Genomic DNA, 67,877 nt, shown 5'->3' on the forward strand with positions numbered 1-67,877 from the left:
AATTTGGAAGTAGGCAATAATATTTAAATAACTTCTAGGTTTTTAGAAACTCTTGCTTATGTACTCAAAGAGACACATGCAAAGATACTCATTGTCACTTCATTAGTAACACCAAAAAAAAAAAAAAAAAAGGAAACAAATGTCCATTAATAGGAAAATCAATGAGTAGAATTTTCAGTAAAATATGGTAATCCACAGATTGAATATTGAATAGTGGTTAAAAGGAACTAAATAGATCTAAATAGATCAATATGAATAGATGTCAAAAATATAATATTGAGATGAAAAAAGCAAGATGCATAATAATTCACACATTATGAAACCATTTTTGTAAATTGAAAACATATGTAACATTGTACATATTTATATATATAAAATGTTCATTGATAGATATTTATACAAAAGTATATAAAAATTAGCTGGAAAGATACACACTAGCTAGCCCCTAAGATGGTCCCCAATTAATCCTGCCTCCTAGACTTCATGCTCTGTTATAATTTCCTCCCCTTGAGTTTGGCCTGGGCTTAGTGACTTGCTTGTAATGAAAAGAGTGATGGGAGGTCACTTCCAAGATGAGGTATAAAAAACTGTGACTTCTCCTTTGTTGGCTCTGGCTCTTCTAGCTTTGATGAAGCAAGTTTCATATTGTGAGCTGCTCTTGTGGCAAAGAACTGAGGACAGCCCTAGCCAAGAGGCAGGAAGGAACTGAAGCCCTCAGTACAACAGTTATCAAGGAACTGAATCCTGCCAACAACCACTGAGTGAACTTGGAAGTGGATTCTGCCCCAGTTGAACCTGGAGATGACTGCAGCTCCAGGTGACACTTTGACTGAGGCCTTGTGAAAGATCCTGAGCCTGAGGATCCAGCTAAACCACACGGATTCCTGACACACAGAAACTGTGAGATAATAAATGGTGTTGTTTTAAGTCACCAACTTTTGGGGTAATTTGTTATGCAGTAATAGATACTAATACTCACACCAAATTATGAGGGTTACAGCCTGGACTGGGGAGGAAGGAGTAGGAGGGAACGGGATTAGAGGAAAAACAAAGGAGAATTTTAAGAATTACTTTTATAAAAATGACTTTAAACAAACACTACAAAATGTTATTCATTAAAATCTGAGTAGCAGATACATGGGTGTTTGGTACATTACTGTGTTTTTCTGTATTTTCTTTATATCTCAAAAAAGAATAAATGGCCAATCCCAGACTATCAAAAAACCTAGGGCTGAGATGTTATCTTCCAGCTCTCTGGATATCAGAAATACACCTTTTGTTTTCAACTTCAGTTCCACAAAGTTGTTGGAGCCTCTCTTGGTGTATTTTTTAAGTTATTGCTTCATTTATTCTCTATAGGGCTGTTTGCAGGAGATAATGGAAAAGAGAGCGAGCTCATTTAAATTCTAAATTCAAAATCACCAGATTTCAGGAATGATGACTCTATAGACAGGAGGAATTAAAAATGGAAGGGGCATTGATTTATTTTTGAAAATTATTTCACGCTACATTGAAAATTCAAATTACCCAAGCACATGCTAAAGAGGTGTAATGAGACAAATGTAATTATCCTACAATTCAGACAAAACTCCTGTTCCGTGAGAAAGCAGCATTGGGCTACTTACATTTTTGGTCCTTTCTTCTTCTGACCTTAAGATAAACCAACTTTAAAAATGTTTATTTCACAAGGATATATTAAATTGGTATATGATAAAGTAGCAACTAAATTATTGGATGTGTCATTTTCATTACATTTGCTACCTACTCACTGCTCCTCATGCATTCTGGTGATTTACTATAACTAATCATATATATTTAAATCATATGGGCCTATAAAAAAGATATTATTTGTGATAATTTAATAATCATGCAACTTCAAATGTTAGGCTTTACTTTTAAGGATCATTTCCACATTTTACTCCTTTTCTTTGGATTAGCCAGCCATTTTATGAGGGCCATCTTGTGTTCCTCTTGCAGAAAATCCAGTATATCAGTGTTTCTTTCAATTCATAATGAATGGTACAATTAAGATTTAAGTAGAAGCACACTAGTACAGGAATTGAAAGCTACTCTGAACCTGTAAATGAAACGTTACACTTTTAAATTGTTCACATGTTGCAACCCAGCCTCTCTAAAAAGCTGCCATATGTAAACTTAATTTGAGATGGAGCTTTTTAAAATAACATGATTGCTTGTTACACTGAACCTCTTCCTTGTCATGTGCTCACCAAAAAAGCTCATTTTATCTAAAGAAAGACTCACAGATGCTTCAAGGAAGAAAAGGGGAATTTTCACTACATTTGTTTTAAAAAGAACATCCTGTACAAGTATTTAAGGGTGAGGAGAAGACTTTACACTCATTAACTCATGTCCTACCTACTTCTCCTCCCTGCTTTTCATAGCTTTACAAAGAAGCACATTTGGGAAGTGATTTGTCCATCATATATGAATCAATTTTGAATAAATATGTAGCTTTATATTTATTTTTTGTAGCTTTATATTTAAAACAATGCTTTAGAAAACTAATATTTCCTGTTAGAATTTGTGTCTTCAATACTGCTTTAAATCCCATTAACTTCTTTTCAAACTTAGATGTATCATTTCTAAGACTGAAGTAGAGGGTACATTTAAAGATGATGTTGCAATTATGGGTTTTCTCATTTTAATTGGGATTAATTAATTTTCTGAAAGGTAGAATGGAATAGCAACTTAGTGTAGAGGTTTGAGTCTTGGTGAGGTGAGAGAGATGAGTTTAAGGCTGCTGAAAATACCCTACTGACATGTCTTGGCTATAGGAAGAGGAATGGCTTTGTTCCAAAGTGGATTTCAGGCAATTATATGTACTACTGCCTAGGACTTAAAGGGTTTCTGACAATTTGGACTACAAGTAGAGAATTAGTGTCTTAGAAATTTTTCCTATCCGTTTTATTGTTACATCTGGGTCCAGAGGACCTAATCATGGGATGAAGCAGAAAAATAACCAAGTGCTTATGATCATTATGGAGATGAGGACTTGCAGGAAATCCTAAACATCCAAGGTCTTGATATTCACAGGATGATCTAGAATTCATGTTCTAAAGGGAGAGCATTTCTGGAAACAACTTATTACCCACAGGTCTCTGTCATTAAGGCATGGTAGTATCCTAATCAATATATCTTCTAATAATGGGGTAGATGATATTTTAATATATTTTAAGAGGAAAGTAGAAGGATTTTCCAGAGATCATTATTTTAGAGAGCTGGCTAATTATCTCATGTTTATGGATCTCCAGTAAAGATGACTTTAGTAATCTTGAGCTTTAAAATTTCTCTTTCTACAGTCTTTATAATATAAACAGAGTAATAGCAGCCATATATACATTTATTAAAATCACATTTCTCCCGGGATGGAATTCATTTACCCAGAATTTATTTAACCAATCACTGTATATGTATATATCAATATCGATATCTGTATCTATGCATTAAGCCAGAGCTTAAGATCAGCATGGAAAAACAGACTTGCTGTCCTGACTTGATATAATTCCATTCTAAAACAGAGAAATTTGATGTTTTAGGTAGCTTTGTGTCAGGTAAGTACATGATTTCCTTTCGACTTTATGAAACAGTGCAAATAGCTTATGGATCTTCAATTCTTCCCTTACGGACTCCTAGATGTCTAGGGATCTCAGGCTGGAACCCACTGGTTTACAGGACAAAAACAACTGAGTCACTGCTTGTCCATTGTGGTCATGTCAGGCACTATGATAATTGAGTTGAATCTCTGCAAAGCTGACCTGGATAACTAACAAACATGTGAATTTGAAGATGGCTCAAAATCCAGGAATAAATTTGCTACAGTCAATTAAATCTCTTTGTGTAAGAATGGTTCAAATAATGAGCTATATTTTTAAAAAACATACTTATGGTATATATTGAAGTGACCCCCAAAAGCCCAATTGCCTCAAAATTCCTCCTTTTACCCAACATACCTTAATACCATCCATTTCCTTTTCCACAGCATGGACTCCAGTAGGCTACTGTTTAAGATCAATTTTCCATGAGGAGGGCCTTGCAGTAGATACCTATTAAGTGTGCCATCCAGCCTCCCTTCTCTGCAAACTTCTCCCGTTCCCTCTCATCTACATGGTCACAGGATAGCCTCCAAGCAGCCATGGGTATAAATTATGAACCCTAATTGTTGTCCTGGCTCAAGTTTGGGCTGAACAGAGATTCATCCTTGGAAAACTTCAAATTGGGAGTAAAAGATCTGGTCTTTGCCTAGGTTGAAATCCTTAATGCATGAGATATAAAAAATGGAGTTTGTTCAGCCATATTTTCTACCATAAAGACTGGGTAAAGAGATACATAAAGTGGGCAAAGACAGAGAGAGTGTCTGGTGCATAGTTTCAGTCCCATCCTGAGACATGGCCTTGGTTTGATCCTTATATTTTCTACTTTTTGCTTAAGTTAACTTGAGTTGGGTTTTGTTTCTTGAAATCAAAAGAGATCCAACAGACAGACTGTCCTGATGGAAGCCTATTGTCAAGTCCCACAGTCACATTATTGCCTCTATCAGATCAGCCAGTAGTTATTCTCAAATGCACAGAGAATCTCTGTCTCTGAAGATCTAGGAATACAAGCCAGGTACCCAGGAGAGTCAAAATGATATCTTAGTTCACATCTGACAAGTCCAAGATTGATTGATTGATTTGCTGTCAAACCAAGTAATTATTTTAAATAGTTGCCATACTCTTTAAAATGTTAGCAGACTAACAAAAGGGAACACAGAGAGGCAACTATCTCCTCCATGGTACTCAGAAAAGTAGAACGGTTGCTTTTGTGTGGGTAATTTATTTCTCTAATTTTGGAGAGAAAAAAAAAAGACCTAGTCCATAGTTTTATTATTCAAATACAGAAAGCAGAGTTTTCCATTCTTCATACAAAGCTGAGGTGGACGCAGATGGAAATAACTGAATAATTAAAATATCAATCAGAACAGGGGAGATTAAGTAACTTTACTTGAATAGAGCAATTGGGCAGAATTAGAATTGGAAGGAAAATAAAATAGTTTACAAAAGAGGGAAAGCAAACAATTTAACATTGGCCGGGTCTTCAAGTAAGGGATGACAACAAGTGGTACTTGCTCCAAATGTTGCCATAGGTAAACTGAAGAACATCCATTTCTCTGAGACATGGACATTCATACATTTTACCTTGTTTGTAACATTTGCTTCCTCCTGCTTCTGTTGCCATGTACACAGTGAATATGACTTAACTTTCAAAGAATACTTAACTTTTGATATTTAAAAAGGCATACTGTATAGAAATAGCACCTTATTTATTTCTCTAGCTATCTATGTATCCCAGGAAATTTAATAATGGATAACAAACAATAATAAAACATACTTTGAAACTGCCAAGAGATACATAAAATCTATAGTATATGGTTATTAATAAGAATTGAATAATTAACAAGATTTTTAAAATAGTGCAATCACCTTTCTATTTATAATTAGGTATCTGTATTAGTCAGGGTTCTCCAGAGAAATGGAACCAACAGGAGATATAATATAGATATAGATATAGATATATAGATATACATGGGGAGGAGGGAGGGATATTTATTATGAGAAATTGCCTCACATGATTATGGAGGCTGAGAAGTCCTAAGATCTGTAGTGGGTATAGTTACTGATGTATAGTTACAGTCTGTGTCTGAAGGCCTGAGAACCAGGAGAGCCGATGGTGTAACTTCCAATCTGAAAGCTGGCAGGCTCAAGACCCAAGAAGAGCTAATGTTGCAGTTAAAGTCCAAAGGCAGGGAAAAAAGTCAACGTCCTAGCTCAAAGCAGTGAGGCAGGAGGAGTTTCCTCATACTCAACGCTTTTGTTCTATTTAGGTCTCTGCTTGATTGGATAAGGCTACCCACATTAGAGAGAGCAATCTGCTTTACTCACTGTGCTCATTCAAATGTTGGCTTACCCAAAAACACCATCACGGGGCTTCCCTGGTGGCGCAGTGGTTGAGAATCTGCCTGCCAATGCAGGGGACACGGGTTCGAGCCCTGGTCTGGGAAGATCCCACATGCCGCGGAGCAACTAGGCCCATGAGCCACAATTACTGAGCCTGCGCGTCTGGAGCCTGTGCTCCGCAACAAGAGAGGCCGCAATAGTGAGAGGCCCGCACACCGCGATGAAGAGTGGCCCCTGCTTGCCGCAGCTAGGGAAAGCCCCCGCACAGAAACGAAGACCCAACACAGCCAAAAATAAATAAATAAATTAAAAAAAAAAAAAAAGAATAAACTCTCTTTAAAAAAAAAAAAACACACACAAAAAACACCATCACGGACACAATCTGAATAATGTTTGACTAAATGCTGGACACCCCATGGCCCAGTCAAGTTGACACATAAAATTAACCATCACAAATCCACCCCTTGTAAACTTGGCACCCATGTGCATCTCCTTAAAACAAGCTTAATCTCTAAATAAAGACAATAACAAGGTCATAATTCTACCTACCATGATACAACTATCCTGCATATGGCCAGAAACACACTAACCACTTCCACAGAAGAGGAGGTAACGTCCTGGAATGGTGTTTACTCTTTTCCTTGATATCCCATAACTTAAATTCTATGATGTAAAATTAACGATACTTAAATTCTACGATGTAAAATTAACGATACTTAAATACGATGTAAAATTAACGATACTTAAATACTTAAATGACATAAAGCCAATATATCTTATTTTATATGATAAAGGAATAAGAGAGGGAAGAAAACAAAGATATTTGAGATACACACACACATACTCATAACAAAATAAGGGAGAGTACTCATGACAATTACGTCCTCATTTCTATAACTAGTTATGTGGTCATAGCTGGTATTTATAACTACCTTCTTCCACTACCAATTTTGTATTCCTTTTGTCTTCAGCAAGCACCTCAGCTGCTCACGGTTCTTTACCTGGTGGAGTGACCCAAATCTTCATTCCTGAAGGGTCTGGGTCATCAGTAGTCCTGCCTGGATTGGGCTGCTGTATTTTTCCATTGGCCTTAATCTCAGGGTATGGTGATACTAAGGGATCTCCTATATTCCAGACATACTCTTCCTTACCTCCATTGTGAAGCAGTAGTCCAAGTCCCCCTTGGTAGTCAGGATCAGTCACCCCAGCCAACACAGAAATTTCCTTCTTTGCTTACTGATTAAAATGCATGAGGAGCCCAGTGTGGTCAGGCAGCAGTTTTAACTTCCAGTTCAATGGAATCATTGTGTCTCCTGGTGGAAGCATTCCACCTTTTGGAACTAAGACCTCTAAGCTAGGAAAACATAAGGTCACATGGACAGGAAGCAAAAATTTTGGTAATAAGTCAATAGGGGTGATAGTGAGTGGTGACACTCCCATTTCTACCCCTTGAGTCCTGGACCTGTGAATCCTAGCAATGGGAGAAACAGCATCATGTATTAGGTATCTAATTAACAACCAGATTTTCCTGTTATATTAGGACATGGATTCAGCGATCAGAATTTGGTCACTGATAATGTACAAATACTGAACGCACATATTAATGTGTATGTCTATTCATTTCTTTTTTTTTTAAATAAATTTATTTTATTTATTTTTATTTTTGGCTGCATTGTGTCTTTGTTGCTGTGCACAGACTTTCTCTAGTTGTGGCGAGTGGGGGCTACTCTTGGTTGCAGTGTGCGGGCTTCTCATTGCAGTGGCTTCTCTTGTTGCGGCACGCGGGCTTCAGTAGTTGTGGCTCGCAGGCTCAGTAGTTGCGGCTTGCAGGCACTAGAGCGCAGGCTCAGTAGTTGTGGCGCACGGGCTTAGTTGCTCCACGGCATGTGGGATCGTCCCAGACCAGGGCTCGAACCCGTGTCCCCTGCATTGGCAGGCGGATTCTTAACCACTGCGCCACCAAGGAAGCCCTCTATTCATTTCTTTATTGAGCAGATATTTATTTTAAAATATACTGCTACAAACATGAAGTCCTAATAAGATTTATCTGTTAGAAATATACATTTACAACCAGATAGTTTGTCAGGTAAATGTAATTAAACTTCACTGTTTTAAAAATATCTTCTAACGCAGAGGCTATAAAATACTCTATTTAGGAGCAGGAGATTTAGAAATGAGATTGGCCACCAGAGTAAGTACATGAGACTCTCTGCGAAGTGTCATGAATGAACATGATTTATGTGTTCCATGTGTTCCGGTCATTTTAGTCAGGCATGCAAAGTTTACGGACATTAGGAGTTAACTTATTGCATTTTTGCATACTAAAGAATTAGGAAAATAGAAGTATAAGTTTCCACTGATATATTAATGGAAAAAGCATTTAAAGCAGATGTGTAATTGCATTACATAAGTTCAGTGCAGCAAATGTACTGAGTACCTATTAAGGCCAGGTACTTCTGAGTATACAAATATAAACAGGACACAGTTCACATTCCCCATGAGGTTATCATCTCATGGGAGTGGGGGGTGGTGAATAAGAGACACATTCTAATTACTTTAATGAAGAATGAGGTAAAATAGAGGAAACTGCCATTTAAGACAGCAAGCTGAATGCATGATTAGATCTGTTTCTTCCTGAAATCTCACCAAAATGACAGTGAAAGGATTTTTTTTAAAAGACACACAAGGACATAGACAACAGGAGGGAAGAAAACAAAATAAGAATATTGGGGGCTTCCCTGGTGGCGCAGTGGTTGAGAATCCGCCGGCCAATGCAGGGCACACGGGTTCGAGCCCTGGTCTGGGAAGATCCCACATGCTGCGGAGCAACTGGGCCCGTGAGCCACAACTACTGAGCCTGCGTGTCTGGAGCCTGTGCTCCGCAACAAGAGAGGCCGTGACAGTGAGAGGCCCGCGCACAGCGATGAAGAGTGGCCCCCGCTCGCCACAACTAGAGAAAGCCCTCGTACAGAAACAAAGACCCAACATAGCCATAAATAAATAAATAAATAAATTTATAAAAAAAAAAAAAAGAATATTGGAAGTTGGAAAGCAGATGGACTAATGATAACTGACTTAGCAGAACCAGGAAAATTGAATCCTAAACCTGCAGTGGGAGGGAAAAAAAAAGCAAGTGAATTACATTATAGAACTCTCAAATAACCCAGGAAGTGGGGGACCTCAGGTACCTCTGAAAATGTAGGTGGAGGAGCTAAAAAGAAGATGATATTTGAAAGTTTGTTTACAATACCCTCCCTACAACTCTGTCTCACTCTGATTCCAGCAGAATACCCCTGAAGTTCTGATCTCTGGAGAAAGTGAAACAGAGGGAGTCTGGACCAAGAGGCACAAGCATATTTGAGGGCAGGAGTGTTTTACTAAAAATAGGGTAATTAAATAAAGGTTTACTAACAGAATGCAAAGACTGACAGTCTTTTTCCACTGCTAGGATCTCAGAATGCTGGCAGCCAGATAGCATATTGGCAAGTCTTCTCTGAAGAGCGTGATCTGCACAAGAGAAAAGATCTAAAATATTTCTGTTTTCAGTTCTTTGTTTTGGGTGACCATTCTGTGCATTGTAAGATGTTTAGTAGTCCTGGTCTCTACACACTAGATACCAGCAATACCCCTACCCCTGTTGCAACAACCAAAAATGTCTCTACACACTGCCAATGTTCCCAGTGGAGGAGGATAAATTGTCCCCAGTTGATAACCACTGGCCTATAGTGATCCCTACAGTCAAAAAGCCCTTTCCATGAGCTTCCATTCATCTTTGTAGTGCCTCTCTCTTAAATATAAGCAGAAAGAGCCAAAGTTCACCAGAAATCCAAGGAAAAATGAAGAAAAAAGCAGCTTGGAGGAACCAGGCTATGAGGAAGAAGAAAACTTTAAAGAGAGCATATAGCATCTACAAAAAAAGAACTACTGGAAATTAAAAATGTAGCAGCAGAAATGAAAACTTAGAAGCAGCACTGGAAAACAAAGGTAATGAAATCTCCAGAAAGTAGGGTAAAAAGACACAGAAATGGAAAAATAGGAGAGGACACAGAAGATGAGAAAATTAAAGTAACAGCCTAGGGGGACTATATCAGGAAGCAGCTTAAGTTGTTATAACAAAGAGACTCCAATATATAGTGGCTTAAATAGCAAAGAAGTTTATTTCTCTGTAGCCTAGGGTAGGTAAATGGCTCTGCTTTATGACCAGCTGGCTCTGTCATGCCAAACATTTTACATCCATATCCATCCCTGTAGCCAGGGCTGCTGTTTCAGTTGTTAACATTCCCTAACTAGCAGGAAGGAGGTCAATAAAAGTCAAAACTTAAAGATATGACTCATAAGGTACATGTATCACTTCTGTTCACATCTAGCTGCAAGGGAGGCTGGGGGATGTAGTCCTGCCTATGCCGTCAAAACTCAGGAGAGAGTTATTAAAAGGAAGAAGAGGATGGATATTGAAGGAAGTTGAGCAATTTCCTCGATAAAGTCTAACATCCAAATAAAAGGAGATCCAAAGAGAGAGAACCAGAGAAAATAGTGGAGAGAAAATCAGCAAATAAATATATATTACGATGACTAGGTTTTCCTGGGGTAAAAACCAATCCCTAAATCTTAGTAGCTTATAAAAACAAAGGTTTATTTCTCATTCAAGTTGAACATCCATCACAAGTCAGTCAGCTGGGAGTTCTGTTCTATGCTTTCTCACTTAGGCCAACAGAATCTCCATCATTTAGAAAAGTGTTAGTCATTGTGATGGGTGGGTGGGACCCCTGGTGAATCATACACTCATCTCTAAAGCTTCCACCTGTCATTCTTGCTCACATTTTACTGGCCAAATTAAGTCAAATGGCTAACCTAACTTCAAGTCAGGGCAAACTTCAAGGGCACAGCAAAATGCAATCCTATTATGTGCACAGGAGAAACACTGGAAATATTTAGTGAAAAATATTAATGACTACCACAGCTCACCTAAATCACTGGTTCACTCTCCTTCCTGCAGGCAAAATACACTCATTCCCCCTCCAAGGGAAACAGCTCCAAAGTCCCATGTTGTCATTGTATAAAGCTCAAAGTCTAGACTCTGTGTTTGAGTCTGGACTCACTTCTTTGGGTGATATGTGGTAGTCTCTATAGCAGGTTCAAATGTGGCTCTTCTGGGTCCAAAGACCTATGAACTAAAAAGCTAACTTATCTGGTCTCATATACCAATACATGGTGGTAGAACAGGATCAGTATAAGCTTATAAATAGGAAGAATGGAAACACAGAGCAGACAGTAGGCCACTGCAAAAATGTAATAAAACAGTGGTTTCCAAACTATTTTTTTCCCCTAGTAGAACTGTTTAAAAAAATCTTATGTGGAATTCCAACATGTAAAGTAGATCAAAGTAAACTGCTCTGCTTGGGGATAAGAATGCTGCCTGATCTCCACTTACCCTCGACCTAGGGCTACTCTTGAGGAAGCTCCATGAAATCTTTAGAGGTCATGAAGCATAGTGGAAATGAAGTCATCAAAAGATACCCAGGTTTTGTTAGGGCAAAGAGGAAGAGAAAATATTGAGGGAAAGGAAGATTATGGATGATAGACTGTGACTTCCAAATGACCCAGTGGAATGATTTGGGAAGGTGGGAAGCCATGGGAGACTGGGTCAGGTGAGGAGATGTATAAGGTGGTATGTGCTCTCTCTTTTCATCGTACTGGATTAAGCAATGCCCCAACAATTTTAAGCTCAGCCTTTATGCTGCTCTATGCTTTCACCTGAACAGCTGACCGTTGCTGAAGAGAACACATAATTAGGCCGACTGGTCAAACCTTAAAATTGTGTCCACAAATCTCAAATAGGCATTCAATATTGGCTGGCAATCTTGTCACACTTACCTAATATGTTCACTTTCTCACTATCTAAAACAATTATTTCACCTTCTTTTCAAGCCTTGAGCTTCTTATTCTCCACCCTCTCCAAATGAAATCATCTTTCAATAAATATTTACTGAGCATCTATTAAGTGCCAAGCACTGTTCTAAGTACTAGAGATAGAGCAGTGGAACAACAACAACAAAAACCCAGTGGAAGGAGATAGAAAATAAATATATAGAATTTTGTATAGTATTAAGGGCTATGGAGAAGCAGAAAGCCAGTTGGGGGAAAGAGCATGCTGTTGGGAGTGGCAGATCATGTAGATTCTTCTAGGACATAGTAAAGACTCTGCCTTTAACTTTGAGTGAGATGTATAGCCACTGGTGTGGTCAGAGCATAAGGGATGATATCACCCAACTGAGGCTTTGAAAGGATCACTTTGCTTGTATGGTTGAGTAGACCACAGGGGAGAAAGACTGATAGCAGGGAGACTGGTTATTGGCCTTGATCTCTGAGCTCTTCTGATCATCTTTGACTACCTTCTTGGCTTATATCCTTAGTTTTCCTCCATTCTACATATTTTGAAGGAAAGAACTGTCAAAATACAATTTTCAAAAAGATAAAAACATGACTCTCATACAAATATAGAATAAAAATGTGTCAAGTATTTATTAGCTCATTAATGTTTCTCAAACTGAATAAAGGCACTGAAAAAAAGAAAGAATATTGCTAGGTTAGATGCAAAACATGCTAATGTCCCTTAGGGTAATCAAACCATAATCTTTGGGGTTATCTTTCCTAGCAGAGAGAAATCTACACATTAACATGTAGCTTCATAGTGTCTGAGCTCTAATTAAATAGTAAAGAGCCAAACACAGGTTCATTCTCCTAGACTTGAAAATTAAGTAATCCTTGCTTGCCCCAGTGTAGTGACTCTTTTGCTTTACTTCTAAATTTGGGGTAAATTTTCTTAAAAAATTTCCATGAAAACAAATTTTTGAGAAGTCTCACAGATAGTCTTGATTCACATTTTTAACTTACTAGAGGAATCTGGGATGGTACTAAGGTCAATTTCTCTTCTTCTCTGGGTTTCTTGCCTTTTTTCTTTGATCTCTATCCTTTACTGTTGCACTAATGTATGTAAGAGATGCAAAGTACCTGCATTTAGGCAGTGGCATTCCTTTGGTTATTAAGTTTACACTCAGAACAAGACCTTTTCTTGATCCTATTCTGATATTACAGGGCTATTATGCATATCATCTATGAAAATAATCTTCTTCAACAATCATTAATTAATCAGTGTCTCAATCTCTGGTTGACTTACTTTACCTCCAGGGATTCAACCACCACAACGATTCCCAATTCTAAATCTCTAACCTAGGCCACTCTACTATATACCAGATATGTAATTTAAAATGCTCCCTGGGTATCTCTATCAGAAGCATCCTGAACTGACAATTCCAGTTGAATTCATTGTTTCTATTCCAGTCCAAATGTATTCCACTCTTCCAATATTTCTATTCTATTCCTGTCCATGGCACCGCCATTTACCCAGTTATCTAAACTTGTAAACTTCAAGTCATCACTGGTTCACATGCCCATATCTACATAACCATCAATTCTCATTCTTCTCTATCATAACTATCTCTTTAATCTAATCCCTCTTCTCTCCCACTTCCACCTCAGCCTCCTTTAGGCCTTTAATGTAGTTACTTTAATTAGGCTTTAGTCTTAGTACTGTAAAAAAAAAAAAAATCTCCACTGCTGTGAGAGTTCTCTTCCTAAAATGCCTGTATGATTATATCATTGTCCTGCTTAAATCTTTTAATGGTTCCCCACTGCCTACAGGATAAAACTTAAGCTTTTTAGCATAGAAAGTACCAAGTGGGCAGATTGCTTTTAGCACCATCCCTATAATCTCCATCAGTAACCCTAATAAACATAAGCTCTAAGTAAAAATAGTGTGCTTGCCATGCAGATTCTGCTTTAAGACAAGTTCTCCAGTCTTTCCTTCTATCTAGACTGCTGCCATTCACTCCTCTGATAGAGACATTCTAGAGCTGCCACTGGGTGAATTCTTATTCATTCTATAAAACCTCACTCGAAAATCACCTCCTCTTTGAAAAGGTTTCTGACTCTTCTCCAAATCCCTAGGCACAGTTATTTCAATATTTATTGCTCCTAAAACACCTCCACATTACCGCCTTTAATATTTAACTTTATTGTACACAATTTGATTTTATGTCCTATTCTTTGTGAGCACAATGGTGTTCTAGTGATCTTTGTTTATTCTAGTGCATACCACAATAAATTACTGTTTTTTTGTTTTGCTTTGTTTTTTGTGTCACATGTTCTAAGATACGTGAGATAAAAAGCAATTTAATGTAATTCTTAAACTTGTAGGAAGGAATTTTATTTGGGTTTATTTTAAATCTATGGTTCTTAATCTTTTGGATCACAGACCCCTATTAAAAACTATGATGAGGGGTTTCCCTGGTGGCGCAGTGGTTGAGAATCTGCCTGCTAATGCAGGGGACACGGGTTCGAGCCCTGGTCTGGGAAGATCCCACATGCCGCGGAGCAACTAAGCCCGTGCGCCACAACTACTGAGCCTGCACGTCTGGAGCCTGTGCTCTGCAACAAGAGAGGCCACGATAGTGAGAGGCCCGCACACCGCGATGAAGAGTGGCCCCCACTTGCCGCAACTAGAGAAAGCCCTCACACAGAAACGAAGACCCAACACAGCCAAAAATAAATAAATTAAAAAAAAAAAAACTGATGAAAGTTATGTCACTCTTCTCAGAAAGATATACATACGTACAAAATTCTATGAAAAAGTTTCGTAGGATTCACAAATGCCCTGAACCCACTGATAGCTGACAAGGTAAGAAACTATCTTTTCATTTTTATTAATTTTTTGAGTAAGAATAATATTCACACGGAACAAAAATTTAAAAGTAATAAAGTTTACAATGAACAGTCTCTCTTCTAGCCCTGTTCCCATACTACTCAATTCAATTCCTCTTCTATCAAAGTGACCACACTTAGTGTATCCTTCTGGAGACAGTCTATGCATATGTATGCATGAGCATTAAAAATTCTTTTTCTTGACACTTTCTTTTTTTCCATTTAATTTATGTTGGCAATTGTTCCACATTGGGTACATAAGACGTCAAATGCACAGAATTCTATTGCACTGCTGTACCCTAATTTTTTTACAATGTATTTTAAATTTTGAAACAATATCAAGCTTACAAAAAAGTTGGAAGCACAGTACAAATCATTTCTTTCCAGAACCAACTGAAAGTAAGTTGCTGAATCAAAACGACAATGAGATATCACCTCACACTGGTCAGAATGGCTACCATCAAGAAATCTACAAATGATAAATGCTGGAGAGGGTGTGGAGAAAAGAGAACCCTCTTACACTGTTGGTGGGAATGTAAATTGGTGCATCCACTATGGAAAAAAGTATGGAGGTCCCTTAAAAAAACTAAAAATAGAGCTACCATATGATCCAGCAATCCCACTCCTGGGCATATATCCAGAAAAGATGAAAAACTCTAATTTGAAAAGGTACATGCATCCCAATGTTCACAGCAGCACTATTTACAATAGCCAAGACATGGAAGCAACCTAAGCGTCCACTGACAGATGAATGGCTAAAGAAGATGTGGTACATATATACAATGGAATACTACTCAGCCATAAAAAGAATGAAATATTGCCATTTGCAGCAACATGGATGTACCTAGAGAACATCATACTAAGTGAAGTAAGTCAGACAAAGACAAATATTATATGATATCACTTACAGGTGGAATCTAAAAAATAATACAAATGAATGTATATACAAAGCATAAACAGACTCACAGACAGAAAACAAACTTATGGTTACCAAAGGGGAAAGGGAGGGGGAGAGGGATAAATTAAGAGTATGGGATTAACAGATACACACTACTGTATATAAAATAGATAAGCAACAAGGATTTACTGTATAACACAGGGAATAATATTCAATATCTTGTAATAACCTATAACGGAAAATAATCTGAAAAAAAATATATGACTGAATCACTTTGCTATACACCTGAAACTAACACAGTATTGTAAATCAACTATACCTCAAAAAAAAGTAAGTTGCTGCCCTGATGTCCTATCACCCCTGAATGCTTTCCTGTGTATTTTATATTTACAAATAAACACATTCTCTTGCATAACCACAATACAATTATAAAAATCAGGAAATTAACATTATACATTACTACCATCTAATTCTCAGATCCCATTCAAATTTCGCTAGTTGTCTGAATAATGTCCTTTATGTCAGGTGCAATTTCTCAATCTTTTCTTGACTCTTGTGGACATAACACTATAGATTACAGGCTAGATATCTTGCAGAATGAAACAACTTGATTTATCTGATGTTTTCTCATGATTAGAATCAGGTTATGCATTTTTGGTAGGAATATATAGAATTGGTGCTATGTTCTTCTAACTGCATTCTATCAGGTGGCATACAATTTCTATCTGTCCCATTATGATGACGTTCATGTTGATCATTTGATTAATGTGGGATCTGACAGACTTCTCCACTGTAAATTTACTCATTTTTTCCATTTATAATTAATACATATTTTTTGAGCAGATGACTTTGAAAATATGTAAATATTTTAATCCCCATGAAACATTCAGCTTATTCATTTATTTAAATATATCACTATAGGTTCCTGTTTTATTCAATGGTTTACGACCCATTGACCACCATTATTTGTTTTGATGCTCAAATTGTTCCAGATTTGGCCAGTGGGAGCCTAGTTAAGCTGGCTTCTGTGTGTTCTTGACACGTCCCCATCATTCTTTCAGCACTTCCTTACTTTCTGGTACAAAAAGATGATCCAGGCTAAACTTCTGCTTTTCCTACCCCAGCGGTAGAATTGGCTATTTCTCCAAGGATTCTTGATTCCTTTTAGTGGAGAATGACATTTAGAAGCCACAATCTATTTCTATATGTATTTGCAGCCACTAATAATACATACATTGCTAATTTTAATCCAACACTACAGAGTTCATTCTACTTTTCTCCCTTTTCATATTTGTAACTCCCTTCTTGGACAATGAGAAACCAGACTCCCATTATCCTTAATATATTTACCTATTTGATCAATCCTTCTGAAGGTAAGCAAACTCCCCGTCACTGCTGTACCCTCCCTTACAGGGAAACCCTTCTTACCCAACTCAGGATCCAATACCCTGCATCAGGATTCCCCGCCCCCCCACACCGTCATGTCTTCCTCTTCTTCCCTGTGCTCTGACACCCCTCTCTGGGCCTCTGACACCCCCACCTGACCAAGCATGGATGCCAACCTTACGCTACTTGATCTAACAGCTTTAGGATGGAATTGCTCCAGGAAGGGAAGTTTGAAATTGAGTGGTTTGCCCAGGATTTTCCAGGTTTTTGCATTGGATGCAGGTTTGTGCTGCACTCCAGGAACTCCTTCAGTCCTAAGGAAACCTGGACATTAGCCACCCCAGTAAAATAAGTTGTCTTAATTTTCTCAAATGTCATCCTATAACTTTTAGGTCTTTCTACATGTTAGAATTACCATTCTTAAGAGTTCTTTAGGAACCATTATGAGTAAATTATTGAACCTCCGTGGAAAGTAATATAGCACAATCAACAACATCACAAATGCACATACTCTCTGACCCAGCAAGTCTACTGCTAGGAATTTATCTTAAACATATACCAACCTGTATAGATATGATTATTACCTGCAATATTGTTTGTAATAGTAAAAGAATAAACAGGCATGTTAAAGAAATTATGGAAATTTTCTCCCTTCCCATTAGGAACACAAAACAATAATCAAACAGACTGGCTAAAAAAGTAACTCTACCAACTCTCAGAAACATAAATTAGCACCATAAGATGAATAGGAATTAGTACAGTAGCTCTGCAATTTACAAGGCAAAAACGAAAGCGGGATGACACAAAACAGCCAGGAAATAATTCTTCTACCAAATCTGTTAGCAGATACTTGTCAGAAAACCGTTTTCCAGGTCATTAGCTAAATTCTTTTTACAGCCCAGTAGTGGTATCAGGACGCTTTTCAGAGTCTCCCCAGAGATTGCCCTGGGCTTGTCAGAAACTGCATAGGAGTTTGAAATTGAGCGGTTTGGCGAGGATTTTCCAGGTTTTTGCACTGGGATACAGGCTTGTGCTGCACCCCAGGAACCCCTTCAGTCGCAAGGAAACCTGGACATTAGCCACCCAAGGACCAGGCTACACAGTGCGAGAACTTAGACCGGCGCTGTCCGACACAGCACCGCTCGCCAGATAGGGCTATTTACATTCACATTAAATACAGTTAAAAATTCAGTTCCCCGATGGCAGTAGCCACATTACGAGTGCTCCACAGCCGCAAGTGGCTAGTGGCTACCGTATGAGCGCAGATACAGAATCTTTCCATCACCTCAAGAAGTCTATCGGACAGCGCTGACACAGCTGAGTTTAAGAAAAAAAAAAGCTTGTAAGCCGCTAGGCTCCACTATCAAAAATAATCAACACACGTCATTACTCTTTCCAAATATTTTGAGGGGGAAAATTATACTAAGAAATACCAAGTAAAAAAAACCTGCCAAGGCATGTGCCAGCAGGCTTTCTCAGGGAACTCACTCGTAATTCCCACGGCGGAGGCCGTCCGTCTTTCTGTGGCACATAACTCCTCAGACTTCTAGAACTCAGCGAACAACTAAAGAGGTGGGCAACCGAGGGCAAGACCCCCGAGACTTAACGGCTAAAAGCGGCCGACGCCTGTATTCATAGGGCAGGCGAGCCTCAGCTCGGGGCTCCACAGCCGACGCCACCCGGGTCTCGCGCGCCCCTCGGTCAGGCGCTTGGCACAGGATGAGAGCGCGAAACCGCCCGTGTGGGCGCGCTCCCGCACACGCGCCGGTCCGCTGCGCGAGAGTCTCTCTGCAGGCAATGGGGCGGGGCGCCGCGCGCAGGAGGCGGGGCCGTGACGCGCGCGCCTCGTGACCCTGCTCGCGGCCTGCGCCCAAGGAAGCCGGAAGCGGCCGCTGTCCGCAGCACAGACTAGGGGCGGAGAGGTGGAGGTCTGCGCCTTGGGGTTCGTGAACCCCGCGATGGACCCGGACCGGACAGTCGCGCGGCGGAGGTCATCGTTGCTGCTGCTGCGGCTGCTATTGGTGGCGCTGCTGTGGTCGGGGCTGGCTCTGGGCACCTTCTCCTTGGGCAGCAGTTCCCACCGGGTCCTCCACGACCTCCTGTCGGAGGAGCAGTTGCTGAAGGTGGAGGACTTGTCCCTGGCTCTACTGCAGGGCGGAAGGATGGGGCCACTGTCACTACCCCCAGACTTGCCGGATTTGGATCCCGAGTGCCGGGAGCTGCTGCTGGACTTCGCCAACAGCAGCGCAGAGCTGACCGGGTGTCTAGTGCGCGGCGCCCGGCCGGTGCGCCTCTGTCAGACCTGCTATCCCCTCTTCCAACAGGTCGCCAGCAAGATGGACAACATCAGCCGAGCCGTGGGGGTGGGTAGAAGGCACACCCGGGACCTCTGGCGTGGATTGTTGGAAAGGGAGGAGGATGGAATGATGGTTAACTTGGGGTGGGGGGGTGCTCAGTTTCCCCATTTGTGAGAAAAGGGGGTTGGATTGGGACTGTGGAGTTAGGGGCATCAGAAAAGTGGGTGGCATTATGGGGCTTGGGGTTTGGATTTTTGCTTCCATGGCTGCTGTTGGGCATCTTTTGGTACATATTTGCACATAGGTATGACTAGTTTTCTTGGGGCTTCTGCACGCCAACTCTACCTTTCTTCACCTCTTTCCCCCCCAGTCTGCCGCAGCTTCTTCCCATCTCCACCTGGAGTTCCCAGGAAGGACTCTTTCCTGAAACCCCAGGTGGAGTGGGGAAACTATAGTGTGCTGGTGGTAAGGAACTTGAGCTTTGTAGCCAGGCATTTTCAGATCCACCACTTTCTAGCAGTTTGACCTTGGATTAATTACCTTGGAGTCTATCTTGGAGTTTCCTCCTCTGTAGAATAGAGAAAAGCCGCTGCCAGATGTGACTGTTAAAAAAATAAAAAGAGATAATGCATGAGAGTTCATTTTAGTCATTAATACAGCCTGGAGCCATTCTGCCAGGAGACCAGTTCTTCTCTGCTTATTCGAGGTGTACTCTGGGCAATTTATATTCTCTGTAACTGTTGCCTCATCTGTAAGATGGGTGTGAGAGGAACTCTGAGAAAACTATTACTACACATAGTAATAGTTCTCAGTAAATGGGAACTAAAATCTTACAAAATGGTAAATCTGCCCTCCACTCTTGGTACTCTTAGAGCTCTTCTGGTCATGTGGTTGGTGCTGTGAGGGTCTTGATTAAAAGAAAGAAAGAGAAAGAAAGAAAGGGAGGAAGGGAGGAAGGAAGGAAGGCAGGCAGGCACAGAGACATGTCCTTGTTCCTAAGTACCTTATAGGGGCTAGAGTAGGAAAGGATTAGAGTGTCAGGGCTGGCGGGAGTCATGAGGTATGGGCTGGATATGCCTTGTAAAGGAAAAACAGGAGAAATGACTTTGCGATTATGGAGTGGAAAGTTCCTCTTGTACTGAGAAAAAAAGTCTCATGAAAATGTGGTTGGAATTATTTCATAAATCATAGTTGATTTGACAAAATATAAACATATAGAGTTGCATCCTACTTTGTCAGCCTGATATTACTTGACATAAATATGTATTTTTTACAAAAATAGGGAATTTATTTGCATTAAATAAATTCTGTGGCCGGTCTCTGTAAAGAGCTACTTTTCAAGGTACTTTAAGTAAATGTAGGCCTACATGCAGTATTTTTCAGGCATACTTCTACTGGGTATAGCAAGGGCTATATATGTGTGTGTGTGTGTGTGTGTGTGTGTGTGTATACATATATATATAGTATATCTCACCATGATTTTAAAGTAGAACACCAAAGACTTGTCCCTGTCAACTACAGCAGGATATGATATGGCATCATATTCTGTTTTAAGCAGTTAGGTGCATTGTTCTGTGGCCAGAATGACTGTGAGTCATTCTTTCTCACCTCTTTAGGATGAATCCATGTCCATGGATTGATTGAGAGGAGGGGATTATAACAAGGAGAAAAAGAATCAAAGGTAGAAATTAGCAAGCTATTTCTGTGGTACAGCAAGCTGATTCATTTAACTGTAATAGAGTTATCTGATGAGAATTCTATTTTCTAGTCACTTCCTCTTGGAATTACTGGGTCAAGGACTCCATATAGTTTTATTATCTCAAGGTAAAGAATACAGTGATTTGTGAAACCTGAATAGTAGAATTGACGGATTCCCTCTTACTTAGAGTCATACTTTCTTCTTTAATTTAAACTGAATAGAGATGTAGTTTCATTGAGCTGTTCAGCATCACCAGAGTGGTTGCCAGGATGCTTTGGCCCCCCAAATTCTCAATTGCTAATCTTCATCTTATTATACTTGGTTTGTTTAAAATTTATATAAGCAGATGGATAGACATATAGATATGTATATATATATATATATATTACCTATGATTGGAGGTATGTATCTAGAAGTGTTCAACATAGTTTTAGTGTAGATTAATAAATTGTTAGGAATATAGGGAGAAAATTGGAACATAGCATAACGTAATCTATGTCTTTCATTGGAGATCAGAAAATGTAGTGCTTCTCATTCACTAAAAAAAAATTATTGAGTACCTATTATGTGCAGGGTAGTGGTAGTAACTAGGGATATAGCTGTGAATGAGCAGAGCTTGTAGTCTGGTAGGGGAAACAGACATTAAACATATTGTTATAAAAGTAATTATTTAATTCAGGTTTGTTAAGTGTTGCAAAGAAAAAAATCCCAGATGCCACCAAAACGTATAACAAGAATGCTGATCTTGAGCATTCAAGATCAGCTGGGAGTAGATAGAAGTGGTCAGTGATTAAAGGTGACAACTAAAATTTGAGAAGGTCGAGGAGGAGAGAGAATGTATACATGTAACGAAGTATCAGGTGTGAAGACTCTGAATGGGAGTCTGGTGTATTTGAGGACTAGAAAGAACTTAAAGCACTGTGAACCAGGAGGAGACTAGTGATCTGAGCCTGAGGAAGTGGGCAGGTGCCAGGTCATATTACCTATAGGGTAGTACTAAGGGTTTTAGTCTTTGATTTTAAAGCAGTGTGATATTACTGAAGGGTTTAATTCTGTGAATGATATGATCCGATTTGTACTTTAAAAGGTCATTATGGCTACATGAGAGAAAATGGAGGGGACAGGGACTGGGGAGGGTAGGGAAAGAGTATGTGTGGGGAAATGAATTAAGAGACTCTTGCAGTGATGTGAGAAATGTTGGTGGCTAGGCTACATGTGGGCCATTGTGACGGGGAGAAATGGATAGATTTCAGAGATATTTAGGAGGTAGAACTGACAAAACTTGGTAGTTATTTGAATATGGAATGTGAAGGAAAGGAACGATGATTTCCAGGGTTTTAATAAGAGCAGCTTAGTGAATAGGGTTGCTATTTAGTAAGATGGAGGGAGGAACCTGTTTGGTGGGGGAAGATCATGAACTTGATATTGAACTTGTTGATTCTGAGGTGTTTATGAGACATCTAGGTGGAGATGTTGCATATGTGGTTGAATATGTATGTCTAGAGATGTGGATTGGGGATAATCGGTTTGGGAGTAGTCAGCTTAAAAGTAGTGTTTGAAACCATGGTATGATGAGTTTGAGTAAGAAGTGAGAATACATAAGAAATGCTGGGTTGAAGATTTGGTTAGAGGATAAAATATTGAAAGAGACCAAGAAAGAAGAGTCGGAGAGATTAAGAAAAATCAGGAGAATGTGCTGTCCTATAAAAGGGAAAAGGGAAGGGGTGGTTATTTGTGTCAAATCCAGCTGAGAGGACCAGAAGTGAATCTATCAACATTGGCATTCTTGGTGCCATAAGAGCCATTTTGAGGGAGCACTTGGGGGTGAGAGTAAGATTAAAGTAGATTAAATAGTGAATGGAAGATGAGGAAGTGGGAATTGTGATACTGCACAACTAAAAGTTTGGCCATAAGGAAGAGATAAGAAAGAGAGGTCACTAAAGAGGAATTGAGACTCAGGGATTTTCTTTTAATTTCTTTTTGTTCCTTTGTCCCTCCATCCCTCTGTCTCTACTTCCCTTCTTCCTTTCTTAAGATGGGAGAGACCTGAACATGTTTAAATGCTGATAGGAAGAATCCTATAGAGAGAGTGAAGATATAGAAAACAGTGGGAAAGTAAACAAGGTCAGTTTTCTTGAGAAGGCAGAGTAGTTGAGATCTAAGGCATCCACAGAGAGAGAGAGAGAGAGAGAGAGAGAGATGAGCCTTTGACAGGGGCAGGCACGTTCTGCGCTCTAACAGGAGGGTAGAAGGAGAGGTTGGGTGTAGAGGGGTAGGCAGATCAGAGTTTCAGCTTGATGGTCTCTGTTTTCACTGTCAACCAGGAGGCTAGATCTTCACTTGAGAGTAAAGGGTGAGAGGGATATCAGAGTTTCAAGGGAGAGTGGAGAAGATTGCAATAGTGCTGTTAAAGAGGGGAGAATGAGCAGACAGGCAAGTGAGGAGTACAGTTTGGGATTATGGATTTATTGTGGAAATAATCTGCTTGGTTGTTTGCATTTTGCCAAATAGGCATGATGAAAGTGGATTGTTGGATTCATTGTGGTTAGGTTTCTGCTAAGTGGTTTTGACAGATTTGAGTATTAAAAGTTCTAAATATAAACCAAAGGCCAATGTTTTTTGTCATGTGCTAGGTGTTGGGAATACAAAGATATAAGACAAAGTTTCCATCCTAAAGGAACTTTTGTCCAGATGAGGAACCTAGACATATATAGGTGGATATCATGCTTTAGGAAACTGAGCCTCAGAGTGATTCAGTAACTTACCCAAGGCCACGCAGTGAAAGAGGCTGGGTTTGAATCCAAAAGGATACCACTGCCTATTTCATAGAGTTGTTACAAGGATTAAGTGAGTTATACATTTAGAGCTTTTAGAACCATTAGGTATTCAAAAGTACATCATCATTGTTGGGATTATTCATCACTTACCTTCCATTCTCACTGTTGCTACTGTCTTCTCATTATACATGAACTATGGAAATAGTCTATTTAGTCTCCTGCTTCACCCTACATATTGTGATATAGACCTATGCTCTCCAAACTCTGCTTTTCATGCCATCTTCCTCAAAAATCTTAAAAAGTTTCCCACTGTGTGACTCTCATAACCCTCAAGACCCTTCATTACCTTGCCCTGACTTCTCCCTATACTGCCTCTACTTTCGTAGAGGTAACTTCCACTGGCCTCCTGAATACTCCCTGAATACTACATAACCATTCCTATTTTCACCCCTCGATCATTTTATTTACCCCATTTTAGAACCTTCTTCCCTTTCTTAGTATAGGGCTTAGTTCAAATCCTGCTTTCTCCATGAACTCTCCTTATTTCTCCCAACTACACTGATGTCTTCCTCAACTGAACTATTCCTCACATTGACCACTCATACAGCTTATTCTGTATTGATTTTTTTTTCTTTATACAGCAGGTTCTTATTGGTCATCAGTTTTATACATATCAGTGTATACATGTCAATCCCAATCTCCCAATTCATCCCACCACCACCCCCCCCCACCACACCACGGCTATCCCCCCTTGGTGTCCATACATTTGTTCTCTACATCTGTGTCTCAATTTCTTCCCTGCAAACCGGTTCATCTGTACCATTTTTCTAGGTTCCACATATATGCATTAATATACGATATTTGTTTTTCTCTTTCTGACTTACTTCACTCTGTATGACGGTCTCTAGATCCATCCACGTCTCAACAAATGACCCAATTTCGTTCCTTTTTATGGCTGAGTAATATTCCATTGTATATATGTACTACAACTTCTTTATCCATTCGTCTGTCAATGGGCATTTAGGTTGCTTCCATGACCTGGCTATTGTAAATAGTGCTGCAGTGAACATTGGGGTGCATGTGTCTTTTTGAATTATGGTTTTCTCTGGGTATATGCCCAGTAGTGGGATTGCTGGATCATATGGTAATTCTATTTTTAGTTTTTTAAGGAACCTCCATACTGTTCTCCATAGTGGCTGTATCAGATTACATTCCCACCAACAGGGCAAGAGGGTTCCCTTATCTCCACACCCTCTCCAGCATTTATTGTTTGTAGACTTTCTGACGCCCATTCTAACTGGTGTGAGGTGACACCTCATTGTAGTTTTGATTTGCATTTCTCTAATAATTAGTGATGTTGAGCAGCTTTTCATGTGCTTCTTGGCCATCTGTATGTCTTCTTTGGAGAAGTGTCTATTTAGGTCTTCTGCCCATTTTTGGATTGGGTTGTTTGTTTTTTTAATATTGAGCTGCATGAGCTGTTTATATATTTTGGAGATTAATCCTTTGTCCGTTGATTCGTTTGCAAATATTTTCTCCCATTCTGAGGGTTGTCTTTTCGTCTTGTTTATGGTTTCGTTTGCTGTGCAAAAGCTTTTAAGTTTCATTAGGTCCCATTTGTTTATTTTTGTTTTTATTTCCATTACTCTAGGAGGTGGATCAAAAAAGATCTTGCTGTGATTTATGTCAAAGAGTGTTCTTCCTATGTTTTCCTCTAAGAGTTTTATAATGTCCGGTCTTACATTTAGGTCTCTAATCCATTTTGAGTTTATTTTTGTGTATGGTGTTAGGGAGTGTTCTAATTTCGTTCTTTTACATGTAGCTGTCCATTTTCCCCAGCACCACTTATTGAAGAGACTGTCTTTTCTCCATTGTATATCCTTGCCTCCTTTGTCATAGATTAGTTGACCATAGGTGTGTGGGTTTACCTCTGGGCTTTCTATCTTGTTCCATTGATCTATGTTTCTGTTTTTGTTCCAGTACCATATTGTCTTGATTACTGTAGCTTTGTAGTATAGTCTGAAGTCAGAGAGTCTGATTCCTCCAGCTCCGTTTTTTTCCCTCAAGACTGCTTTGGCTATTCGGGGTCTTTTGTGTCTCCATACAAATTTTAAGATGATTTGTTCTAGTTCCGTAAAAAATGCCATTGGTAATTTGATAGGGATTGCATTGAATCTGTAGATTGCTTTGGGTAGTATACTCATTTTCACAATATTGATTCTTCCAATCCAAGAACATGGTATATCTCTCCATCTGTTGGTATCATCTTTAATTTCTTTCATCAGTGTCTTATAGTTTTCTGCATACAGGTCTTTTGTCTCTCTAGGTAGGTTTATTCCTAGGTATTTTATTCTTTTTGTTGCAGTGGTAAATGGGAGTGTTTCCTTAATTTTTCTTTCAGATTCCTCATCATTAGTGTATAGGAATGCAAGAGATTTCTGTGCATTAATTTTGTATCCTGCAACTTTACTAAATTCATTGATTAGCTCTAATAGTTTTCTGGTGGCATCTTTAGGATTCTCTATGTATAGTATCATGTCATCTGCAAACAGTGACAGTTTTACTTCTTCTTTTCTAATTTGTATTCCTTTTATTTCTTTTTCTTCTCTGATTGCCGAGGCTAGGACTTCCAAAACTATGTTGAATAATAGTGGTGAGAGTGGACATCCTTGTCTCGTTCCTGATCTTAGAGGAAATGCTTTCAGTTTTTCACCATTGAGAATGATGTTTGCTGTGGGTTTGTCATATATGGCCTTTATTATGTTGAGGTAGGTTCCCTCTATGCCCACTTTCTGGAGAGTTTTTATCATAAATGGGTGTTGAATTTTGTCGAAAGCTTTCTCTGCATCTATTGAGATGATCATATGGTTTTTATTCTTCAATTTGTTAATATGGTGTATCACATTGATTGATTTGTGTATGTTGAATAATCCTTGCATCCCTGGGAGAAATTCCACTTGATCATGGTGTATGATCCTTTTAATGTGTTGTTGGATTCTGTTTACTATTTTGTTAAGGCTTTTTGCATCTATATTCATCAGTGATAGTGGTCTGTAATTTTCTTTTTTTGTAGTATCTTTGTCTGGTTTTGGTATCAGGGTGATGGTGGCCTCATAGAATGAGTTTGGGAGTGTTCCTTCCTCCACAATTTTTTGGAAGAGTTTGAGAAGGATGGGTATTAGCTCTTCTCTAAATGTTTGATAGAGTTCACCTGTGAAGCCATCTGGTCCTGGACTTCTGTTTGTTGGAAGATTTTTAATCACAGTTTCAATTTCATTACTTGTGATTGGTCTGTTCATATTTTCTGTTTCTTCCTGGTTCAGTCTTGGAAGGTTATACCTTTCTAAGAATTTGTCCACTTCTTCCAGGATGTCCATTTTATTGGCATAGAGTTGCTTGTAGTAGTCTCTTAGGATGCTTTGTATTTCTGCAGTGTCTGTTGTAACTTCTCCTTTTTCATTTCTAATTTTATTGATTTGAGTCCTCTCCCTCTTTTTGTTGATGAGTCTGGCTAATGGTTTATCAATTTGGTTTATCTTCTCAAAGAACCAGCTTTTAGTTTTATTGATCTTTGCTATTGTTTTCTTTGTTTCTATTTCATTTATTTCTGCTCTGATCTTTATGATTTCTTTCCCTCTGCTAACTTTGGGTTTTGTTTGTTCTTCTTTCTCTAGTTCCTTTAGGTGTAAGGTTAGATTGTTTATTTGAGATTTTTCTTGTTTCTTGAGGTAGGCTTGTATAGCTATAAACTTCCCTCTTAGAACTGCCTTTGCTGTGTCCCAGAGGTTTTGGATTGTCGTGTTTTCATTGTCATTTGTCTCTAGGTATTTTTTGATTTCCTCTTTGATTTCTTCAGTGATCTCTTGGTTATTTAGTAACGTATTGTTTATCCTCCATGTGTTTGTGTTTTTTACGTTTTTTCCCCTGTAATTCACTTCTAATCTCATAGCGTTGTGGTCAGAAAAGATGTTTGATATGATTTCAGTTTTCTTAAATTTACTGAGGCTTGATTTGTGACCTATGATGTGATCTATCCTGGAGAATGTTCCGTGCGCACTTGAGAAGAAAGTGTAGTCTGCTGTTTTTGGATGGAATGTCCTATAAATATCAATTAAATCTATCTGGTCTATTGTGTCATTTAAAGCTTCTGTTTCCTTATTTATTTTCATTTTGGATGATCTGTCCATTGGTGTAAGTGGGGTGTTAAAGTCCCCCACTATTATTGTGTTACTGTCCATTTCCTCTTTTACAGCTGTTAGCAGTTGCCTTATGTGTTGATGTGCTCCTATGTTGGGTACATATATATTTATAATTGTTATATCTTCTTCTTGGATTGATCCCTTGATCATTATGTAGTGTCCTTCCTGTCTCTTGTAACATTCTTTATTTTAAAGTCTATTTTATCTGATATGAGTATTGCTACTCCAGGTTTCTTTTGATTTCCATTTGCATGGAATATCTTTTTCCATCCCGTCACTTTCAGTCTGTATGTGTCCCTAGGTCTGAAGTGGGTCTTTTGTAGACAGCATATATATGGGTCTTGTTTTTGTATCCATTCAGCAAGCCTGTGTCTTTTGGTTGGAGCAGTTAATCCATTCACGTTTAAGGTAATTATCGATATGTATGTTCCTCTGACCATTTTCTTAATTGTTTTGGGTTTGTTTTTGTAGGTCCTGTTCTTCTCTTGTGTTTCCCACTTAGAGATGTTCCTTTAGCATTTGTTATAGAGCTGGTTTGGTGGTGCTGAATTCTCTTAGCTTTTGCTTGTCTGTAAAGCTTTTGATTTCTCCATCAAATCTAAATGAGATCCTTGCCGGGTAGAGTAATCTTGGTTGTAGGTTCTTCCCTTTTATCACTTTAAGTATATCATGCCACTCCCTTCTGGCTTGTAGAGTGTCTGCTGAGAAATCAGCTGTTACCCTTATGGGAGTTCCTTTGTATGTTATTTGTCGTTTTTCCCTTGCTGCTTTCAATAATTTTTCTTTGTCTTTAATTTTTGCCAGTTTGATTACTATGTGTCTTGGCATGTTTCTCCTTGGGTTTATCCTGTATGGGACTCGCTGTGCTTCCTGGACTTGGGTGGCTATTTCCTTTACCCTATTAGGGAAGTTTTCGACTGTAATCTGGTCAAATATTTTCTCAGGTCCTTTCTCTCTCTCTTTTCCTTCTGGGACCCCTATAATGTGAATGTTATTGCGTTTAATGTTGTCCCAGAGGTCTCTTAGGCTGTCTTCATTTCTTTTCATTCTTTTTTCTTTATTCTGTTCCACAGCAGTGAATTCCACCATTCTATCTTCCAGGTCACTTATCCGTTCTTTTGCCTCAGTTATTCTGCTATTGATTCCTTCTACTGTAGTTTTCATTTCAGTTATTGTATTGTTCATCTCTGTTTGTTTGTTCTTTAATTCTTCTAGGTCTTTGTTAAACATTTTTTGCATCTTCTCCATCTTTGCCTCCGTTGTTTTTCCGAGGTCCTGGATCAGCTTCACTATCATTATTCTGAATTCTTTTTCTGGAAGGTTGCCTATCTCCACTTCATTTAGTTTTCTTGGGGGGTTTTATCTTGTTCCTTTATCTGGTACATAGCCCTCTTCCTTTTCATCTTGTCTATCCTTCTGTGAATGTGGTTTTTGTTCCACAGGCTGCAGGATTGTAGTTCTTCTTGCTTCTGCTGTCTGCCCTCTGATGGATGAGGCTATCTAAGAGGCTTGTGCAGGTTTCCTGATGGGAGGGACTGGTGGTGGATAGAGCTGGGTGTTGCTCTGGTGTGCAGAGCTCAGTAAAACTTTAATCTGCTTGACTGCTGATGGGTGGGACTGGGTTCCCTCCCTGTTGGTTGTTTTGCCTGAGGCCACCCAACACTGGAGCCTATCTGGGCTCTTTGGTGGGGCTAATGACCGACTCTGGGAGGGCTCACGCCAAGGAGTACTTCCCAGAGCTTCTGCTGCCAGTGTCCTTGTCCCCACGGTGATCCACAGCCACCCCCTGCCTCTGCAGGAGACCCTCCAACACTAGCAGGTAGGTCTGGTTCAGTCTCCCCTGGGTTCACTGTTCCTTCCCCTGGGTCCCGATGCATGCACTGCTTTGTGTGTGCCCTCCAAGAGTGGAGTCTCTGTTTCCCCCAGTCCTGTCAAAGTCCTTCGATCAGATCCCACTAGACTTCAAAGTCTGATTCTCTAGGAATTCCTCCTCCCATTGCCAGACCCCCAGGTTGGGAAGACTGACGTGGGGCTCAGAACCTTCACTCCAGTGGGTGGACTTCTGTAGTATAAGTGTTCTCCAGTCTGTGAGTCACCCACCCAGCAGTTATGGGATTTGATTTTGCTGTGATTGTGCCCCTCCTACCGTCTCATTGTGGCTTCTCCTTTGTCTTTGGATGTGGGGTATCTTTTTTGGTGAGTTCCAGTGTATTTCTGTCGATGATTGTCCAGCAACTAGTTGTGATTCTGGTGTTCTCACAAGAGGGAGTGAGAGCATGTCCTTCTACTCCGCCATCTTGGTTCAGGCCCCTAGTTTGTATCTGTATTGATTTTTAAAATATCCAGTCATCCACTTACGAAGACTCTACTTAAGTAACTGGTTATACTTAGCCCGCTACACCCACTTAGAGCACTTCTTGTTGGCAACAGGTCGCTAGGTGAAATAGCACATATCAGTTACTTACTAGGTGCCAGACATTGTGCTAAGTGATTAACGTATGGTATTTAATTTAATACTGTACCTGTAGGACTCATGATCATGAAACTGAGCCTCAGAGAGTTTACCTCAGCTGTCCAAGATTACCAGCTAGTAATCCAGGTTTTTCTGACTCTTTAGGCCATGCTCTACTTTAATCTGGTGGGTAAATTATCACAAAACATTGTTTCATCTTTTATGAAATCTTCTTCTATAGCTGATATTGCTCTGAAAGCAATTCCAAGAAAAGGGCTTTTAAAAATGTTTTGTTCAATTTACTATTTTAAAGGCAAGCGTTCATTTGGCTGCATGTTTTAATGAGACAACAAAACTAAGCCACAGAAAGGGTAATCATCCCAAAATGATCTTCAGAGATATTTTAAAACAAGAATTCTGCTGTTAAGCCCTCCTTCCCTCTTTTCTTATCCCACATGGCTGATCAGTTCTTTTCTAGAGTCAACATATTCTCTCTTTTATTACTAATGACGCTATTTAATTCCTTATCTGTATGTCTCTGGGGAGGTTCTGAAGACCCAGTGTTGATGGCATTCCTTTATACTCTTTGTATACTCAGAACTCCAAGATTCTTATAGTGCCTGGTAAATAGTAGGAGTTAAATAACTTTGAAAGAATGAAGAGTCAACAGGACTTAGTTCCTTGCTTGGGGCAAAAGGGAAAGGAAATAGATAAGGATCCAATAATTTAGGAACTTGAATTTATTATTTGCATAGTGTGAGTTTCATTATTAAAACGATCTGTAGAAAGCGTGTTCTTCTATCTGGGTACAAACTATTTCGGTACAAACTAGATGTATCACATTTTCTTGTGGATTTTAAGATTTTGAGCCAAAAAATGCCCAGAAGATGAAACAATGTTTTGTGATCATTTACCCACCAGGTTTTTAAAAATGTGTAAATAATATATGTTCATTGTAGAAAAATTTAGACAGTGTAAAAGAGGCAAAAAAGAAAATGAAAATCGCTCTATTTCCATTATTCAGAGATAACTACTGGTACATTTTGGTGAATAGCTTTCCAGAATTTTTTCTTGTGCATAAGGAGTAAGAAATATTACATGTGGGCCTAAGTTGAGATTGTAACATAGAAGCAAGTACTTATTTATTTAAGAAGCAAAGATTTTCTTCCCTTGCAAGTGAACCTGGTACCAATAAATGTTAGCTGCTATTGTTTTATTACAGTTGTTATTATTAATGACATCATTATTTGATTATAGCAAAAAAAAATTAAATGCTTATAATAAATATTTGAATTATTTTTATAAGGTTTTTTGCCTCAAGTTGTTGTTTGGGAAGTCTAAAAACATTCAGATTGTATTTTTCTTTCTTTTTCTTTTGTCGTTATAGAATTCCTCAGAGAGTCATAATTGTGCCAGAAGTCTCTTAATGGCAGATAGAATGCAAATAGTTGTGATTCTGTCTGAGTTTTTCAATTCCACATGGCAGAAGGCAAATTGTGCAAGTAAGTAATTCTTGCATTTTCATGTTGCTGTTATGGTTCAACAGTATAGATGTCATTTTATTTTAGTGAATTTTGAACTCTGAAAATTTTGAATATTTTTTATTACTAAGTTTAAATGAACTGTGATTAGCATCACGGTTTATTAGTGAGAACTACTTGGACAAATACTGAAAGGCAGAAAAGTGTAGCAGTTAACAGTGAGCTTTGCAGTCAGACAGATCTGGATTTTATTCTAAGCTCTGCCATTTATTAGCCCTAACCTACTACTGTCAGACCTTGAGCATGTAATTTTACCTCTTGGAGCTTCAGTTTCCTCATCCGTAAATTGGTGGTAATAATGGAACCTACTTTATATGATTGTTTTGAGGAATAAATAAAATAAACTATGTAAAGCACTTAGCTTAGTATCTGGCATATAGTTAATGTTCAAGGAATGTTAGCTGCTTAATATAATAGTAATTATGATGTTCATAATAATCTGTCATCTGGTGGTAGGGGGAGGTGATAATGTCTGTTCTACCAGTTTTGCAGGCTTGTATGTATTTGTATAATGAAATGAGATCTATTTTCAAGCATTCTTTGGAAAAATTAAAATCACTATTTCAATTCATAAGTGTTTTGAATACCAACTATGTACTAGGAAATTCTTATTTTCTATGCCTTATAATTTTTTTTTTAATTTTATTTATTTATTTATTTATGGCTGTGTTGGGTCTTTGTTTCTGTACGAGGGCTTTCTCTAGTTGCGGCAAGCGGGGGCCACTCTTCATCGCGGTGCGCGGGCCTCTCACTATCGCGGCTTCTCTTGTTGTGGAGCATAGGCTCCAGACGCGCAGGCTCAGCAATTGTGGCTCACGGGCCTAGTCGCTCCGCGGCATGTGGGATCTTCCCAGACAAGGGCTCGAACCCGTGTCCCCTGCATTGGCAGGCAGATTCCCAACCACTGCACCACCAGGGAAGCCCTATGCCTTATAATTTTTGAGGAAGAAAGTTATAGTTACAATGTAACCTAAAGCAGACAAATAACTGCTATAATAAAGTTATAGAGTCTTGGGGAAGCTGAAAATAAATCAGATTGGAGAGAATTTGAAATACTTCCTGGAGGAAGTACCTTTTGATCCTACACTTTTATGGCTGGGCATGATTTCAATAAGTAGAGATGAGAGGAAGGACAGTGCAGATAGGGAGGCATCGTGAACAGAGGCACAGAGGTACAAAAGAGTAGTAGACGTTACAGGATACTGGAAGCACAATGGGAGGTAAACTTGGAAAGGGAAGGTAGGACCTTGACCTATATAGTAGTTTATCACTTATGCCAACATTTTTCATACCGCTTAGAACACCAGCATAGTATTAAGAAATGGTTATATACTATAGTATCTTGGGAATTTACAATACACATAGAATATTAAAGGCAGTGAGAAGGACTATAGGTTAAAAAAAACTTTTAAACATCATTTAACCTAGCACTTTCTGAGCTTTTTTTTTTTTTTAAACTACAAAGACCCTTTTATTTTCTTTTTTTTTTTGTGGAACCCCATTGGAAGAGAGAGACCAGTGAGGAAATTCTTACAATGGTTTAGGCAAGAAGCAAAGAAAACATGAAGTAGGGCATGGGCTGTGGAAATAGAAAGGATAGAGTGAATTAAAAATCTGTGTACCTGTAAGTCATTAAGGAGCTTAACTTTTCTAAGGACTTTGTCTTTTTGTTTAGTTCATATGAAGGAAAACTGTAAATGGGAAAAAGACTCCCTGCTAAGTTTCTTTTCCTTTGTAGTATACCATGCATATTGAATATTAACTCTTTTAATTTTGTCTCTGTTAATTCAAATTTTCTGGTAATTTGAACAGAGGCTTGGCTGACAGCTAACTTTTTTTTAAAGCAAATCTTTACTTTTTTGGAGTAAAACTTTTTAGTATAAATATGATTGAACAGAGTTTGCTTAACTTATACGGAAGAGCTGTTTTTAAGTATTCTTAGGCCTTCAGAAAAATCCATTGATATAGGAAAAAATATGTTAATTGCAAATAATTTAAAATCAGTTAATTAGAATAAGTGGGGTATGTGTTGGGATTCACTTCTTTCGACTGATGTTACTTAATTTACATACTTGAGAGGTAAAGCATCTTTTCTTTAAAAGGTATTTTGTAATGAATTTACTAATTTAAAATAGCTTTCTTCTCCAGCTATTTAAAAAAAAAATAAAAAGGAAAGAAAACATTTTGCTGCATATTTACTCAGTATGGTAGGTATAAAACTCTTTAGAATAAATTCTTAGGGTTACCTTTGTTTTTCTGTGAGGCATCCTATCTTCAAAATATTCCTTGATTGAACTTCTTTTGAAGAAAAATGAAATGTTTACTTCCTAATTAAAATTAATTTGGCCAAAATATATGGCCAAGCAAGGTGCAGAGAAATATGACATCTTTTGGAGAATTAGATAGCTGATTGGGCAGGAAAGACAGGAAGACTTAGTTTTCATTCTGCTTACATTTGTACCCTTTGGATTGTATACCATAGCATTTAATACCTATTCAAAAATACATAAAAATTTTTAAAACTTGACAGACTGTCCAAATCTGCCATGATTATTCATATGTTAGATGTAATCAGAGAGATTGGCTATTTTCTTTTTCCAGATTATGCATTTTAAAAAAGTTATCTTCCATTCATTGTTTCATTCACATTTTAAAATTTATCATAATGTATATTCTGTATTTTATATGGAAATAAAATAGTTTTATAAATTTGTGCTCCTCAGCTGTTTTCCCTTGGGTATTCATTCTAAAGTAATCATCTAGGACTTCCCTGGTGGTCCAGTGGTTAAGACTTTGCCTTCCGATGCAGGGGATGTGGATTCGATCCCTGGTTGAGGAGCTAAGATTCCACATGCCTCGAGGCCAAAAAACCTAAACATAAAACAGAAACAATATTGTAACAAATTCAATAAAGACTTTAAAAAAAATGGTCCACATCAAAAAAAATCTTTAAAAAAAATAATAATCACCTTACCTAGAAATGAATAATCTTTACCAAATTACCTGGAAACACTTCTAATTATGTTCTCTGCAAATCTCTGTAATAAAGATAACATGAACATTTTCTGAAAAATTTTAAGAATTGTTCAAAAAACTTCGCAATTTTTACCAAAATTTAGTAAAGCATTCTTAACATAGTCTTCTGTTACAAAGCAGTGAGAAAAGAAATTTGAAGGAAGGAAAAAATGAGCTAAAGAAGGTGAATAACAAGTCAGCAATTAAATTAAATAATATTTCTCAATGTCATGGCCCTTGGTTCATTTGAACTTCACAATAAGCCCTGTGAGGTAGAATGAGGGCTCAGAAAGTGTAAACGGACTGCAGATCAAGAGCCTAGAACTAAAATCAGAAGGCTTTAAGATTGTTCATCTGAATAGACAGTGTTCATGAATTAAGGCCTAATTTGGTTTTAAAGTGCTATTTGACAAATTCATTGCACAGTCTCCATTTTAAGAAATATTAGCCCTACACTTTAGCCCTGCAAAGTTTAATATCTATGCTATATACATGTTTGATATTATGGAAAACCTAGTCTTTTACTAAAAATATAAATGTAAAATACTCTTTTTTTTCTAAAGACCTATCAGTACTACATAAAATTAAAACTAGATAATGTGAAAAAAAAGTTTGTAATAAGGTTGCACATTTTCTAATGTTAATGCTCAGCAATGATCAGGAATCAGGCATCAGGTTCTGAGACAGTCGCATCTCTAGCAACCAGATCTGTTAAACCACTGATTTCATGGGATCCTCACTCTTTTATTTTCTTAATAAATGATGCTAAAGGCTTCTCTTTTCCTTTTACTTAAAAGATAATCCATTTGTTACCTATCCAGTCATTGATTTTTTTAAATCTTTGGCCTTTAGAAATAGGTAAAAGAATGAATACAAAGGATATTTACTCTTTTAATAAAATGGAAGAAAGCAATCATATCACACTATAATTTTAAATGAATTTGTGCCTGATCAGAAGTTTGCCTAGGATGTTGTCATTTTGTATTGTTGGAGACCAAAATGTGCCATTCCAAAATACGCCTCTTTGGCGTAAGGATTATTTTGAGCTGATTATTTTGAGAAACAGCAGACACAGGAGAAGCTCTGAAAACAGAGTAGAAATAACCATTGTGTATGAGAAATTTATATTTATTAAGGAAATCTCCACTTGTAAGGGTGTCTCCCTCTCTGTACCAGGAAGAAAAGGATGACTTTAAATCACTAGAGAGGGCTTCCCTGGTGGCGCAGTGGTTAAGAATCTGCCTGCCAATGCAGGGCACACGGGCTCAAGCCCTGGTCTGGGAAGATCCCACATGCCGCGGAGCAACTAGGCCCGTGAGCCACAACTACTGAGCCTGCGCGTCTGGAGCCTGTGCTCCGCAACGGGAGAGGCCGTGACAGAGGCCTGCGCACCGCGGTGAAGAGTGGCCCCCGCTTGCCGCAACTAGAGAAAGCCCTCGCACAGAAACGAAGACCCAACACAGCCAAAAATAAATAAATAAATAAATTAAAAAAAAAAAAAAAAGGGCTAAGTTGACAAGCCTTGTTTAAATCACTAGAGAATCTTGTAAATGGAGAAGGCAGGGACATAATCTGCATAACCTTATGCTTGTTTACCTCACTCTTCCTGGTCATTTCCCCATAACTGACCTCCCCCACACCCATCTTTCTTTGTTTTTACCTGAAGATGATGTTCAAGTCTGACTTCTAAGCCACCCCTTTGAGTTACTCAATTTCCCTTTGTATCTTCCGTGTATATGCGAGATATACAAGTCAACAAACTTCTGTTTGTTTTTCTCCTATTGATCTGTCTGTTGTTACAGGGGACCCAGCTGAGAACTTACAAGGGTAGAGGGAAAATTATGTTTCCACCCCTACCGTATATGCATGAAAACACAGTATAAATATTCCCCCCCAAATCTAGATTATTTGCTTTTTTATTTAAACATAAAAAAAGACGGGTTGTGCTTGCTTCAGCAGCACATATACTAAAATTGGAACGATACAGAGAAGATTAGCATGGCCCCTGCACAAGGATGACACGCAAATTCGTGAAGCGTTCCATATTTTTAGCAATTATACTCCAAGAAAGATGTTAAAAAAATAAAAAATAAAAAAAATAAACATAAAAAAAAAAGACTGGTCAATTTTCTCAGAACTTATGTAAAACTGTTAAATACAAGCTATGAACCCTTTTGTCTCAGTTAACTTTTTGTGGTGATCTAGTTATTAAATTTGCAAATACAGAGCTGATAAGTGATGCCAGCAATAGAACTCTTCAATGGTAAATAATCTGGAGTCTATTCAGTCTGGCACCTGAAAGATAAAATGGGAAGGAAAAAAATTACAAAGGAAGAAGAAAAACTACTGAGGTGTTTAAAAAATTTGTTTTTAATTGAGACTTAAACCAATATGTGATCCATTTTGTAAGAATATATCTTTTGATATAAAATGACTATTCCTTTTTCATCTTCTGTGCTAGAAAATGCAAAACTATAATTATATAAAAATCTTTTAAAGTTAATTTAAGGGGCTATTAAAATTTTTTAAAATAATATTATTAAAAATATAAACATGTAAAAATATAAAAGCTAAAATATTGTTTAAAAGAATACTTATAAAATTAATACACTGCCAAAAAAATCACCTTTCTACTTGATCTAGCTGTGGGTTGGCACCTAGTCTTTGCCATTATTACTTGATGAAAGGAAGGCTAGACACTCAATGAAAGAGAGTGCCATCCTAATACAACATTGTTAATCAAGTATACTCCAATATAAAAAAAGAGAGAGAGTGCCCTCCGTTACCACTACCATCTATTTTATCTTTAGAATATCCGTGTCTTTGAATGATATTAGTCTTCGTTAGAAATAAATTTTTGGAAACTGATTGAAACTCAAAAGGAGTGTACACAACTCTTCCAATTCATATTACAAATAACATGGAAATTAATTCTTGTGGAGAGTGACTGTTGAGAAGTAAAGAAAATATATCAAGGATTTCTCCTCTTCACAATTTTAAAGCTGTTATCAGAAGTGTATTGTTAACGCATATATGTGGAACCTAGAAAAATGGTACAGATGAACGGGTTTGCAGGGCAGAAATAGAGACACAGATGCAGAGAACAAATGTATGGGCACCACGGGGGGGAAAGTGGCGGGGCAGGGGGTGGTGGTGTGATGAATTGGGAGATTGGGATTGACATATATACACTAATGTGTATAAAATGGATAACTAATAAGAACCTGCTGTGTAAAAAAATAAATTAAAAAAAAGTCTGTGTTTGAAAGAAAAAAGTTTTAAAGAAAAAAAAAAGAAGTGTATTGTTGACATAGGGATAGCCTGGTTATTGAGATGCTTCTTGGTTATCTTATGCATATGACAGGTGAATAATTAGTAGAGTGACCAGATTTGATGAGACCATGAATTGCTTTATGGTAAAGTGTTTTGGTACTTTGTTTTTGATTTTTTTCTTTTTTCAACTTTATTGAGATATAATTGACATATAACATTGTTTAAGTTTAAGGTGTACAGTGTGTTGATTTGATACACTTATATATTGCAGAATGATTACCACCATAGTGTTAGGTAACACCTCCGTCATGTCACATAATTACCATTTTGTGTGTGTGTGTGGTGAGGTCATTTAAGATTTATTCTTTTAGCAATTTTCAAGTATAGAATACAGTATTGCTAACTAAAATCACCATACTGGGCTTCCCTGGTGGCTCAGTGGTTGAGAGTCTGCCTGCCGATGCAGGGGACACGGGTTCGAGCCCTGGTCTGAGAAGATCCCACGTGCCGCGGAGCAACTAGGCCCGTGAGCCACAACTACTGAGCCTGCGCGTCTGGAGCCTGTGCTCTGCAACAAGAGAGGCCGCGATAATGAGAGGCCCGCGCACCGCGATGAAGAGTGGCCCCCGTTCGCCGCAGCTGGAGAAAGCCCTCTCACAGAAACAAAGACCAAACACAGCCAAAAATAAATAAATAAATTAAAAAAAAAATCACCATACTGTACATTTGATCCCCAGAACTTATCTTACAGCTGGAGGTTTGTGCCCTTTGACCAACATCTCCCCATTTCTCCCACCCACCCCAGCTTTTGGCAATCACCATTCTGCTCTCTATTTCTAGGAGTTCAGCTCATAGTTGACTGTATATGCAGGAATTTATTTCTGGACTCTCCATTCTGTTTGATTGGTCTCCTTTCCTCTGATAGGAGAAAATCTTCCCTGGTTGATGAAACTCCTGGAGAAGGGATTTATGACAATTGAGTTTCTTTTGGAAGCTCTGTCTTCAAGCAGATAAGGGGAATTCACAGAAAGCTTCTCTCTGCCTTGGCTATTTTCCAAGTGCCGTCAGCTCAGAATAATCCTTATGGCAAATATTCTGCCACCCTTCACTTTTTATGTCTTGATTCTTTAAAAATCAATAATAAAACTTAATAGTTAACCAGAAGATCAATTAATCAGAACCCATCTTTCCCATATTTTATCTAAATGGTAACATACTAAGCATTGGACTCACTTATTTATATCTTATAACTTAAAATGTCCTAGTTTTCATACTTATTAAACTTAATTATGTTGTTTAGGTACAAAGTTCCCATAGTTTAATACTATGTTTTCTGAAGCTTGCCCTATTTTTCAGAAATTGGTAATTGTCTCTGTTGTTCTCTATATAACTAGTTTTGAAAAACAGCAGAGATCCTTATACAAACTCCTAATAGATGCCAAATACTTTACCTAAAGATGCATACATAATTCCTGTTATGATATTTAGTAGGTTTCTATGTAAGGTCTTAACTTGAATCCTTAACACCTTTAAGAATGCCTCTTGAGCTGATGCTTGAGCCCTCACTGAGAAAGAAGCTATGCTAATCTGTCCTTGATGAGGCTGCATTGATTATCTGAGATGAGGAAAATTCATAATGACCACTTCACTTAGTGCTTATAGGAAGCTTTATTACTACTAATATTTCTTAACTTACTAATTTCTAAAATATATAGCTTCTCACTGCTTATAACCTTATGCTCCCAATTCCTACAAAAGGATAAAAGAGGAATTTTACTGGAGTTCCTTTGTTTTAAATCAGAAAGTCAGGGCTTTTTAATAATGAAGACATTTAAAATCTCATTTTATAAGTGAACTTCTTTGTGCTTTATAATATCACTGTCTAATGATCATTGAAAAAATTTTGATGGTACTGCATTAATGCAGTAATAAGATGGCCAGTCTATATTAGCTTTGAGTTTAATTTTCAAATTATTTCAAGTGAAAAGGAATGGCTGTTAGTAAGATAAAAGAGATTAAGTTCTTTGTTGTTCAGAGAAGCTTCTTTATAAATTACTTCTTTCTGTTTATTTATTTTTCATTATTCTATAAATTACTTTTTTATAAAGAAATTATTTCAGTTACGTACTTTGTATAGAAGTATGAATCACTCATATTCATGCTTTATACTGCTTTTGTAAGACAATACAGGGACACACACACCCCCATATTGTGCATGTCAGTTGCCATGACATGGCTCATTATACACAGATGTACAGTTGTTGTGGATGAAATTGTATTCCCTCTACTTCCCTCCAAAATATCAACTACAGAAACTGAAAACTTCTTCAATCTCATTAGCACAATATAATATTATGCATATTTGTAACTGTTTGTTTTTATTTATGTATACTCTACCTCGTGTAAAAAGATTCAAGGCTACTTTGTGATGATATTAAACCAGGATTAAGAGAGACTTATGTTATTTTTTTTTTTTTTAAGAATTTAGTGTGTGAACTTTTTGAAAGCCAACAGAGAGAGTAACATTTTTAAATAGCAAAGGGAAAATGGTATAATTAAGATAATACTTAATCAAGAGCCTGGAAAGTATATTTTGTATTTCAATGCCTTACTAACTTGATGCATGATCCTCAGTATATCACTTTATTTCTCTAGTTGTTTCCTAATTTGTGAAGTGATCCCTCAGATTTTTAAATGATAAGGTGAACAGTCAGAACAGGACTTACATGCTGGAGAAGATAAAGCTGCAGAGAATGTACAGTGTGTGAGTTCAAAGAGGGAAAGACTCTTGGAATAGGTTCATCAGCAGGGCCCCAGGTATGCCAGGTGCAGGCCAAGTCCTACACTAGGGGCCCATGTAAGGGGGTGAGTGGGGCTGGATTCCAGCTCAGCTTCTGGAGGTAGGAGCACTCTTTTGTAAATAATCTACCTGGAGGGAATGTCTTTTTCCAGTTTGCACAAAGGAGTCTTAATGTGCTAGTTGCTGCCCTGTTTACCAGTTTTAGGCTTCATCTCAGTTGCCAGCACTGATCAGTTGGTAGCGACTGCCTGAATCCCTGCATGGTGTAAGAAATCTATGGGTGGTGGAGGGAGGAGCAGTGGCATGTATTTATTGATTCCCAGTATTGAACTTTAATTGTTTAGAGTATAGATATTTTATATTTGTAGTGTTTGAAAGTGCAGGCTCAGGAATCAGACTGAGTAGAAATTCCAGGTTTTTACTTACCAGTTTTATGACCTTGGGTAACTTCTTAATTCCTCTCTGCCTCTGTTCCTTATTTAGAAAATGGAGATCATAATTCTTGCCTCATAGGATTGTTGTAAGAATTGAATAAATGTGTTTAAAGTACAAGAATGGTGCTTGGAACATAGCAACTACTCAGTTAACATTAGCTTTCATTGTAGTGATTGTTGTTTATAATAGTGCATGCATCGTATAGTGTGTTATACCCTAATGTCTACTCTAAGGGAGGGAAAAAATCTTTTTCCTCTATCCATTTTAGGTTCTCTGGCTGGAACTCTCTAATTAGACTGGCCAAAGACGGAGAAACAAGAGAAAACAAACAGAAGTTTATTAACAAGTGCATTGCACATGTACACACGGGAGCACCCAATGATCAGTAACCCAAAGGGATGGTTAGAATTTGGGTTTATATACCATCTTAGGATAATCAGAGGAGAAAGGGTTTTGGTCTTCTGGTTGAAGGAGGCAAGTTATGGGAAAGTGACCAGGAGAAGTATGGTAAACAGGATTGTTTAGTAAGGTTTGTTATATAGGTTTAAGTTAGAACCATCTCCATTGGTAAGAGTTAGTTGTTAAGAGTCCTCCCTTTTCTTTTTCTTGAGAGAGAGGGACATCTTTACAAATGGAAATTTCCTTTACAAGTGTAAATTTTATCTACAAAATAAAAACTTGTGCCCTGTTTTTAGAGTTTTTCCTGAATCTGTTGGTTCTTAAAGGCCTTTATTTTTTTTTAATTTATTTATTTTTGGTTGCGTTGGGTCTTTGTTGCTGTGCGCGGGCTTTCTCTATTTGCGGTGAGCGGGGGCTACTCTTCTTTGTGGTGCGCAGGCTTCTCCCTGCAGTGGCTTCTCTTGTTGTGGGGAACAGGCTCTAGGCGCGCAGGCTTCAGTAGTTGTAGCACACGAGCTCAGTAGTTGTGGCTAATGGGCTCTAGAGCGCAGACTCAGTAGCTGTGGCGCACGGGCTTAGTTGCTCCGCAGCATGTGGGATCTTTCCCAACCAGGGCTCGAACCCATGTCCCCTGCATTGGCAGGCAGATCCTTAACCACTGCACCACCAGGGAAGTCCTTAAAGGCCTTTAGCTCAGAATAATCCATATGCCAAAGAGGCATATTTTGAGTTGGCATATTCTGGTACTCTTCACTATCTATTCAGTGTATCTCTTACCCATTGATTTCTTTCTGTTTGCATTGCCACCTTTCTCCTGGATAATTGCAACAGCCTTCTATCCTGTCTCTCCACTCCCAGTTGACAGATTATAATAGATGGCCCTGAGTGTGTATAATATACAGCTCTCAGTTAAATTTAAGAAGAACAAGAGTATGGTTGAGTACTAGAGAATAGAAAGTATTTGAACATCCCTTGTGGAGTAATTGGTAGGGCATCTACAAGGATTGTTTTGTGGCCCTGAAACTATTTTGAATTGAGTCCCCTCATTATAACTTTAGAATTTTCTATAACAGTGTTCTACAACCACAGTTGGGAGTAGAGAAAGTTAATGAAGGTTTTAAATATTTGTGAGTATGTGGAATGTAAAAAGGACAAGGATTCTAGGAAAGTGAGATTGAAATGGTTGACCATGAGTTCCAGGATATGATGCCAGGCACTTGAACCTGGATCCCAGAGGGTAAGCTGAGAGCACAGGGAGAGGTAAAAGCAAACTGAGGATAAAGAATAAGTTCATCCAAGAAGGGAGAATAGATTAAAAAATTGTGCTATGTTCATACATAGAAAACAATTCACAGGAATGAACTTGAGCTAATGCTAAGTGAGAGTAGCAAGTTGCAGAGGAATATCATTTATGTAAGATTTTTAGAAAGACATAAAACAAGTGTATTTATTTCCAGGTTTTACTTGAAGTCCCTTTATCAGTATTTTATGCAAAATTCTTGCCAGCTTGTTTCTCTGGTCTCCCAACTCACAACAGATTAGAAAGAGCAGATTTTAAAAGATTAACATCTTGGATGCAATAACTGACCCACTAGTGAAGATGGAAGAGACCCAGAACTACTAAATTTAACACAGAAAACAATCAAACAGCATATGAATTTAGCTAAAATTAATGCAGGATAAATAGTCTTATGCCTAAACAGCACTAAGAGTACTCCTATTAAGGCAGCATTTGATAACTGATATTCATGATTAAGACTTTGCACCATCAAAAATCAATTTCAATTTTACTTGGTATATGGTTTTTACAAAGAGAGAAAAGTATGTGACTATTTTAATATTTTCATTAAAATGGTTATGATGTAAAAAAAATCTTTTGGAAACTAAAAAGGTTAAGCTTCATGTATTTGGAAAATTCTCTTAACGTGGAACACTTCATGCTTGTTTGAATAAAGGATTACGATAGTGTGAAACAGAAGATAACAGCTTGAGAGATAAATGACTATATGTAATTGTTGCTTGAGATATATTAATATATTTTTTGGTTTCTTGACAGATTGTTTAACGAACAAAAGTGAAGAATTATCAAATAGCACAGTATACTTCCTGAATCTGTTTAATCACACCTTGACCTGCTTTGAGAATAACCTTCAGGTATTTTATATATGACACTTGAAATTAAAATGCTGCCTTGTCCAAGTGAATAATAAATAATTCCAATTTTTATAGCATTAATTGTTGATATTTATCTACATACACAGTGTAGAGGTAGACCTGGATTTCTGCTAAATTCTTCTATTACTAGCCCTTAGGCAAATCATCAAAACTTCAGTTTTTTAATTTGTAAGATGGGAATAGTAAGATCTACCCTGCCTACCTTCCAGTATTTTGTAGTCAGGATCCAATGAGTTAATGAGTATGAACATATTAACTGAGGCATGTGATTGTTTAATTAAAACACAGCGTTGTTCTATCTGACAATAATTTTTCTTGACTTTGTTTATGCAATAATGTATTTTACAATTGTATGATTCTGTCTATAAAAAGCTTATTCTTTGCCTCAATGTTTGCTTAAATATATTCTACCTACTTTAAAAGGTGCTGTTTAATAAGGTAACTTTGAGTTTTGAATTATAATATAAAAGGTAGCCTTTAAGAAACCTACCTTATTGGGTTTTGTTTTCTCCACCTCTGACCCTTGAATGTTAGTACTGGAACGTTCCTGGTAGTGGTGAGGGGTGAAACTGGAATTCTGGTAAAATCCTAGTTTTGAAACTTGCTTTTTAACAAGTAGCTAATCCCCACAAATAGATAGAAATATATTTAGGATATAGGTATGTATGACTTTCTCTTTAATAAATGTGATAACATAGAATATGAATTTCCCTGAGTATAATAAAAACTATTAGATGAACATTTCCCAAAATATGTTCTGCAAGATTTTAATAGATAGCCCATAAAAAAGGTCTAGTATTCTTAATAAGGGTAAGAAATGCTTTAATACAGGACTGCAGAACTTTAGTGGACTAATGTACATTATATAGAACTTCAAATGGTAACTTTGTATACAGCATTTACCAAGCCTATTTGACTAGGAACTCTTTGGTTTTAGAGACCAAAGACAGTAGTTCTGATGAATGTACTTTAGGGAAATTAGCATTTTTCCTGGGATGTTAGTTGCAAATATTTTTTCCTCATTTGTTGTTTGTCTTTTTATCATACTTCTCTTTTTGATATGAAGAACATTTTAATTTTTATGTTGTTAGATTTACCAAAATTAATTTAATGGCTTGTGGATTTTGTGTCCCACTAGAAGGCCTTTTCCCACTTTGAGATTATTTTTAAAATTTCTCCTGTGATTGTTTTAGGACTTTCATGGTTTTGTTTTGTATATTTAAACATCATTTATCTGTTTGAAATTTATTTTGGTGTAAGATGTGAGGCTTAGCACCAACCTTTTTTTCCTGATGGCTTCTTGACTTTCAAAACATGATTTACTAAATAAATCCATGAAATGAATTTTAGAACCAAGTTCAAAATAATCAATCATTTTGATATTTTATTAGAATTGCATTACATTTTAGAGTCATCATTTGGGAAAAATTGACCTGTTATGATATTAAGCTTTCCTATCTAGGAGTACAGTATATATTCACTATTTTTTATTGCAGTAAAATAGAATATAAAATTTACCACATTACAGTTTTTAAGTGTACAGTTCAGTGACATTAAGTACACTCACATTGTTGTACAACTCTACCACCATCCATCTCCAGAATGTTTCATCTTCTCAAACTGAAACTCAGTACACATTAAGTAATAACTCCCCATTTCCTCCTTCTCTAACCCCTGGCAACCACCATTATTCTTTATTTTTTAATGTTCTCTAGCACAGTTTTACTTATTTATTTAAATTTCATATAGGTTTACACATTTCTTAAGTTTATTTCAAGGTATTACACAGTGTTTGGTGCCCTTATGAACGATATCTTTTCTTCCCCCACTACAGATTTTAACTGCCTATTTTTAAATGGTTTTTTTTTTTTTTTTGGAATAATTTTAGACTGACAGAAAAGTTGCAAAGGTAATACAGAGAATTCCTGTATATCCCTGACCTAGTTTCCCCTAATGTTCACCTTATGTTACCAAGGTACATTAGTCAAAAATAAGAAATGAACATTGGTATGTAACTATTAACTAAATGCCAGACTTCATTCTGATTTCACCAGTTTTTCTACTAATGTCCTTTTCTGTTTCAGGATTCATTCCAGGATAATGCATTGCATTTAGTAATTGGTTACTCCTTAAAATTTCTATAATATATATAGCTACATTTCCTTTCTATTTCCAAATGCTGTACTTGTGAGTCCTTTTTTCCCTTGAATTTTCTTTAGGCTTGTTGAAGATACATTTATATTTATTGATCTTTTTGAAAACCCACCTTTGGCTTTATTTATCAGTTTCTGTTTTCTTTTTCTTAATGTGTTAAGTTATGCTTTTGCATTTATTAATTCCTCCTGTATTCTTTTGGTTTTGTCATTTTTCTATTTCCTTGAATTGAATGGTTTTAAAAAATTAATTAACTAATTAGTTAGTTTGTTTGTTTATTATCAAGGGAGAGGTATGAGCTGGAGCTGTAGATTTGAGAGTCATCAGGTACAGATGGTATCAAACCTGGAGACTTGGATGTGAGTGAGTGTAGATAGAGATGATGAAGAGGCCCCAAGGACTGAGTTCTGGGCAATGCCTATGTTTTATAGGTTGTGTGTGTGTGTGTGAGTGTGAGTGTGTGTTTGAAAGGGAAGGGGAACCAGCTAAAGAGATAGGTGGTAGCAGTGAAATTAATGGTATTGGCTGTGGCAGTGCCTTCTGGCTCAGTGATGAGGCAGAGATGTGAGTTTAGGTTCCAGACCAGCTCCACCTTATGTAGTATGTGTTTGCAGGTGGCTTCTCTGGGAACCTGGACTGTCTGGGTGACTGTGGAGACTGCTTTTTGTGGGTGGTCCCGCAGGCAGGGTGGGGCTATTATTCCAGCCCCTCACTTCTCCAGAGGACAGTAGGTGGTTGCAGGGGATAGAGGGTCACAAGAGACTGTGGTTCCGGCTAGTTTCTCTGGGAGTGGTGTGACAGCTGTCATACAACCTTCCTGTGATGAAATGTGCATGTCATGCCTCTATAATTAACAGCGCTATCAAGGGCCTGGGTTTACTCTTCTGTTCTTGAGTCTCTTCAGAAAAGAAATCAGGAATGGCACATGCTGATGTCATCATTTTCCCAGAATCCTACTTCCTCATTTGCTTTAAACGTTGCAGGGCTTTTTGTTGTTTGACTATGCCACCATTTAGTCAGTCAGTCCCTGTATCGATGGAGATTTTTGTTTGGTTCAGTATTTTACTATCACAAATATGGACAGTCTTTTGCAGGTATTTGTATCTTTATCTGTCTGGTAGATTCCTAGAAGTGAAATTGCAACATCAAACGATATGTACATTTTAAGTTTTAATATAAATGACTAAGTTATACTCCCCCATCAAGGTACTGTGCTCCATTTTTGATCGAACACATTTAGCTGAATGTACACTTGTTCTGTGAAAAACAGGCAATGGGCTATTTCTTGTGGCAGAACTAAAGAGAGTCTGAGTTTCTCTGTCAAGTAGATAGTAAGGGTAATGTTGTAGGGGCTACATCAGCTTAATTCCTTTAATTTTTCCTTTTCTCTTTCATTCTGATAGTCAGTTAATATTATTTCTCCAGGCTATAAGGTAAAGAATAAAGGGAGTAGAAAACAAAAGTGTGAATTGACTGTTTAGCAAACTTGTTCTTAAAATACAAGTGTCAGTCCCAGAAGTGGAAAACATTGAGATTCACTAACATAATGTCTTATATCCAGTACCTGAGGTTATATTTTAGGTTATACGATTCATTGGTGTTAGTCCCTTTTTGTTGACTTGAAAGGCCTGGATTAAAAGCCTTAAAAGCCTTGGGGTAAGAGGGCTGGGGGAGGGATGTAGTTTGGGTGCCTTTTCGTAACTCATTATAAAGTCTTCTCTGTCTCAATAAGGCAGACTTCAGGGTTCAAGTCAGCACAGGCAAGGGGATACTTTATTTGGTGAGTGTAGGATAGATAAGGGCAGATGTATAAATGACAAGATAACTTAGTAAATTTTTGGTATTTAGGCATCAATAATTTGGTATATGAGCTAGTGTTGCCCTCAGTTAACAGTGGCTAGTGCAGTGGTTTTCAAAATTCAGGGGCAACTAGAAAGTGCCAAATATTTTGCTGTGTGCTACATACCAGTCTCTATTCCTTGGGACCTGTAATACAGGTAAGGGTATCCCTATTTTATAGATAAAACAGAGGCTCAGAGTGGTTTAGCAAACCTGCCCCACATCACAGCTCAGCACTTTAACATACTCTATTATTTCCTCCAGGAGGGCAAATAAGTTTAAAAAATGTAATGTTTATTGTGTGTATTATATGTGCCTTTGACATTTTAGGGGAGCGCACACAGTCTTCTTCAGTTAAGAAATTATTCGGAAGTATGCAAAAACTGTCGTGAAGCATACAAAACTCTGAGTAGTCTGTACTGTGAAATGCAAAAAATGAATGAACTTGAAAATAAGGCTGAATCTGGAACACACTTATGCATTGACGTGGAAGATGCAGTAAGTACCTTGCTTCTGATACAACACGTGGTTTGCAGTGTTGTTGAATATGCCTTCAGTATTATTATTGGAATTTGCATATGGTATCTTCAACCAGAAATAACTAGTTGCTAAGTAGTAAAGTTTTAGAATATCCTGATGTGTCAAACTAAAATGGAAATTAATCAGGTACTTCATAAGTAAGTTGATAATTTGGTATATTTGACTTTTTATTAAGTATAGTTGATTTACAATATTATATTCGTTTCAGGTATACAACATAGTGATTTACTATTTTTATAGATTATGCTCCATTTATACATTTTGTTTTTTAAGTTTGATAATGTGTGTCATTTTCAGAGGTGTGGGTGTTGTTAAATGTTTTCATTTCAGTTTCTTGTGCACTTGTTGCTAATTCAAGAAGTCTCTAGGTTTTGCTACAATATGTTTCTGAAGCCATTCCTCAGTTACTTCCTATCCCGTTGCTTTGTTTATTTCTTTATATCTGTTACCATCTGAAAAGTTTTGTTTACTTATTTGTAGTCTTTCTCCCCTTACTAAAATATAAACCATATGAGAACAAGGACGTCATGGCCTTTTAGTTCACTGTTCAGTATCTAGAACAGCACCTAGCAAATAGTGGGCCCTTAGTAACATGTATTGATTGAATGAATAGTCAACAGAAACTTTTTCCTCAGTTGAATAGCCTGCCTTTACATGGGGCACCACTAGATGGCAATCATGCCTTTTTATGGGAATACGATGCCTGACTATTGAGGCATTAGAGGAAACTGAAAATTTATTGGCAAAAAACAGAGAACTTGTGGTCAAAATTGGTAAACTTAATGTTTGAGAATGATGAGTGTGAATTATAGCAGCTCAGAGTGAACATAGTGGATCTGTAATATTCAGAATGGTAAAAAGCACTTAAAATGGATACACCATGGGGATTTTTGTTTGTTACTGCTCTGTTACTAATGTTTAGAGTAGTACCTGGCTTCTAGTAGGTTCCCAATAAATAATAAACATCTTTTTAAAGAATAATAGTCTATTTTTTTTTAAATAAAGAAGAAAAATGAATATTGGTTCTATGACACAAGTTGGATTACACAGCAAATCAACATGACCAACCTATTTTAGAACATCCATCTTTGCAATAAACAAAAATTACAACAGACATACAGTGCACCATTTGTAAACCATATCTCAATTAAACAAAATCCAGGCAAGAACAGTTGTAAACGCTAAATTTGATAGCTTCCTTACATCATTTAACCTGTTTGACAGAAATCATGAGCTCAGTGAAAGTGAGATACTGCAGCCCCTAAGTGTATCTAGGGGCTAAATAAGATATTAATATTGTCTAATAAAGTTTCCATGACTCATTAGATATTATGTACTTAAAAAATTACTTGCCATGAGTATGAATCTTTCATAGTATCTTAGATAAGCTATTAAGCATGTCATAGATATCATCTCTTGAAGAGAAGCCCTATAAAGTTGATATTTTTATCTCCATTCTAAAAATATTGCAACAAGCTCAGTGAGATTACATAGGTAACATATGAAAGAAAATATTTTGTTTGTTTGTTTTTGTGAGACTTCCCCTCCCCCCCAGTTTTGTTGAGATGTACTTGACAAATAAAATTGTAATATATTTAAAGTGTACAGTATGATGATTTGATATATATACATATTGCAAAAGGATTCCCACAGTCTAATTATTGACATTCATCACCTCACATAGTTACCCTTTTAAATCTTTTTTAATGAATGAAGCACAGTATATTTCTATTGATACAAGTTCTGTGTTTAAAGTCTGTGAAAAGCTGACATTCTTTGGACAGTATTGAATTTACAATATGAAATTTCTGTATGGATATAAATTTATACAATGACTAATCGTGAACCAACTTATTTCCCTGACAGAAGAAATTGTCCTCAACTATTAATAGATTTTTTAGGGATGTGTATTTAGTCTAAATTTGCGGTTCTTTTTATTGACAAAATAATTGTATGAAATTGAAGACAAATTAAATATAAAATAGAGTAACATTATTTGTTATTGTTTCAGATGAATATTACTCGAAAACTTTGGAGTCGAACTTTCAACTGTTCAGTCCCTTGCAGTGACACAGTGCCTGTAATTGCTGTTGCTGTGTTCATTCTCTTTCTACCTGTTGTCTTCTACCTTAGTAGTTTTCTTCACTCAGAGCAAAAGAAACGCAAACTCATTCTACGTAAGTTTCTTTTTATGGTTGTTCATTTATTTAGATTAAAAACCTGTATTTAAAAAAATCTAAGCCTGTTTTAGAAATAATATATACTCTGAGAACTCAAACTATATTAGCCTAAAACAGCTCTCTTCTTCAAATTTTACAACTGTGCTTACTAACAGAAGAGATGTGTAAGTTAAGTGACTTTATAATCAAACTTTAACATACAGTATCTTTCAGAAGCTTTAATTGAGAAAGCTAGATTCCCTGGAATAAGGTTGACAACAACAAAGGAATAGCAACAAAGGCTTTGCAGACCTGAAATAGCCATAATAGGGAGATAAATAGTAGAGAGCTCTTAGGCCCATTGGCAGAACCACCCATGACAGAACCACCAAACAAGTAGCAGGCAGGGAGAAACTGTAGCTTACACACAGACAATTTGTTTATGAACAAATTGGAATTGTAGTTGCAAGAAAGTTACTTGACACATAGCATGTGCTCAGTATGTGTTCATTCCTTTCCTTTCTCCCCATCAAATAGGGCAGAGCAGAAAAAAACACTAACTAGAAGGTCCCAACTAGCCAAAGAAAAGTGACCTCCAAATCTCGTAGGTTTCTTGTTTATTATCAGAATGAAAGTATGGGCTTATCCCTTAGTAATTTTAGTTTTTTTAAAAGAATGTTTTCTGGAGAAAAAAAAGTCAGGCTTTTTTTCTCTCAAATATTATTCCTAGTCTAGGAACCTATGATATAAAAATTCTTTCCCCTGTAAATTTCTTTCTGGCATTTCTTCATGATTTATCTAACTTCACTTCTAATATATCTAACTTAAAAAAAAAAACAGATTGCTTGTAGATCAGTTTACATTGAATTTGTAATGTCTTGTCACCTCAAAAAGCTAGCTACTAGAGGAGAGAGTCTTTATCATGAGTGTATTTAGTAAAGTATTTTGAAGATTGCCAGCATTCTGTAAATATGTAATAACTCGGGCCTAAAAGTGCTTCTTTAGAGTAATAACAAAACATTGCAGGGACCTCACCGTTGAGAAACTATATTTTCCAGGGCTTGGTGTATTTTAAAGTTTAGCGTCTTATTTGCTTTGCAAATCTATTTAACTCTACAGAAGATATATAGTACTTCTGATCAGTGTTTTTGTTTGTTTGATTGTTTTCACAATAAAAGTCATTACCATCCATTTGCTTGTATAAGCCACAAATCTTGTAGTCGTTTAATTTCTTTTAATATCTTTCAATATCTGAACTCTTTTTCTTTTCTTTTCTTTCCCCATTCCCTTATTCCCTCCCCTACCGCTTTTCAATTCATCAGCGAGTACTGCCAGCTCTATTTCCAAAAAGATATCTTAAATTATCTTTTCTCTATCCCCATTGGTAATACCTTAGCCCAGGCCATCACCGTCTCTTACCAGCACTAAGGCAGAGGTCCCTTAACTGGTATCCCTACTTCTACTTCTTGACCCACTACAATCCATTGTCGGTATAGTGGCTAGAGTAAATTTTTAAACATAAATTTTACCACATGCTCCTCTCCCATTTGAAACCCTTCCCGTGTACCCATCGCACCTAGAATAAAATACAGACTTATTCCAAGGTCTGCTTTCCAAGCTGCATGTGACCTGGTCCCCATCTGCCTTCCTAAACTCCTGTGTCTACCCGTCTCCTTTCTCATGATGCTGTATGTAGGCAGTCTGGCCTTCTTTCTGCTCCTCTCAAACACCAAGCTCATTCACACTGCCCTCTTTCCGAGGTTCTTGTATTTTTCCCTCTCTGCTTTCCTTGACTGGCTCCTTGTCATCCAGGACTTAGGTCAAAGGTTACTTACACAAAGAGAACTTTTATGACCCCCCCAACCTAAGAATACACCCTTTTTAAAATTCTTCTGTATCATCTTTCTTTAATAGCATTTAATCACTATTTAGCCTATTTAAATTAACTTTTCCACTTATTTTCTACCTCATTTGTTTGTCTACCCTGACTCAACTGTAAGTTCCATCAGAAAAAGGATTTTGTTTATGTTGCTCACCACTATATCACCAGCATCTAGAAAGTACCTGGCCCATAGTAGATACTCAAAAATATTTGTTGAATAAAAGAACATTGTACTTAATGTTAGCAACTCCTAGAGTGTGTTCCTTAAAATACTAGTCCTGTGAAATTCCTTTTCATGAGCTTCGTAATGTACCTGAATATAAATTAAGGCCTCTGAGATTACATCCCCCAAACTTGACAATAGGACCTTTGCATAATACCTATTAATGTTTCATAGAAGCATTGTTTATGAATTAAATGATGAACTTAAGGAAATGCTAGTGTAAGCAAATAGTTCTTGTGCTGATACCTCATGGAAATTTTAATTTACTTTTCTTTATGCTACCATTTTATATGCTTCCATTCATCAAGTCCTATGGTAGGAATTAGGGATTTAAAAAGGAACAAAGCACAATAGATGCCCTCAAAGAACATACCGACCGTAATCCAATCATTACAACAAATGTAGTAGAAGTGCATACGGTGTGGTTGGACCACAGAGGGATAGAAGACGAACTCTGCATTTGGGGTGTTGGAATTCACCATTAGAAGATCCCTGGAGTAGAATTTTGGAGGATGTAGGGATTTATCAGATAGAGAATAAGGAAGCAAGGAAGTTGTAGTTATATGTACTCACTGGTATTGCTACCTGGTTAGTTTAATGAATTTGGTAAATAGAAACTAGATTACTTTTAATAATTTTAAACAACATTAAAAAAAAAAACCCTTTTGATTTAGTTTGCTTCCCAAATCCACTGAAGGCTTAAGAAGTAGACTTTCAGTTTAGGCTGAAGCAATACACTGGTCCAGGAAGCCATGTTGTCATCTTCCACTTAGAGTTGTCATGGGAGACCCTGACAGAAACTAGAACAGTGGTTCTCATCCTTGGCCACATACCAGAATTGTCTGCAGAGCTTTCAAAACACAAAAACAAAAATTAAATGCCTGAATCCCATTGCAGACCTTCTAAATCATAACCTCTATTCTAGTGTTGAGAACCTCTGAAGTAGAGAGATTCCTAGTTATCCAATGTAAGATACTTTCACTATGGCATGGTTGTTTTTAATTTCTGGAACATGAGAAACATTCATGTTTAACTAAAGAACAAAACATATTATCAAGCCAAATAGCCATGATTTTCTTATTAACTCTAATGACTCAGTCCCATTAGCATCATGATCAAAACTGATTGTACATATTTTATTAGCTGCCATATATGTTTGTGCACATGTGTGTAATATCCAACTCACTTTTCTTTGTAAGCCATTTGAATGTGTTTTTTTTTAAACATTACAGAGTTCTTTCACTGAATTCTTTTAAGAGAAATTTAGATTTGGATTTCTAGATTAGACTTTCAAATATATAATTTTATTATTATACTTTACAGCACTTCCATTTTTAAAGTAGAGTACTTTCATTTTTATTACATATTTAAGACTGTATTGTTCAGGCTGTTATAAATTATGTCTGTTTTATTTGGTACTGCTTCTAACAAAATCATGTGCAGCTTCTAGCAAAGTTATATCTTTTGAGGTTGGTAGAAAAAAATAGATTTAGGTTTAATTCTTATAAGATTGAATCTATTCAGATTCAAACATAGAATTAATAGATGAATACTATAGTTTACATAAAATAATGAATAATCATGTTTAGAGAATTAAATTTAAGTTAAAATATAATACTTTTGATTTATTTAGCCAAACGTCTCAAGTCCAGTACCAGCTTTGCAAACATTCAAGAAAATTCACACTGAAACCTACAGAATGGAGAATTGACATCATATCCCATGGATGAATGGTGGAAGACACAGCTTGGTCCAAAAGAAGATAAACCGTGATTTAACAAGTCAAGTTCTTAAGAAATGCAAGGACTTCAGATTTATTTTTAAATAAGAATTTTCAATTTTTCTTTCCTGTTCCACCCCCTTTTTAAGGGTTTGGGTATTTTTAATTTACAGGCATAGCAATGTTGTCTATTTTAAAGTGTATTTGTTATAATAACAAAAGATGCAAGAACAATCTTGTTTTATTTTGTAGGCATATTGTTACTATTTGAGACTTCCAGTATCTCCTTAGTTAACATAGTATCTCTAGTAGCAAAGTTTTTGAGAACTAACATTTAAAAATTAATCAGTTATAGCAAAGACTTTGAAAAAAATTTACTTGCCGAAAAGTAGCAAGTCCAAAGATTAAGTTTCTCACCATTGCAGTATTATTGTCACATATATTTAATATGTCATATATTACAAATAATATGTAATTCAATCTCTGGTTTCCTTAAAGTCATTTTTGAAACCACTAGTTATAAACCTCCCCCAAAATTTTTAGAAATGGAAAGGCACATTACATTTATCTTTGTAAAAAGATTTATGGTAACTGGTTTCTTACTTGACTTTTATAGTGTTTTACACCTTATTTTTGCCTTTATTTCATAAGTAATTTGAAATCACTGGACTGCTTTATTATATTCAGGGTAAGATGATTCTTTTTGTACCAGGGATTTGCATTGTGGATTATATTATTTGGCAATTTATAATTTATTACCACTTTAAATCAAATGTAACATTGTCACAATGTATTTAAATTATGATTTTTTAATAGAGATTTTCTCTTGGGATATATGGGGAGTTTGGGAGGGGAGAAAAAGGAAGAGTAAAAAAAAGCCTAAGATTCAGAAAATAGACAGGGACCAGAGGGGATGCTCACTATAAGAATATTGAATGGTTTGTACTGGGGGGTGTGAGTCAGAAAGAGAATCTGATACAGAAAGTAGTTCAGTTAAGATGATGCTTATTTTTTTCTAAATTATTTAAATCAGATAAAAGTGATATATGATTGAAATGAAGTCAGATAGTTCACACTCGAAAACAAATTCCTTTCTGGAATGTTTATATCAACCTTTCAAAAAAAGCTTCATTTCAGAATTGTTCACATTTTTTTCCCTCAGGTTTTTAGCATTAGGTGTTTCACTTGTTAATTCCTTCTAGCTGTCTTGGTGGAAATAGGCTTTCTTTTCTTCTTTCTTTCTTTCTTTCTTTCTTTCTTTCTTTCTTTAATATAAAGCCTACTTTATATAGAAAAACAGTTTGCTTAATTGGTACAAGAATCAGAATCCCTTTATACACTGTAAAATGCTCTTATAGAGAGACAAAAAAGTGTTTTTATTATTTTTTAAAATGTTTACCATATATGCAGAGTGAAAGAGAAGGCTCATCCTTGGATATGCAACATATCCAAAAGCTGTTACAGTTTTTCTAGTCTGCTGTGATCCATTTAAAATGTGCTGGGGTTTATTCTGCTGTTACTGTTCATGCTGCTGATGCTAATAGCACTGTCTTGATTTGAAGCATATGGTTGAGGGCCATTGAAAGCAATCTTTCATTAATGCAGATAAAATCAGTTTACATGTACAAAGTTACAAAATGGCATATTTGATTCTGTAAGAAGTGACTCTTTGAGCACCTTTTAATATCATGTATTTCTGAAAACCATTGCTTTTGGATATGGTTGCTAATAAGCACTTTACAAAAGAAAAGGCAGCCTTTAATATTTTTCTGGTTGAGTCATTGCTCTTTAGAAGTAGCATCAGCAATAGATTTCAAAAATAAGCATTAAGCATTACAGTAAAGTGTATAAATATTTCATTTGTAAAGTTGTATTGAAAAGTTCTTTGCATAGTTCTGAATTCTTAGATTCACAGCATATGTGTGTGCACCAGAACATCTTCAGTTTTTTGGCACTTTGAAATAAACAAACTAGCTTAAGGAAATTAAAGTGCTATATTTTATTTTTATTATTTATTTATTTACTTACTTATTTATTTATTGGCTGCATTGGGTCTTCGTCGCTGCACGCGGGCTTTCTCTAGTTGCGGCGAGTGGAGGCTACTCTTCGTTGAGGTGCTCAGGCTTCTCATTGCGGTGGCTTCTCTTTGTTTCAGAGCGTGGGCTCTAGGCGCATGGGCTTCAGTTGTGGTGGCACATGGGCTCTAGAGTGCAGGCTCAGTAGTTGTGGCGCATGGGCTTAGTTGCTCTGCGGCATGTGGGATCTTCCTGGACCAGGGCTCGAACCCGTGTCCCCTGCATTAGTAGGTGGGTTCTTAACCACTGCGCCACCAGGGAAGTCCATATGCTGTATTCTTACAATAAAGTAAGCTACAGAAAAGAAAATGTTATTAAGAAAATCATAAGGAAGAAAAATATGTTTACAGTACTGTACTGTATTTATCGATACTATAAGTTTATGTCATTTGTTTACAAGATGAATTGTCTGTCAGTCCCTACATCAATATTGTCTTATATGATGCAAAATACTGTAGATGTTATACGTATTACTAACACTAGACATCAAAAATGAAGAGATAATGTGAAAAAGAAATTCAGTTTATTTACAGGTATAACAATTCATGCATTGATAATGAAGAAGCAGCTATATGATTGCTTTATGGTAGCCTAGGATAATCAATGCAATTGCTTCATGGTAGCCTAGCCTGCTCACTAATGAATGAATTGTTATAAAATTTTTATGGCATGCATTATTGCAGTCATATTCATGATACAGTATTGGAAACATAATTATATATTTTAAAAAAACACTTCCCTGTGATGATAGGCTGATACACAATTTCTCCAATTATGAAAGAGAGAGGCATACTGTACAGTTACGTAATTCTTTGAAAGCAAAGTTATAAAACAGTAAGAAAACTAACATCATTAATGTTATGTTAAATATCACTCACCTTGTGCCTATGTAGGGATAGGCTATCCACTTCAATACAAGTCTTGCACTTGCACATGATGTTCTACACATATATTTTTGTATATATGTTGGGAAAAAAAATCTGTGTATGAATAGACCTGCACATTTCAAAGACATGTTGTTCAAGGGTCAACTGTACCTTAAAGAAATCACTATTGCCTTCTGGCTTGCAAATTTTCTGATGACAGGTCTGCTGTGATTCTTATATTTGTTCTTCTTTATGTAACATTTTTATTTTCTGACTGCCTTCAAGATTTCCTCTTAACTTTCATTTTTCAACAGTTTTACTACGATGTGTCTTGGTATGTTTTTCTTTGTATTTATTCTGCTTGGGATTCTCTGAGCCTCTTGGATTTTTTGGTTGTATATCATTAATTTTGGAAAATTCTCATCCATTATACCATCAAATATTCTTCTGTCCTGTTCTCTCTCTCTCTTCTCCTTCTGGGACTCCAATTAGATTTATGTTAGACCATTTGATATTGTCCCACAGCTCTGTTGGATACACTCTTCTGTTTTTATTTACTCTCTTTTTCTTTTATGTTTCAGTGTGCATCATTTCTATCGACCTACTTCAGGTTCACTGATTCTTTCTTGTGCTGTGTCCAGTCTATTAATAAGCCTGTCAAAATGATTCTTCATCTCTTGATACTGTATTTTTATTCCCAGGGTTTCCATTTAACTCTTTTTTATAGTTTCTATCTCTCTGCTGAAATTCTCTGTTTTTGTATGCTGTCCACTCATTCCACTAGATCCCTTAGCATTTTAATCACAGTTACTTTAAATTCCTGTTGGATAGTGTCAATATCTAGGTCATCTCTGGATCTAGTTCTGTTAACTATTTTATCTCTTTTTTTTTTTTTTTAATGAATTTGTCTGTTTTTCTCTCTTTTTTTTTTTTTTAATTTATTTATGGCTGTGTTGGGTCTTCGTTTCTGTGCGAGGGCCTTCTCCAGCTGCGGCAAGTGGGGGCCACTCCTCATCGCGGTGCGCGGGCCTCTCACCATCGCGGCCTGTCTTGTTGCGGAGCACAGGTTCCAGATGCGCAGGCTCAGCAATTGTGGCTCACGGACCCAGCCGCTCCGCGGCATGTGGGATCCTCCCAGACCAGGGCTCAAACCCCTGTGCCCCGCATCAGCAGGCAGATTCTCAACCACTGCGCCACCAGGGAAGCCCTATTTTATCTCTTGACAGTGGATCATTGTCATTTTTTTCTCTTGCTTTTTAATGTGTCTTATAATTTTGGATTGAATGTCAGACATTGCATGTAAAAGAACAGTAGAAACTGAGGTAGATAGTATTTATACCTACAGTAGGCACACCTCTCCTTCTCTTGGGCCATTAGTATGGGGGTACCAAGTAACTCTCAGTAGTAGTTGATCTGGGCTTGGGTTTTATTGTTGATATTGTAACCTTCAATATACCACAGCTTTAAAATTCATCCAGTGGTGAACTGCTGCTACTTTGTGTTTAGTGAGTGGCCTAGAATGCCAGGGAGTTTTTCTCAGTGTCCCTGCTTCACCCTCTTGCTTTCAGCAGACTGCACAACTGTACTACAAGTGGAATCTCTGCAAGTCCTGCCCCTCCCTTAGCTCTAGGGATCTGTTGCTTGTTTCTTTGAGCAAGTTTTGTGGTTGGGGCAGGCAGTGTTTTCCCCCCTAGCCTCAGTCTCATGCAGGCCCTGGGCTCTTGAGCTTTATAGGTGCACCTCCTTCTCCCCATGGCAGTCAGACTCTGCCTTGTAATGGGGTGGGGGGACGGTTCTTAAATGAGAGTAAGTTTCCTGTCCCTCTCTCACTGGCAGCAGACCTAATGCTTTGCATTAGGGCAGGATCCTGGTCACAGATGGGTTTCCTACCCCCCTCCAGCATCTGATGCTTTTTCCTTCAACTCCTTCTCTACTACAGCCTTTTCCTGGAACCAGGGAACAGGAAGGTTTTGTACCACTCCTCTAGTGCCAGATGGCTCTTTCTTTGTATAAAAGAACATGGGTTTCATGCCTTTACCCCAGTGGCAGATGGTTATCTGCATGCCTGTGTCACCAAAGGGTGGCTCTTTCAGTTTTCCTGATCTACCCCCCGTTTTTCTTATGAACACCCAGTGGAGGCCTATGGAAAAGAGCTGGCAAGTGAGGGCAGACTCTTCTTGTATCTGTGGCTCCTGGGGATTCTAAGCTGTCACACTGGCCCATACTTTGTCTTTAAGCATTTGTTAAAATTTCGAGTTTTTTCCTCTTACTGTTTTGGCTGCTACTCTTCCTTCTGTACTCTGCCCAAAGAAACATAGTTTGTAGGAGCAGAGCTTCTTGTTTTTCTATATCCTAAGTGGGACTGGAACTCATTGATTGCTTCTTTGTTGTCAAGTTTTTTCTTGACAGCAAATTGCTGTGCAATTTGTTTAATGGGTAAAGAGATGAAACAAAAAAAGCAAGATTGATAATGATGGAAAACATAAATAGGAACTAAATCCCAAACCAAAAATATAGTAGCTGAAATTAACTCAGTGGAAGGGTTTTATAACCAATAAGACATGGTTGAAGAGATGATTAAGAATAAATTAGAAGAATATCTCCAGAAGGAAACCTGGAGAGAAAAAAGTTTGTAAATACACATGGGGGTGGGGTGGGTAAGAGATATAGGGGATATCGTGAGAAGATTTAATATAAATGTATTTAGAGTCCCTGAAGCAAAGGAGAGAGAAAAATGGAACAGAAACAATTTTTGAAAAGATAATAGCTGAGAATATTCCCAAACTGGTGAAAAACATTGTCACAAATTAAGAAGCCCAAAAAGGATTTAAAACAAACCCAAAAACCTAGTCACATTCATAGTAAATGAAAACCAAGGAGAAAATCATACATACATACAGCTAGAAAAAAGAGACATTACCTTCATGAGAGCAATAATTAAACTTATTGTTAGTTTCTCAAGGGAAATAATGAAAGCGGGAAGGTGAACGGAGTATTTTCAAAGTGCTGAAAGAAAGTAACTGACAATCTAGAATTCTCTGCCCAGCAAAAATGTGTTCTTCAAAATTGAAAGGGGAATAAGGCATACCTGGGCATAAAGTCTGAGAGAATTATCACAAGCAAGGCCTGCATTAAAGGCATTACTAAAGACCGTTCTTCAGGCAGAAATAAAATGAACTTAGGTGGAAACCCAAAGGCACAAGAAGGATAAAATAGATAAATAAATCTGAATAATTATTGACTGTATACAACAATAATGCCCTGTGGGATTAACATATATATAATGAAAACATATAACGATGGCATAAAAACCAAAAGAGGATTCTTGGAGTTAAAAATGTTTTAAGGTCGTTGTATTATGTGGAAAGAAGGTTATTTCTTTAGGCTGTTTCTGGAAGTAAAATTGATTGTCAAGTGGGTACTGGTAAAGAATTTTTTTGTTTTTAAATTGGATTGAAGGTGGATTCGGACTCAGATCCAATTCCACTCCTTTCATGACATCTTTTATGATTTTCTTCTGCTCTTGACTCTTCATATTTAAGGAAGCAGCTTGTCATAAAGGAAAAAATGAGGCCTTTAGAATCAGACCTGGGTTTAAGCTCCTGCTTTTTCCCTTCCTTGGACAGGCAATTTACTTCCCCTTCCTTGGACAAATGGGAGGTAATAATACTGGCCTCACATGATTATTATGCAAATTAAATGAGATTAGGTATATGAAGAGCCTGCAGTGCAGTGCCCAATATCTAGTACTTCATACTGCTCAGTAAGTACTAGTCTTTTTCCTTTTGGACTGTACTATGCACAAATTGTACTATGCAATTTGGCACTTGATTAGACACCCTCTCACACTGTTTCCTAGGTTCCTTATGTTTGGGATTATTATCCCTCCTCTCCCGACTAGATTGTAATCCTTTCCAGTTCAGGGACTATATCTCTTTTTCCTCTTGTACCTGTAGTTCAATGAAGGGTTTTTGGAGTCAGGGTAACACTTGTTTGAAGAAAGCACGTGTAAACAATATAAAATACATTCCTGAACTACACACTGTTTTGTAGCAGGTCCACACAGAAGGATGTTTGAGACCTTGAAGAAAAGTCTTTCAGCTGCCCTTGAAAAGCATAAATGGTGAAAACATAACTATTTAATGGAAAGAGAGAAGTGCTATCTTACCATTCAGGAACCCTCCAGTTTAAGCACTGAAGATTCCAGGCTAGAGCCAGTATCGAGTGTCATGGATTGCTGCCCTTAAAAGTAGCATCTTAAGTTGCATATAATACCTTCTCTGGGCAAGAGTCCCATCTGCTTAATCTCTGCTAAATGAGTGTATATTAGATCTGACTCTTGAAAAATACCAAGTTGAATCAGACAGTTAAACTAAAATCAACATGATAACCATAACTGGTTTAATTTATCTTGCCTTTCAGTAATCCCACACATTACCTACTTATTTGCTGTAATGAACATGCCATTCAGCTAAAATAAGATTAACTGCTTAAACTGCAGCATTACAGGCAGAGAACGTTAATGCCACTTTGTGTTTCATTGTAAGGTTCAGCAGTTAAGCAATACGGTGTTGTCATTTCTTCCTTTGTAATCAAGATGGTTTCACTTAGGATTAGTGCTCCCCAGCTGATTCTCCTGATGGAACATTTGAAGCAGCACATTTATATGTCTAGGTTATAGCCTGGCAGCAATAACAATCTTCAGAATCAAACCTGTTGGCCTCATCAGCACTCAAATTACACTGCTCTTTGTGAAGCCCCCGTCTGCTCTAACGGTGATGAAAATCTCGCCTGCCATGCAGACTGTGGAAGGAAAGTTGGAAGGGGACTTGACCATGCATCTGGAAAATAGCACTGTGACTCAGGTGGAATCAGAGTCCAGAAAATTAACCCAAGTTTCCCCCAAGTGAATGCACATTTGCCTGTTCTCTGCGTCAAGGTCAAATCCCACTTCAATGGATCTTTCTAGACTGTTCGAGCCCCACTCATCTCTCTTTTCTTTGTACTCTAATTGCAATTATAGTTCTCCCTACATTACGTAAGACTGATTATTTAGTGATTTATATGATTCATATCATTGTTCTATATGGGCTAAGACTATCTCTTCAGTTAGACTGCCAGGTCTCAGAAGTTAGGGACTAACGTCTATATGGTCCTGAACCCAAAAGAAGGGCCCAGTAATTGCTCCTTGACTGAAGGAAATAACCTCTGTGTGATGTGACCCATTATGACTCTGCCTGGATAGTCTGGAGAGGGGACCATTAGCCTCGGCTGAGCCTGCAAGGAGCCCCATCCTCATCATGCCTTCTCTTCCGTGGAGCATATTCCATTTTTGTGGTTTGTCAAAGAGAGTCAATATGGTGACCCACAGATTTTTCCATCCATTCATTGATTTATTCATTCAATAAAGATTTATTAAGCACCTGCTGTGTGCTAAGTCTTACTTGTCAGCACTCTAAGAACTGAGAAACTTCTTGCTGGCCATTTTGGCTGAAATGGGGAAAACGGTTTAAAAGAGCTAGAAGAAAACTCCTTTCTTCTCAGACACTACCCTTCAACCCCAACTTTTGAGCAGAAGCACACTTCTGTAGAGCTTTCTTTCCCCGTGTTTATTCATCACTTACCCCATTCTCATCTCTCCTCCTACTTAAATTGCTGTCATGGGTAGGTGTGCTCCTCCCCTGCCTCCCTGGCTCTGACAATAGCAGGCAGTTGAATTTTCCTGTGTGAAACTCATTTGCTCAGGTCTCTGCTGCGCAGGCTGCACTTGCTATGTTGGATGAGTTCCAGCATGCTCCTCTGGATGGGATCTCATATGCATCAGGATTCCTCAGTGGGCAGGAAGAGGGTGGGGAGGGAAGAAGGCAATTAGGTGGGTTCTGCCCTCTCTGCCCAGGGCGTCTGATGAATTCTTTAATGAATTATAAGCAAGGAGCTCTGTCTTGGATATACCTCTACCCCCAGCCTAATCATTGTTGACCAAGTTTTGACCCTCCCAGGGAAAAGCCAGAGCCTCAATTGCCTGGGATGATCTGAGGCTGATTTGGGGGTATTGGAACAGCTGCCTGCTGAGCTAGACCTCTTGGGAAACCTGAGGTCATGCTCTTGACAGCAGTGAATCCAATAGTGATGCACCCTACTCCCTTGCGTCCTTCATTTTCCTGCTAGAAATAAGGATATACTAGAAGGATCGACTCTTAGAGCCAAGATAGACCTTAATCACCTCTATTCCAGGCCTCCTTATTTCTCAGGTGTAGAAATTACAACTAGTCAAAGTGGTTCACCCAAGCAGACGGAGCAGTAGTGGCAGAGCCAGGGCTGTGACCCAGGTCCCCTGACTCCCAGGCTGGAGCTCTGATACTCTGTGCCATCTCTCACTATTCCCTTCTCCATCACTCTGTTCCCATACCTCCTTTTACTGCCTCTCCATCTATTCCTTCTCTCTTGACTGACTCATTGTTTTTCTTCTCACAATTTCAAAAGCAAAAACTACCAGTGTAAGAAGGAAGACAGCAAAAATGAGCAAAACTGACTTCCTCAACATTCTCCTAAACACCTTTGATTTGTCCATAGTATGCTAACGAATATTTCTTAGATACCAACCTGCTTAAGCATTCATCTCGTTGAATTTACTGTGGACTCATAGAAGTTTATTAAGTGGATTTCTAATAGAAAGAGCATGTTGTTTAACTTTTTTTTATTTATTTATTTATTTTTTAGTTCAGACTTGTAAAAGTGACAGAAATCCAACTCAGACTAGCTTAAGCATTAAAGGAGATTTATTGGATTACCTAACTGGGAAGTCCAGAAATTGATCTAGCTTTGGGTTTGACTGGACTGAGGAACTGCAGGGAGGTTGCCACCTGTGCCCTCTACCCATTTGTCTATATTATCTTCATTCTTTCCTACTGCAGACAGATGTTCTTCATGTAGTGAAAAAAAATATGGCTGCCGGCAGTCCCCATTGACTTACTTCCAAAAAGCAAGACCCCTTCTCCTCCAGCTCCAAACTGGTCTCAGAAAAGGGCTCTAATTGGCCCAGACTGGGGCACATGCCCTTCCCTGGATCAATCACTGTGCCCAGGAGAATGAGGTGTTATGATTGGCTGGGCCATCCCTGGTTGGGGAGCTAAGGTCCTGCATGCCACGTGGCAGGCTGTCTCCACCTCTCGATATGAAATGTATTCTGTAATTCCAGTTACAGTCAATGTCTTTATCCAGATTTGTGCTCTGACTGCTTGGTATGTTTGGGCAGTGGCAACAGTCTAAGACAAAGTCTACTGATTGCTCACGTTTGTAAACCAGGCTCTGAGCAGAGTTCAAGGTGGGGCAGAATGAGACAGTACAGCTTTCTGTTTTGTTTTTATTGTTGTTGTTTTTTCTGGCCTCGCCACAGCAGCATGCGGGATCTTAGTTCCCTGACCAGGGATTAAACCCGTGGCCTCTGCAGTCGCAGCGTGGAGTCTTAACCACTGGACCGCTGGGGAAATCCCTCTGGTTTTCTTTTAGTTTCACACCATACCTCTTCTGAGAGGCTGAAAACCACTATAAAATGCCCTCTTCTACTGTCAAGATGGCACTGGTTTTTTAAAAAAATCTCCTTGCCTTCTTTTCCTACTGACTGTGGTGAGGAAGGAGAGCGGTAGAGAGGAAGACGTCTTTAACAGAGGTTGCTTGTTGCCCCCAGTGGTCGCTCTTCATTTCTTCCATAGCTATAGAAGTTTGCACTGGACGCCTGACTTCTCAGGATAAAGACGACATTTCCCAGCCTCCCTGATGTGGGGGAGAGGAGCGGCATCCAGCTGAGGTTAGTGGCCCACGGGCTCACAGCAGGAATGTTGAATGGCAACTTCTAGGACCCTTGTTTTAAGAGAGAACTGGTGTAGGTGAGTCCCCACATTCCTCCTTTACTCTCACACTACTACTACACTTCACTTCTGATGCCAGGTGTGTGGGGTTTGACACATCGAGCAACTCTCTGGCACCAGCTGGGTGTCCTACAATCTAACTCCACTCTGACACTACCTGGAGATAGCCTCAGATCCCACCCCCACTTCAGATGTCAATCACAAGTTTCAGCTTGTCACCTATACTTCTGACTGACTGGCTATAATTGGGGATCCCATGACTCTCTCCTTGTGAATGGCTCAAAGAACTCAGGGAAACACAGTTACCAGTTTATTATATAATTAAGGATATGGTAGAGGATACGGATGAACAGCCAGATGAAGAGGAGAGGTCCAGAAGGGTCCTGAGTGCAGGAGCTTCTGTCTCTGTGGAGTTGGGGTACGTCACCCTCCCCACATGTGGATGTGTTTACCAACCTGGAAATTCTCCAAACCCCTGATACTTTGGGGATTTTTATAAAGGCTTTGTATGATCAATTATTAACTCAGTCATCAGCCCCTTTCCACACCTTCCCAGAGGATAGGGGTGGGATTGAAGTTCCAAGCTTCTAATCATGGATTGGTCTTTCTGGTTACCAGCCCCAATCCTGAAGCTATTCAAGAACCCACCAAGAGTTGCTTCATTAGAATAACAAAATTCCTATCCAAAATTCCAAGGGCTTTAGGAGCTCTGTGTCAGGAACTGGGGTCAAAGGCCAAATATTAGAACAAAAGATGCTCCTAGTGCTCTTATCACTTAGGAAATTACAAGGGTTTTAGGAGCTCTGTGCCTGGACCTGGGAGGCAGAGACCAATATATATTTTCTATTATTTCACAAGGCCCTTTATCTTTCTCCCCTTTCTCCATCCTGCTGCTTGGAAAGTGGCTGTGATGGCTGGAGCTCCATCTTGAAAGAAAAGGACAAGGGCCATGCATAGCAGAGCAACAAGCCTGAGTCCTTGACACCATGGAGCCCCCTACCAACTCAGGCCTGCCCACTCAGATTTTATGTGAAGGAGGAATAAACTTCCATGTTGCTTAAGCTACTATTATCTTGAGATTTTGGTCATTCACAATTAAACCAATACCAATTGATTTAGTATATTTCAGGTGGAGCAGATGAGCAGAGGAATTCTATTTTGTACTAAAGGACAAGGGAAAGTGTCATATCACCCAGGAAGGGCTGAGTGTGTGATAGCCTGGAGTGAAAAGGGTGAAAAGCTGGGCAATCGTTTTGGGGGGTTGGTAGGAGCAATGCTACTTCCTAAAAGTAACGAAGGCCAAGGCTTTTGAACTCCCTTCTTTCTCTGCTATTGGTCCTTAATCTTAAACCAGTGCAAATCCCTTGAGCATTCAATGTCCATATTGGTAAACTAATAATAATGTTTTATAATGTGTTTGGCTTTTAGTTTCACAAGTAAGAAACACTGAACAATTAATAGAGAGAAAATGCAGTATCACAGCTGGAAAATTGAAATATACTTAAATAGTAATAAGAAAGAAGCACTCCAACTTATCGACAGTCTTCTCTTTTAAGCACTGTGCTAGGCTAAGTACTTTATAAACATTAACTCATTTAATTCTAACAACAATTTTATGTGCTAAATGAATTAAATACTGTTTTTAGCTCCATTTTCTGGATGAGATACTTAGAGATACTTAACTGACACTTGGAGAGAAAGATTAAGCATACCTAGAATCACACAGTTAATAAGAACAGATCTGCATGACCCCAACACCCACACTCCTAAACAATACTCTGACTGAAGTTGTGAAGAAATATATTCTACAAAATCGAGATCTCTTTTAACAATTTCATGTTAAAATGAGTGTCAGTTGGTGTAACAGTCAGGTTCCCCACAGGAAACAGAATTTACCCCAACGGGTAAGACTGTTAGTGCAATGGGGAGACTGTAATAAAGGGACTGCCTCCAGAGGTGTGGGCGGGGTTAAAGAAATGAACGAAGGATTTTGAGGCACCCAGAGTCTGGCACCAGCAGGAAGCCATTAATTCCCCTAGGGATGAAGGGGAAGAAAAAGTGGTCTTGGAGCCTGGCGAGAGCTGGAGCTCCCTGAGGGGAGCCATAGGTGTGGAACATCACAGCTATCAACAGAGACGCAGCTACTAAGGAGGGAGGGCAAAGAATAAAGCCTGACCCCTCTCTCCTCTTGCCCTTTCATCAGAAGGGGTCAGTCTCCTTGGGCACAGAGCAGGGCTGGGAAGGATGGAGAATGGGTCAGGAAGGCAAGCAGAGGAATTACAGCCAGCACCGTCCATCTCTGAGCTACAACAGCTCTGTAATCAGCCATCATTCAGACTTTTCTAGAAAACAGACTCTTTGGGCAATTCTTTGAGGGAAAAATCCCACAGGACTGAGAACAGCTCTCAGAGCTCAGGATCCACTCCCTTTCTTCCCCTGCTTTGCAAGGATAACCCTGCTGCAGAGAATCTTCAGGGCAGCATAGGCAGTT

At 37.9% G+C, this 67,877-nt stretch overlaps 1 protein-coding gene across 1 annotated transcript; it reads left to right on the plus strand.

The window, feature by feature from the left end:
• The first annotated feature begins 18,857 nt into the window (after nucleotides 1–18,857).
• Nucleotides 18,858–56,566, plus strand: OSTM1 (osteoclastogenesis associated transmembrane protein 1). The gene is made up of 6 exons (XM_082404880.1): nucleotides 18,858–19,361; nucleotides 31,810–31,924; nucleotides 43,942–44,039; nucleotides 48,384–48,551; nucleotides 50,605–50,770; nucleotides 54,491–56,566. The coding sequence occupies exons 1-6, from the start codon at nucleotides 18,957–18,959 to the stop codon at nucleotides 54,544–54,546; spliced, it is 1,008 nt and encodes a 335-aa protein (XP_082261006.1). The 5' UTR covers nucleotides 18,858–18,956; the 3' UTR covers nucleotides 54,547–56,566.
• Nucleotides 56,567–67,877: the final 11,311 nt, after the last annotated feature.

The sequence above is a fragment of the Balaenoptera borealis genome (assembly GCF_965194805.1).
Source record: "Balaenoptera borealis genome assembly, chromosome: 9".
Classification (NCBI taxonomy): domain Eukaryota; kingdom Metazoa; phylum Chordata; class Mammalia; order Artiodactyla; family Balaenopteridae; genus Balaenoptera; species Balaenoptera borealis.

Bases quoted from the DNA above. Each gene is read 5' to 3' on its own strand.
- OSTM1 (XM_082404880.1), top strand. From the start codon at position 18,957: ATGGACCCGGACCGGACAGTCGCGCGGCGGAGGTCATCGTTGCTGCTG. The intron at 19,362-31,809 runs GTGGGTAGAAGG...TTGTCGTTATAG, and splicing joins ACATCAGCCGAGCCGTGGGG to AATTCCTCAGAGAGTCATAA. The intron at 44,040-48,383 runs GTATTTTATATA...TTGACATTTTAG, and splicing joins GCTTTGAGAATAACCTTCAG to GGGAGCGCACACAGTCTTCT.